The 71,788-nt window shown below is 42.2% G+C and overlaps 4 protein-coding genes across 10 annotated transcripts in view; 2 read left to right on the plus strand and 2 right to left on the minus strand.

Annotated features, from left to right (window-relative positions):
• The first annotated feature begins 398 nt into the window (after nt 1-398).
• Nucleotides 399-33,969, plus strand: wdr26a (WD repeat domain 26a). 2 transcript variants are annotated; one of them, XM_061673635.1, is made up of 14 exons: nt 399-1,039; nt 2,742-2,841; nt 2,938-2,994; nt 6,626-6,762; nt 7,918-8,015; nt 8,871-9,027; nt 16,141-16,279; nt 16,381-16,521; nt 20,954-21,073; nt 22,124-22,269; nt 23,478-23,556; nt 23,669-23,798; nt 23,939-24,133; nt 31,873-33,969. In XM_061673635.1, the coding sequence occupies exons 1-14, from the start codon at nt 735-737 to the stop codon at nt 31,893-31,895; spliced, it is 1,827 nt and encodes a 608-aa protein (XP_061529619.1). In that variant the 5' UTR covers nt 399-734; the 3' UTR covers nt 31,896-33,969. The 2 variants fall into 2 exon arrangements, with proteins under 2 accessions (XP_061529619.1, XP_061529618.1); XM_061673634.1 differs by having other exon boundaries at nt 549-1,039; nt 31,732-33,969.
• Nucleotides 33,970-34,650: 681 nt separating this feature from the next.
• On the minus strand, nt 34,651-44,063 carry cnih4 (cornichon family AMPA receptor auxiliary protein 4). Its single transcript, XM_061673637.1, has 5 exons — nt 43,981-44,063; nt 43,596-43,664; nt 43,173-43,285; nt 37,857-37,997; nt 34,651-37,734 (listed from the first exon to the last, which is right to left on the minus strand). The coding sequence occupies exons 1-5, from the start codon at nt 44,047-44,049 to the stop codon at nt 37,707-37,709; spliced, it is 420 nt and encodes a 139-aa protein (XP_061529621.1). The 5' UTR covers nt 44,050-44,063; the 3' UTR covers nt 34,651-37,706.
• Nucleotides 44,064-46,081: 2,018 nt separating this feature from the next.
• gprc6a (G protein-coupled receptor, class C, group 6, member A) lies at nt 46,082-60,050 on the plus strand. The gene is made up of 6 exons (XM_061673638.1): nt 46,082-46,402; nt 48,140-48,434; nt 49,556-50,362; nt 51,869-52,084; nt 52,314-52,437; nt 54,746-60,050. Exons 1-6 carry the CDS (start codon nt 46,179-46,181, stop codon nt 55,870-55,872), a joined length of 2,793 nt encoding a protein of 930 aa, XP_061529622.1. The 5' UTR covers nt 46,082-46,178; the 3' UTR covers nt 55,873-60,050.
• A 9,762-nt stretch (nt 60,051-69,812) lies between these two features.
• Nucleotides 69,813-71,788, minus strand: part of kpna5 (karyopherin alpha 5 (importin alpha 6)) — a 49,185-nt gene continuing 47,209 nt past the window's right edge. For all 6 annotated transcript variants that reach the window (XM_061673648.1, XM_061673650.1, XM_061673647.1 and 3 more), the window contains one exon: nt 69,813-71,788. This exon is cut by the window's right edge and continues 85 nt beyond it. In XM_061673648.1, the coding sequence (XP_061529632.1) occupies nt 71,686-71,788 (103 nt within the window). In that variant the 3' untranslated portion in view covers nt 69,813-71,685.

The raw sequence follows: 71,788 nt of genomic DNA on the forward strand, positions 1-71,788 counted from the left end.
CACAACAACAACAACAAAAAATCATTAAAAAAAAAACAAAAAAAAAACTGTAATTACACATTTTCTCCCAATAATGTAATGGATGACAATTACATTTTAAAATAAATATTGCGTCATCTCGTTACAGGTAATTACTTATGAAAGAATTTACAAAAATGATTGATTGATTTCGTTGTGGCTCCCCTTGAAGTGTCCTCCAGTTGCACATGAGCCCAGGTTGCTCACTGTTAAGTGATGGTGTTGCGGCTAAGAAATAGTAGTCGAGAGGCATCAGGCACGCTTGCGCCCCTAGCGGTGACGCTGCACGTCCAAAAAGACATGAAGGAATTTCCGCTGACGTCAGTGCGTAAGTCCAGAACAGGGCTGCAGCTGTCTGGGAGCAACAATAACAAGCTTTAATAAGCAGTAACTTCAACGCGACCCAAGCGCTATATGACAGCGCCGAATACCACGAAATTCCGCAAAATGTGGCGGTCGGAATAACTGTCGCCTTCGTCCTCCGAGAGCAATTCTTCGTTTTGTTTAGTTTTTTCTGTTGTTGTTGTTTTTTTTTTGTCGCAGCAACCGCCGCGATTGAAGCAGCAGACTCGGCCGCAGGGGACCGAGACAGTTTGGGCTGCATCTGGGTCAGTGGGCCTGTCGGCGGCTTCGCCGGTGGTATTGTCGTCCCCGCGTCTACCCACCGCGTCCGTCGTTACTTTTGTTTCTCTACTCGGCATACAAACGGTGCTAACATGCAGGCTAACGGGGCAGCGCAGGACCGAGACCCTGAAGTGTCTTGCCGAAACGGCACCCAGAACGGCGAGTCCTCCGCCGCCGGGGCAGCACACGCCAATGGACTTGTGTCGGCCACCGACAACGGAAACCCGGCGAGTAACAACAACAACAACGGCGTGTCAGGCCAGCCCGCGTCCAACAACAACATCAACAGCGGCTCGACCGACACCAACTGTGGCGTCAAGAAGAAGAAGCGCTTGTCTCAGTCCGAGGAAGACGTCATCAGGCTCATCGGACAACATTTACACGATTTGGGTCTCAAGTAAGTCAACTACGCTTGTCACGGTGGACTTCATATTGTAGCTATCATCGAGACAGGACGCACACGCGACGACATATGCCCCCTTGTTCGTTCCTTTTGAGGGAGAAAATACAGTACACTACAGTGCTGCCTTCCATAACGACAAAGCGCTTAGTAACGTCAGGAGGACGAATGCACCGTCACCGTGAATTCTCAGTATGCAGTTGCGCGTCTTCAAAATCCGTTTTTTTCCCCCAAATATATATAAACGGTGTGTTAAGTGTTATAGCTTCTGTCACATAATCTGAATGTTCAAGGAAAGTAGCAGCATATGGAGCGGACCAGTTTTAAACACACACACACACACACACAGACACGGTAACATTTGCTTGAATTTGGTTTTCAACAAAATTCACTCTTAAGGGTCCCACTAGAATATCGAATTGAGTGACACACATTATTTTCGACTTTTAATTGCATCCGTGGAATATCACTGGTAATATTTACTGCTGTTACTGTAGTGGACGTAGGGTTCCCGGCATGCCTTGCGCCATGTTGTCCATGCGGTAATTCTGTGTCAGTTTTAATGTTCAGATATTTTTGGAGTTAGGGTTTTCATTTTTTTTGTTGTCCCATAAAAGTAGCTTGTGCTCTATAGCAGCATCTCTGTCTTATTGCCTAGTAACTTGTATGGTAAGGGGGGGGGGGGGGGGTCCAAGGTTCAGTTTTAAGGGGGCATAGGTGAAGTTGGGACCTTGTGTAAAATAGAGGTAAAAACAGAATACAATGATTTGAAAATCCCTTTTAAACTTCTATTCAATTGAATGCACTAACTACAAAGACAAGATATTTAGTGTTCAAACTGATGAACATTTTAGTTTTTTGCCAATATTCTCTAATTTCGAATTGGATGCCGGCAAAATGTTGTATCAAAAAAGATGGGACAGGGGCGAGAAAAGACTGGCAAAGTTGAGGAACGCTCAAAAAATACGTTCCACAGGTGAACGGGTTCATTGGAAACAGGTGAGGGTCATATCTGGGTATAAAAGGAGCAACGCTGAAAAGCTCAGTTGCTCACAAGTAAGGATGCAGCAAGTTTCACCACTTTGTGAAGAACTGCATGAGCAAATATTCCAATAGCATTCTGCAACGTACAATTGCAAGGACCCCCACCCAGAAATACCCCGGCGCTAACTTTATTATAAACATTATAAAAAGTTCTATAGTGGTTGTAATTTGCAATAGTGTAGAATTGCATCATTCTGAATTTGTACAAATAGTTTACCCTTCTATCAGTACGCCACTGCAAACAACAGCAACAAAACAGAGAACACAAAGAAGCATCCTCACCTCAGTAGGCCTATTGTTGCCTATACAGTGCAAAAATGCTAAATCTTACCGAGTGAAATCATTTTACTGTATTTTTTTTAACATAGTTAGACTTCTTTCTAAATTTTCAACAAGTCAAAATGACCTGTTTTAAGATACAATATGTTATTTTAAGAATGTTCTCAAGTCAATTCCTACTAGTTCCATTGCCAGATTTTTGTTCACTTATTTTAGGGACAAAATGTCTTCGTTTAAGTGAACAACAAATCTGCTCTTTTTGCGGTGATGTAGCAGAAACAGCCGCTTCAAACACAAATGTCACATGATGAGAGTGGATATACTCACAGGTCAATGATGTGAATTGATTTTATACTCTGTGACATATTGTTTACAGTCAGACGGTGGACCTCCTTATGCAAGAATCCGGCTGCAGGCTGGAGCATCCCTCTGCCACAAAGTTTCGCAATCATGTCATGGAAGGAGAGTGGGACAAGGTTGAACCATGTTATTTACTGCATGACGATAGTCCCACTATAGTACAACTATACTGTATATGATTTTACTTGCCGTTTGTTTTTACCTTCCTACAGGCTGAGAGTGACCTAAATGAGCTGAAGGCACTGATGCATTCTCATACTGCTATCGTGGTGAGTATCCCCAGACTGCCAACACAGCTTAAACACAAACCTTTTTCTTTTAATGTTAAGACAAATGGCATGACATCATACTGTGGATGTGTAGTGTTTGAACTCCATAATCGATCAATCACAAGGGCACCAAAACATACATGCACACAACAAACATAAAACAGACTGTACTGTATATTGACCATGGGTATGATTGTGAATGGTTGTTTGTCTATATGGGTAAAAGCAGAAGAAGTTTACGTACACTATACCCACACGCTTTTTTTTTTTTCTCACTGCCTGACATTAAATCAGCTTGTTTCCTGTTTTAGGTCAATTAGGATAACCAAAATGATTTCTATTTGCTAATTACCAGAATAATGAAGAATTTATGAGACACATTTTCATTACTTTCTTCAAAGTCAAAGGTTTACATACACTTCATTATTCTTTCCTACCATTGCCTTTAAACTTGGGACGAATGTTTTAGATATCCTTCCACAAGCTTCTGACAATAATTGGCAGAAATTTTGGTCCATTCCTCCTGATAGAACTGCTGTAACTGAGCCAAGTTTGTAGGCCGCCTTGCTCGCACATGACTTTTCAGGTCTGCCAATACATTTTCAATAGGATTGAGGTCAGGGCTTTGTCATGGTCACTCCAAAACATTGACTTTGACCAGTTTGGCAGTTTTCTTCAGGTCACTGTCCATTAGGAAGACCCAAGCTTTAACTTGTTGGCTGATGTCTTGATGTTGCTTCAGTATTTCCACATAATGTGCTTTGCTCATGATCCCATATGTTTTGTGAAGTGCACCAGTCCTCCTGTAGCAAAATAACCCCACAACATGATGCCGTCACCCCCGTATTTCAAAGTTGGGATGGTGTTCTCAGTCTTGCAAGCTTCCCTCTTTTTTCACTAAACGTAACGATGCCAATTATGGCCAAACAGTTGAATTTGAGTTTTGTCAGACCACAAAAAAAATAAGGTCTTTGTCCCTGTGTGCATTTGCAAACTGGAATCTGGCTTTTTGATATTACTTTTGGAGTAATGACTTCTTGGCAGAGTGGCTTTTCAGCCCATGTCGGTACAGTTGTGGAAATGTTTTTTATTGTTCTGTTTGTTGTTCAAATACTTGAAGGAAAAGTAACGTGTGCAGTTTATTATCTGAGCAAAGAGGTCAGACAATTTGATATATGTACACATGCATCGTCTCAACGGTCTGGCCAGGAGGCGGTTTAAACACCATTTTATAAATACCTTTCTATTAGGAAATGGTTCAGACCAATACATGCAATGCAGTAAGACACAGACAATATGTCAGGCAGAAATCAACAGGATATGACAATAAGGGGAAAATGCATACAGTTGGTTTCACACCTCCACCTGTTCTTCTTGATCAGATGAACTGGAGTCGCATTTGAATAATCTATTTAGTCCGAAGTGTTGAGATTCAGTATTGAAGGTGCAACACATTAAAATGAGTTATATTATAAAATTTGCCATTATAGTACAGTACTCGTTTCACTGTGGATAATAATACACACTTACAAGCTTCAGTCAGCATCTTTCACAAGGTCATTTGCTTTGTTTTTGGGATGATATGTACATTTCGGATGAAAGCGCGTTCATTTCTGAAACACAGAATTCTCACCTTCCTGAGCGGTATGATAGCTGGACATTCCCTTGGTGTTTATACTTGCGTATACTGTTTGAACAGATGAACGTGGAAACCTTCAGGCATCTGAAAATGGTACCCAAGGATGAACCAGACTTGTGCGAGTCCCCAATTCTCTTCCTGATATCTTAGCTGATCATTTGACTTTTCCATGATATTACACATAGGAGTGTGTTTCAGGTGTGCCTAGTTCATATACCGTAATTTCTCGTGTATAATGCGCACCCATGTATAATACGTACCCCCAAAGTTCTGGAAAGCCCTTTTACCCATGTATAATTCATTTTTACAATGCATGATTTTGCTTCTACCATATTATCAAAACATGAAGTATCATCTGTATTTTGTTATTTTTTTCAAATAATTATTTGGAAGTAAAGCACTTTATTTGAACATGTAATACTTTATTTTTATTTTCATGCTCTTATTTTGAAATACACAGCCCTACTTTTATTTAGTAAATGAGAAAACTATTTGTTTGTTTGTGTTGTTGCTTTGTTTGTTTGCTTGTGAGCAAATTGTGCTCATATGTTTGATTACCCAGGCAGAATTTGTAAGATGGGTACAATTCTTTAAAGAAAACATGAAGGACCGGGCACACATTTAATTATTTAAAAAAAAAAAAAGGGATTTAAATGAAACTGTCAAGCATTTCAGAAAAGCATTATCATTAAACAAAACATAACCATAAAGAAATTAATGATGGTGTTTGTTCAGTCATCAGTTGTATTTTAAAAAACAAACAAACAAATTATTACTGAGTATGTAAACTTATGAGCACAATATGCAGTCATATGTACCCCTGTCATATTGGAATGCAAGTGTAGGCTACGCCTTTTTCATAACCTCTCGGTGACGGTGGCATATTGGGATTAAAGTGTACAACTTTTTCATAACCTCTAGATGGCGGCATACATTTATAAAATGTGAGTTTTTTTCTTTTTCATTTCCCCCTATACTTATGTATAATGTGCGCTATTGACTTTACATTTTTTGGGGGGGGAAATGCGCATTATACACGAGAAATTACGGTACATCCACGGTGTGTCTCGAATTTCAGATGTTGTCAATAAACCAATCAGAAGCTTCCAAAGAAATGACAGCATCTGCGTTTTCCCAAATTGTTTAAGGGTATAGTAATCTTACTGTGTGCAAGCTTGTGACTTTGAAGAAAGTCATGAAAAATTGCAACAACAAAAAATCTTAATTATTTTCTCATTATTCTGGCATTAAGCAAATAGGATTAATTTTGGTAATCCTAATTGATTTAGAACAGGAAAAAATCTTAACCTGATTTATTGTCAGGCAATGAGGAAAAACAAGTCAATGTGTCTTTTTATATCATATCTGTAAACATCTGATTATAACTGTATCTCCTTGACCCTTTTGTTTAGTCTGCTACATGGGGAACCCCTTTTTTCTTTGGCTGACAAATGTCAGTTCAAAATATGCACAAATAAGATCGTACGGTTCGAAAACCTGAGGGATTGTCCAAGGTGATGTGTCAAAATTACAGTGACATTTCAAACGGCGTCAAAACTCAAATAGCACAAATGGAACATTATTCACGAGAAGAGCAGTGTGGTCAGTAGACCAGGTAATCGTTAGTAATCGTTTTTTCCTGAATGTATTTATGGAGGATTTTATGAGGCGTTTTAAGCGCTCATTCAATGTTGTTGTTGTTTTTTCCCCTCACACAAAGATGGTGGTCACTTGTCACGTTGTTAGTTTTACATTAGTTGTGATTTTGACATTATAACCCCTGAAACCATTTTCTCCATGTCTTTGCTTGGCGCTGAGAGTTCTAGGCATGTGACAGATCCTTTGTATTGTTGAACTTAATATGGAGGTTGTCATGGTTAGTGATGTTCATTGATAATTTGCTTCGGTCATACTGTATAATGCGGAACACAAAGCATGTGGGAGTCACATTGTCTTTTTTTGTCTTTGTTATCTTAACTCCGAACTGTGCAGCGCATGAAGTTCCTCCTGCTGCAGCAGAAGTATTTGGAGTATCTCGAGGATGGTAAAGTCTTGGAGGCTCTGCAGGTTCTCAGAGCCGAACTCACCCCTCTCAAGTACAACACAGAACGCATCCACATTCTGAGCGGGTCAGTACACCGTCGTTCTTATCAATAATTCAGTGGTGCCTTGGTATACGAGTGACCCGACCTGATTTTTTTTGAGATACAAGCCATCATTTGGCTGTTTTTTTTTTTTTTCTTTCTTCCTTCCTTTGACTTGTGAGCTCAAACTTCAGGTACGCACTGTATGGTGGCAATGAACTCAACTCACTTCACGCAGCACTTAGGCAAATAGTGAACAACTCTTCAAAAAAAAAAAAAAAAAGAGGCTTCATGCTGTTTAATGCCACACCCAGTTGAAGTTTATTTTCAAACTAGACATAGAACAAAGAGAATTACAATGTGTATTTCAGTCTGCTAGCTTAATGCTAATGCTATTTAGCATCTACATCGTGGTGCTTGAACCATTTAAGCAACAGGTTGAAGACAAGCAGTGCAGCAACATGTACACTGACAGTATAAAAGTACATACTCACATTCATATATCCTTTATCCTTAGAAAGACTTATATTAGTGTCGTACTGATGAGCTGAGGTCATTCAGATGTGATTTTGACTCCCCTGCTGCTTTATGATTGGCTCCTGCAAAGAGGCAATGACTACCTAGCGCACTAGTAGGATTCATAATAAGTTGACACCTCAATGAACATTATATCAGTCTTTCTTATATTGCCTCCAGATTGCCAAGGCAGGCACACCAGAAGGAGCAGCATTCAATTGAGGCAAATATGACAAAAATTGTTTATTTTTCATTCTTTTTGATTCTATTTAATTATGTCATTACTGTATGCTTTTATAAAGTAAAATACAATGTCGTACTATTGTTCCTCATTAAAATAAGCGTTACAACATTTTCTGGGGTGGGGGAGGCTGAAACAGATGAATGGTATTCCCATTAATTTCAATGGGAAAGATGATTAGAGATAACAGTTGTTTGAGCTACGAGCGTGATCACAGAACGAATAAAACTTGTATCTCAAGGCACCACTGTAACTGTATTTTGTATTGCCTTTTTATTTTTTTTCTGTCTCAGGATTTGGGTCAAAGAGTTAAAGTAAATGAATATACGGGATGTCATTTTAGCGATACTTTGTGAGATTTTCTTTGCATTTTGCGTGCGCAGTAATATTCACTGACTGTCTTTTGGACGGTAGATAAGAAAGTTTGATCGTGTGGTTTGAAGGTACCTGATGTGCAGTCATGCAGAGGACCTGCGAGCCAAAGCAGACTGGGAAGGCAAAGGCACGGTATCACGAACAAAGCTGCTGGATAAACTCCAGAGTGAGTGCAGTCTGACTCACACACACTTAACTGTACACGGTGTACATTCGACAGTGACTGATGTTTGTGCTTATCATGCCTTTACTGAAACTCTACAGCTGCTTACTACATTATTTTACCATTTGTTTCTTGTTTCATTAACATTATGTTTAGATTATTGAGTTGGATGGTATGGTCACATTTGATGAGATTTGTACTCATTCCAAACATTCACAGTGATTAAAATATGATGAAGCGCTTAAAAGGCAGTTTTAAAACCCCTTTCACTTTTAACATCAGTGCTATCAATTTTCCTAATAGAATGCATACTGTTAATTTAATTAGTCATTGTAGTTGTATCCTTGTCTGACAATGTCCCTTGATGTATTTGCCTTAAAGGTGACACATTCTTCAAGCAGAATTCTTCTTATTCTGACATCTTTTATTATTCGACCATTTCCTCAACAGTGCGTGGTTAATGTGTGACAGTCACCTGTACAGTATAGTAGAAATAATATTAATTGTGTCACTGAGCAGAACGGGATATGAAAATGAGCTGACTTTGAACTATTAGAAGTGTCTGTCTCTATGCTCACTGTAGTTGGCCTGTCATTACGAAAACAAATTCTCCAATCTGGACTCGGAACTGGACGGGCACCAAAATGGACATTGCTGCTCCAAAGTTTCATGGAAATAAAATCTGTTTAATTCATTAGTTTAATCGATTCCAGTTTAATGCCGCTTCTCGTGTAATTGCTGCTTGGCAGACGTAAATAAATGGCGAAAAAAATGCATTTGTCAGTGTATCCAAGTTGTTTTAGCATCGACAGTTAATATTAAACACGCTATGTGATCTTTCTGTGAACTTTCATGCAGCCTACTTGCCTCCGTCAGTGATGCTGCCGCCTCGCAGACTGCAGACTCTGCTAAAGCAGGCGGTGGAACTACAGCGGGAGCGTTGCCTCTACCACAACACCAAGCTGGATAGTGGACTGGACTCCGTGTCCTTGCTGCTGGACCACGGCTGCAGCCGGTAAGAAGCCACACAGTGTACTTATAAGACATGTTTCTGGCTATGTTCACACTGTAGGTCAATTCCGATTTTTCTGCCCAATATTTTTTCTATGCCATTGTGAACAGTACAATACCAATTTTTTCATATCCGACCCAGGCCTCTTTCATATGGAGATACAAATCGTATATGTACGTGACGTGAGTGCATTATGGACGCTCGCATCCGACCCATACGTCATCAAACGGCGACAAACGTTGCAATTGTTTGGCAAAAGAGACGCGCCACACAATGGCAACCGGTGGACGAAGGAGAGAAAACAGTCAGTGGCAAAAAGAAGATGCTTTAGAACTGATACATATAAGAAAACGATGGCTCCGGTTGCACAAAATCCTCGAAATCGCCAAAAGGGCGTCATGATGAGACCTATTTACTTCTGTCAACACGGCGACTCGTGTTCATGCGCAAGCACAATGTGATGTCACCGACGTGTGCCGTCCACAGTAGAAGCCTCATATGTTTTGGGGAATGTGAACGACTATATAAAAAGACTGGGGAAAAAAAATCTGAATTTGGCATCATGCCCTGCATTGTGACCGAAGCCTCTGATCTCCTTTTTCTTCAAATTCTTGATAGTTTTTGCTATTGTGTTGTTGAGGAGCCAAAATAAAATATAGACAGAAGGTGGAAAGAAGAACACATTGCATCATCCTATCATTCCTTACCTAACTGGATAGTGCAAGCCTGGGCCAGCCCTTACTCTACAGCTTATCAACAGGGACTTTTGCACTCTTAATTCTCACTCTTAGTGTTTCGACGGTGACACCGGTTTTCATTTAATTTTCTATGACTGGCCATGTACTTTTTTTCCTCTTTCTTTCATGGCAAACTCATTATTTTTTTAATGGTATGGGTCAGAGCTAGTAGTGTCATCTTTCACACTCCAAGCATCAATAATTATCCCAGCTTTATTATTATTATTATTATTATTTTTATTATCCATCCATTCATTTTCTGTACCGCATATCCTCACTAGGGTCGTGGGCGTGCTGGAGCCTATCCCAGCTATCTTCGGGGGAGTACACCCTGAACTAGTCACCAGCCAATCGCAGGGATTATTATTATTATTATTATCAGACTTTACACCGATTTTATCGGGCTGATCGGTATCGGTATTTTATGCTGATCGGCTGAAATGTCATAATTCGCCGATCATTGATCAGCTCTGCAAAAGACATTTACTCCGCGTCGCCATCGTGGACAGTATATTTGAATCCAAAAGCGAGTTTATTTTTAGCCTTGTCGCGTGTCTTTTGACGTAGTATTGGAAATATCTGACGGCCAATAAAGTTATTTAAAAAAACAACAACAAAAAACATGTCGGCGGTGTGGAACAGACAACACGTCTGAGACAGACAAAACGTAATGCCCGGAGACTACAAGATAAATTTGCTCTTTCACGATTTCACTATGTCAGACTACTGCAATAAAATCTCCCGATTCCGATACCACCGCATCCCGTTTTTTACGATCATTGGGCTTTATCTTGTCAATTCAAATGCAACCGGATACACTCGTTACCGTGGCCACGACAAAAAGAGTGGATTGCGCCGACTGTATTCTAAGGACAAAATGGGGAAAAACGTGCGTTGGTGGTCACCGGTGCGCAGGACAGGAGAGGACGTTTGTTTAAGGCTTGCGTGAGGTATGCTCACGTACTTTTAATACGATACGGCTCACAAGCAGGCAACAAAAACGTTATGTAGCCTAGCAAGCGAGTGGTAGCACGAATGGTTGTACGTAAACATGCCGCCGTTCTGTCGAATCATGCTCTAAAGTTTCGGTGTGGGTGAAGTAATTTAATTACAGTAAGTTAGCACCCATTATTTCTGTCATGTAATGTTGGTTTGACCTGACTGATTAGAATACACAATCTGACTAGAACAGTGATTTCCAACCATTATGGAGCCAAGGAACATATTTTACAATTGAAAAATCTCACGGCACGCCAACAAACAAAAATGTCACAAAAAGCGGATACATTAATTACTGTATTTACTTTTTGCCATCTAATAGAAGACCATTCTATTGTTCTGTCTGTCACTATGCCTCACTGGCATAACTAGAGGAACAAAGATTCATTATTTATTGTAAATATAATTTTTTGAGCAATTAAGTACACAAGTATATACAGTAAATGAACAGGTCATTTAAATAGACACGTTCCTTCGTCTTGTGATCGTTTTTTTAAACTCGCTGATCGGTGATCGTCCCCAAAAATCCTGATCGTGTTAAGCCTAATTTATTATTATTATTATTATTATTGTGCACTGCTTTTTATGCATGAAAGGCGGCGATTTTATAATGTGGTCCAGTGGCCGGACTCACTTGAAAATTGTTATGTAAATAAGCAGATTTCTGATTCAATTCACAAAATCTAGAATGTCTTGCTCGCAGACCCAATTTTAGAAAAAGGCAGCTAAAACGTTTACTTTATTTATTTTCACATTTGATGGGTATTGTATTTGTATTCAAACAATTGAAAAATGGCCATCATTTGTCCCCTTTAAGTGTTGCATACTGCAATTTACACTCTACACTCGGGATGCACAGTATTTTGTTTGATCATCGTCATTTGCGATGTGCGCAAACCTCCTGACGATGTAGGAGGAAAAGAACTCAGGTACCCAACATGCACTGCGCGGATCAGTCTACCAATTACAATCATACTTTAAATAGTGTTCGCAAAACATTTTCCAAATAAGAGGCAAAACGTTCTTGCTTCGTTTTGTTAATCTGTCAATCCCAGCTGTTGTTTACTGTAAAGCTGTCACATAAAACATGATTAAACAACGAATGTCTGCTGACCTTAGTGCGAGCATACGGTGATAAGAAAAGATAGACATGCTAATAAGATTAGCACGGATGTTAACCTTTACAGTAAATTATAACCCTTCGAACAACACACGCAGCAGCCCAGAGATGTGGTGTCGTCCTCTGGTGCTTCGGAGGACGTCCAAGGAGAGCTTGGTAATGTTCACATACTTTTAATACGGCTTGCAAGCAGGCAACATATTGTAACTCGCTTGCTACCATAGCCAAAAAAAGAAAGTTGATGATTTAGACATACGGGGCGCTTTCATTTTAAGCGACGCAGCAGGACAGGCTTTACAGTAGTGACGAACCATACCGACCAATCACATGCGAGTCCTGCCACCCCCTTCAGCCAATCAAATCTGCATTTCAGGCCGTAATCACTGAATGTGGACAGACCAGGGGAGAGAGAAAGAGACTCGGCGTGGAAGTTGAGTTAAAGAGACAGAAAGATCATAAAATAATCGATAAAGGAAGATAACATCTGGAACAAATGGCGCTTAAAATGGAACGGACACTGGAGTAAGTGCTCCGAGTGGAGTTTTCCACTCGGAGCACTTAAAAGTGAATATATGTGAAATGGCATTATGAAGTTAAGCATAAATGTTTTGAACAAGTATAACCTCGAAAACGGTTCAGTTAAGATTTGTGAAATTAAAATATAATTAAGACTTCACTGTTGTGTCAAGATCCCAGACAGAAAAGGGAGAAACTTGAACTTTTATTTTTTATCTTTCTGAAGTTAAGCACTTTATTTGAACAGGTATAACTTTCTCTTTTCATTTACTTGCTCTTATTCTGAAATGCAGCCCAACTTCTATTTAGTAAATGAGAGAACATTACAAAGTTGTGCTCATATGTATATTTGCAGAATTTGTGAGGTGTACAGTTCTTGAAAGAAAACTTGAAGGATCAGGCAAAACACATTTAATTTTATTTTTAATGGGATTCGAATTAAACTGTAAGGCATTTCAGAAAAGCACAATCATTAAAAAAAACAACGAAAATAATGAGATGGTCCTTGTTCAGTCATCAATCATATTTAAAAACAAAAACAAAACAAAAAACACTAATATTTCACAAATTCTGAAGAGTATGTAATGTTATGAGCACAAGTGTACATGTCAGTAGTCATACATACTCTATTTGTTTAATTCTGTGTTGTTTGACAATAATAAATGCCAAAAGGTTTTTGAATTTGATTGATATAATGATTACAAGCAGACACTACTACTTAAATATACAGTATATGACAATAAATAGACACTAGATGATCTTCCGAACCTTGCTTCAAGAAATGTTCTCGATCTGGACCTGAAAATTTTAGTTAAATACCCCCAGTGCTTGACATTTTGGTGTCCTAGGCCCAAATCATGGGTTGTGGATTATGTCAAACAACAAGGAGTATTGTCAATCCTGATCTGGGAAATGAGCCAAAATAGCAAATCGGGCCAATAAAGGACTACAATCTTGTCGTCTGATCCAGGCACAAGGTGCCCACAGCAGTGTGTATTGTTTACTCTAAAGTAACGTGCTCAAATACAGAAATGCTAATGCATGTAATGTTAAAACGTATAAAATTACAGATTGATTAAAAAGAAATGAATAGTGTTATGCGGACTACAGTATGACTGTGCATGGGAAAAAAAAGATTTTAACTTCATAACTGGCTGGACACTTAGCTGCTCAATACTACAGTGCATTTAAATACAGGTAGGCTTCACGCAAATATTCCGTGCTCTGTTGAGCGTAGTCTATTTCTACCGAAGCTATTATAAACTAAAAAAAAAAATACATAGAGGGGGAAAAGAAAAATGTGTGCCTGATTTCACATGGCACGAGTTCGTTATCCTGTGTATTTTCACATCGTAATATACAACCACAATTCCAATGAAGTTGGGACGTTGTGTTAAACATAAATAAAAACAGAATTCAATTATTTGCAAATCATGTTCAACCTATATTTCATTGAATACACTAGAAAAACAAGATATTTAATGTTCAAACTGATCAACTTTATCGTTTTTAGCAAATAATCATTAAATTAGAATTTTATGGCTGCAACATGTTCCAGAAAAGCTGGGACAGGTGGCAAAGGTGGCAAAAAAGACTGAGAAAGTTACTCTCACGCCCAAATATATGCTTAAAAAGCATTACCATATCTCTGGCGTCTGCTAATTAAACAGTGCCATGTACAACCCCAATTCCAATGAAGGTGGGACGTTGTGTTAAACAAATAAAAACAGAATACAATGATTTGTTCAATCTATATTTAATTGAATACACTACAAAGACAAGCTATTTAATGTTCAAACTGATCAACTTTATTAATAGTTTTTTGCACAAACTCATTAACTAAGAATGTTATGGCAGCAACACGTTCCAAAAGAAGCTGGGACAGGTGCCAAAAAAAAAAAAAGACTGAGAAAGTTGAGGAATGCTCATCAAACACCTGCTTGGAACATCCCACAGGTGAACAGGCTAATTGGGAACAGGTGGGTGCCATGATTGGGTATAAAAGGAGCTTCCCTGAATTGCTCAGTCATTCACAAGCAAAGATGGGCCGAGGTTCACCTCTTTGTGAACAAGTGCGGGAGAAAATAGTCAAACAGTTTAAGGACAATGTTCCTCAAGGTACAATTGCAAGGAATGTAGGGATTTCATCATCTACGGTCCATAATATCATCAAGAGATTCAGAGAATCTGGAGAAATCACTGCATGTAAGCGGCAAGGCCGAAAACCAACATTGAATGCCCGTGACCTTCGATCCCTCAGGCGGCACTGCATCAAAAACCGACATCAATGTGTAAAGGATATCACCACATGGGCTCAGGAACACTTCAGAAAACCAATGCCAGTAAATATAGTTTGGCGCTACATCCTTAAGTGCAACTTGAATCTCTACTATGCAAAGAAAAAGCAATTTATCAACAACACCCAGAAATGCCGCCGGCTTCTCTGGGCCCGAGCTCATCTAAGATGGACTGATGCAAAGTGGAAAAGTGTTCTGTGGTCCGATGAGTCCACATTTCAAATTGTTTTGGGAAATTGTGGACGTCGTGTCCTCCGGGCCAAAGAGGAAAAGAAACATCCGGACTGAAAGTTCAAAAGCCAGCATCTGTGATGGTATGGGGCTGTGTTAGTGCCAATGGCATGGGTAATTTACACATCTGTGAAGGCAGCATTAATGCTGAAAGGTACATACAGGTTTTGGAGAAACATATGCTGCCATCCAAGCAACATCTTTTTCATGGACGCCCCTGCTTATTTCAGCAAGACAATGCCCTACCACATTCCACATTGTGTGTTTTGGACATACTTGGCAAATAAAGATGATTCTGATTCCGCACATGTTACAACAGCGTGGCTTCGTAGTAAAAGAGTGCGGGTACTAGACTGGCCTGCCTGCAGGTCAGACCTGCCTCCCATTGAAAATGTGTTGTGCATTATGAAGCGTAAAAGAAGACCTCGGACTGTTGAACAGCTGAAGCTGTACATCAAGCAAGAATGGGAAAGAATTCCACCTACAAAGCTTCAACAATTAGTGTCCTCAGTTCCCAAACGTTTATTGAATGTTGTTAAAAGAAAAGGTGATGTAACACAGTGGTAAACATGACCCTGTCCCAGCTTTTTTGGAACGTGTTGCAGCCATAAAATTCTAAAATTCTCTTTGCTAAAAACAATCAAGTTTATCAGTTTGAACATTGAACATATGGTCTTTGTAATGTATGCAATTAAATATAGACTAAACATGATTTTGAAATCATTGTATTCAGGTTTTTTTTGTGTTTAACACAACGTCCCAACTTCATTGGAATTGGGGTTGTATATCACAGGGTTGCAAAAAAATCGCAATGTGATTTATTTCTTTTTATTTAGTTTTTCCCAATACCGTGCAGCCCTAATCTACACCCATTCAGCCAAATGCTGTGAAGACTCATGGCAACACAGAAGACAATCAAAGCTACTACATTTAGTGTGAAAGCAAAGATAACTTATTCAATCTGACCTCAGCCCAAATGAAAAGTGATTCTCTTACTGACGACTATAAAGTCAAAGGCTGTCAAAGCTGCTCGAGTGGACAAAACATATCAGTTAATGCATTGATTTCCTCCTCAACAGTGCTTCAAAATTGTTAGGAAGAAACTACAATTTTAGTTGTTCCCGATAGATTTTTACCCCCTGAAAATTAAGGGCTCGGTATAAAATTATGACTGAAGTTCAAAATGGTTCTGAAATAAATGTGTTATTGTTTTTAGGAAACAATTCCCCTGCTACACTCAACAAATACTTACTGAACACTGCAACGAAGTTTGGTTTTGCAAGTTCTCCAATGATGGCACAAAACTGGCAACTGGTTCCAAAGACACTACAGTCATTATATGGCATGTAGACACGGTAATGTATTGTTAACTCGCCATCAGTGAGTGTTATGTCATCAATTATGGATCAGTTGGCATATGAGAGCTGGAATGCGTGTGTGTGTGTTTTTTTTACAGGAAACACGGCAGGTGAAGTTAATGAAGACTCTGGAGGGTCATGCATATGGAGTCTCTTACTTGGCATGGAGTCCTGATGATTCCTATCTGATAGCATGTGGTCCTGACGATTGCTCTGAGTTGTGGCTGTGGAATGTACAGGTAAGATCAACTCAGATCATTTGCAAATACTGAAACTTCTTGTGAATAATACGCATTTTCCCCCAAAATTCTATCCAAAGGTATAACCGCACCTTGGGGTTGTGCAAAAGGTGTACTTTCATTCCAGTATGATATGTAATGTCTAATGTCACAAATGTATATATTTTACGGTAAGTTTTCACCACTCACTCGAGAATCATGAAATCCTTGTGAGCCCGTATTATATTTTCAGATGGGAAGGCCAAATAATTAGAGCTAGTGACAATTAACAGTGGGGCAGTGTCAGGCTGGGGAGGACACTCGCCCAAGTGTTCCAGCACTCCGGCCTGCTCTCTGGCCCGCCATGCCTTTCCCCCGCGGATTTTTAATCCACTACATCCATTCGCACATCCTTTGGGGAGCTGGTTGGCCTGAGTGGGGGTGACAGTTGCGGGTCATCATTGCCCGTGACCGTCTCGCCTCAACCCCTAATGCACGGCACTCCACCACACATGATCACGGTACAGGGGTAATGGTTGCCAGTCGGGGATCTGGTAACCATAGTAATAGGGTGGGTGGTGGGTATCCACATTTCTCTTGGCTTGACTTCTGGGGCCTGCCAACCCCGCCCTCCCTCCTTTGGGTCCCCGCCTTCCTCTCCCCTCTCCTGGCGCCCTCGCCTGTAATTGCTCACTGACCTTTGGCAGGGTTGTGACTTTTTTAGGGTGGCAGTTGCGTTGGACCCTGTTGGTGGCTGGGGCCCCCATGCTCTTGGGTGTGGTGGAGCCAGTGGCAGCGGTGGGGTGCAGCGGGTGGGGAGGATTGGGCGTGGGGGACGGAGGTCCCACATCCTGTCCTGTCCTGCCCTTTTCTGTCCTCTTTCATCTTGTTGTATTGGTTAGTTGTTGCATATCCTCACCGGATGTCGTCCCCCCCCCACCAACCATCCACAAATAAGAACACGATTATTATACTGTTGTAGCGTTACTTTTGGTCAAATATCTAGAATGTCTAACTATTGTTCTGCTGTGGTTCACACCCCTATTCTCCTTCTCCGTTCTGTCCCTCTGTCTGTCCCCTAAAACCCTATTCCGTCCAGCTGCATTTTCAATAAACATCAGAAAAATTTAAAAATAAGCAGAGGGAGTATTTGAAACTCCCCTGTTGGACAGCAAAACTGTTCCAGCACAAAAGGCATACAGATCCACCATTCTGCATGCCCAGGCAGCTGAACACGACAGGTTAAAAAATAAATGAATAAATAAAAAAATACAGATAGTGAAGATTGGTCGCAGTCTGGTGATATTAACGCCCCCCCCCACCCACCCCCGGCCGCCTCGATCAGAACCCGAGGGGTGTGTTATTGGACTTCTTCTTGGCTCATCACGGCTTGTCCATAACGAACACCATGTTCAAGCATAAGGGTGTTCATACGTGCACTTGGCACCAGGACACACTAGGCTGCAGTTTGACTTTGTGGTCATGTCATCGGACTTGCGGCCACATGTTTTGGACACTCTGGTGAAGAGAGGGGTGGAGCTGTCAACTGATCACCACCTAGTGGTGTGTTGGGTCTGATGGTGGGGGAAGATGCCAGTCCGACCTGGCAGGCCCAAACGTATTGTGAGGGTCTGCTGTGAACGTCCGGCAGAATACCCTGTGAGAAGGAGTTTCAACTCCAACCTCTGGCAGAACTTAACCCACGTCCCGTGGGAGGCGGGGTACATTGAGTCCAAGTGGGCCATGTTCTGCACCTATATTGCTGAGGCGGCGAACCAGAGCTGTGGCTGTAAAGTGGTCGGTACCTGTCATGGCGGAAACCCCCAAACCCGATGGTGGACACCAGCGGTGAGGTATGCCGTCAAGCTGAAGGAGGAGTCCTAAAGGGCCTTTTTGGCTCGTGGGACTCCTGAGGCAGCTGATGGGTACCGGCTGGCCAAGCGGAATGCAGCTTTGGTGGTCACTGAGGCAAAAACTTGGGCATGGGAGGAATTCAGTGAGGCGATGGCGAAAAACCTCCGGACGGCTTCGAGGAAATTCTATCATCCAGCGTCTCAGGAGGGGAAAGCAGTACACGATCAACACTGTGTATAGTGGGGATGGGGCACTGCTGACCTTGACACGAGATGTATTGAGTCGATGGGGAGAATACTTAGACCTCCTCAATTCCAGCGACACGCCTTCCCATGAGGAAGTAGAGTCTGGGATCTCTGAGGCAGGCTCTCCTATCTCTGGGGTTGAGGTCACCGAGGTGGTTAAATAGCTCCTCGGTGGAAAGACCCCGGGGGTGGATGAGATTCGCGCGGAGTTCCTAAAGGCTTTGGATGTTGTGGCTGTCCTGGTTGACACGCCTCTGCAACATCGCATGGACATCGGGGACAGTGGTGGTGGTCCACCTTTTTAAGAAGTGGGACTGGAGGATGTGTTCCAACTACAGGGGGAACACACTCCTCAGCCTCCCCGGTAAGGTCTTTTCAGGAGTGCTGGAGAGGAGGGTCCGTCGTGAAGTCAAGTCTTGGATTCAGGAGGAACAGTATAGTTTTCGTCCTGGCCGTGAAACATTGGACCAGCTCTACATGTGTTTTGTGGACTTGGAAAAGGTGTTCGACCGTGTCGCTCGGGGCTCCTGTAGGGGTGTTTTGGGACTATGGGGTGCCGAATCCCCTAATACGGGCTGTTCGGTCCCTGTACGACCGGAGTCAGAGTTTGGTCCGCATATCCGGCAATAAGTCGGACTCGTTCCTGGTGAGGGTTGGAATCCGCCAAGGCTGCCCTTTGTCGCCGATTCTGATCATAACGTTTATGGACAGAATTTCTAGGCCCAGCCGAGGTGTAGAGGGGGTCCGGTTTGGTGGCCTCAGTATTGCATCTCTGCTTTTTGCTGATGATGTGGTTCTGTTGGCTTCATCAAGCCGTGAGCTCCAACTCTCACTGGAGCAGTTCGCAGCGGTGTGAAGCGGCTGGGATGAGAATCAGCACCTCCAAATCTGAGACCATGGTCCTCAGTCGGAAAAGTGTGGCATGCCCTCTCCTGGTCGGGGATGAGATCCTGCCCCAAGTGGAGGAGTTCAAGTATCTTGGGGTCTTGTTCACGAGTGAGGGAAGAATGGAACGGGTGATCGACAGACGGAGGATCGGTGCAGCGTCTGCAGTGATGCGGACTTTGTATCGGTCCGTTGTGGTAAAGAAGGAGCTCAGCCGAACGGCGAAGCTCTCAATTTACCGGTCGATCTTCGTTCCTACCCTCACCTATGGTCACGAGCTGTGGGTCGTGACCGAAAGAACAAGATCCCGGATACAAGCGGCCGAAATGAGTTTCCTCCGCAGGGTGTCCGGGCTCTCCCTTAGAGAGAGGGTGAGAAGCTCGGTCATCCGGGAGGATCTCAGAGTAGAGCCGCTGCTCCTCCGCATTGAGGGGAGCCAGATGAGGTGGTTGGGGCATCTGATTCAGATGCCTCCCGGACGCCTCCCTGGTGAGGTGTTCCGGGCATGTCCCACCGGGAGGAGACCCCGGGGACGAGCCAGGACACGCTGGAGAGACTACGTCCTTCGGCTGGCCTGGGAACGCCCCCGGAAGAGCTGGGTGAAGTGGCTGGGGAGAGGGAAGTCTGGGCGTCCCTACTAAAGCTACTGCCCCCGCGACCCGACCCGGATAAGCGGTAGAAAATGGATGGATGGATGGATGGATTTAGAATGGGATATCACTTAAAATTATTTGTGAGTCGAGGCAGGTGAGCGAATACTTTTGGCACTATAGTGTATATATTATGGTAGATTTCATTTGTTCAGTGAAGATATGTGACACTCAATCCTCTATTCTTAGAAAAAAAAGAGTGAACTGCGGTACATACAGTTGTGGTCAGACGTTTACTTGCACTCATCATGGACATGAAGGTAATTTGAATTTTAATGACGCTTTGCTTCAATGTGAAATAATCACTTTGCAGTTTGTATAGCGGTGTACATTTACTGTCCCATCAAAAAAACTCGACACACAGCCATTAATGTGTAAATTGCTGATGACGAGTACACCCCCAATTAGCCATTTTCCCTCCCCCGTGTCGTATGACTAAGGTTTGTTAAATTTGCTGTTATTGCTCTCACTCTCTCATACTGGTCACTAGAAATTCCAGTATGGCACCTCGTGGGAAAGAACTCGGAAAATCTGAAAAAAGAATTGTTGCTCCACATGACGTCCAAGGGTGTAAAAAGATCCCCAACACCTTGAAACTGAGCTGCAGGATGGCGGCCAAGACCATACGTACAATATACCTCGTCATTGTTGACCAAAGAAGTCGCGTGCACGTGCTCATCATCGTATGAAAAGAAGTTATTTACAAAAATGTGACAGGTGCCCTTATGTTTATGAGATACTGTACGTGGGCCACATTACACGAACCTACCCTGAAGGAACTTGAATTCAATGCAGCGTGTTCCCTCTCCGGTTGTTTAGACGGGGGAGTTACGAACAAAGATGAGTCAATCTCATGAAGATAGCCTCACGAGCGTGGCGTGGAATCCAGATGGCAAACGCTTCATCACTGGTGGGCAGAGAGGCCAGTTCTACCAATGTGTGAGTATATTCCACAGCACACACACACACACAAATGCACATTTGCAGCTCACACAGACAATAGAACGTTACTGTTGAGAACAGTGATAAACAGCTAATCACTAAGGTTGGCTTGTGTCAGTCAAGCTGACAGTTTTGCTAGTAGATGTGTCCTGATAGTTCATGGAAACACATTTAAAAACAAACTACCAAAGATTTATTTATTTGTTTGTTTAGATAGAATCATGTCAATCATGGTCTCCCCTTTGTAACTGGCGGATTTTCACTCCTGAATGGTTGAGCTACGGTGGCAAACAATATAATAAATTGCGAGACACTTTTACATTTCAGAAAACAAATTAACAAATATTGATATAATAACAATAATGAAAAGCGGTACACAAATTGGATGGACCTTTTTCCATACTGCTTATCCTCACTCGGGTCACGGGTGTGCTGGCACATATCCCAGCTAACTCTGGGCGAGAGGCGGGGTACACCCTGGACTGGTTGCCAGCCAATCGCAGGGCACATATAAACAAACAACCATTCACACCTTACGGGCAGTTTAGAGTTTTCGATGGACCTACTATGCAGGTTTTTGGGATGTGGGAGGAAACCGGAGTACTCGGAGAAAACCCACGCAGGCACGGGGAGAACATGTAAACTCTAAACAGGCGAGGCAGGATTTGAACCTGGTTCCTCAGAACTGTGAGGCAGATGTGTCAGATGAGGCAGTCGTCCACCAAGTTGATTTTAAAAAAATCGGATCTTCTTACTAAATCTATTACATTTTTGTGACAGTGATTTTTTAAAAAAAATATTTCTCATCTGTGATACATTTTTGAGAAAAAAGTTTTCTAACAGTTTATTAATCAAATTCGTTTACTGTCAATTGAATAGTACACATTTGATATATTTTAAAAAACAATAGACATTTAATTTCTTGCAAGGATTCACACCCCCCTATGGGGACCCGCCCCTAGGTTGAGAAGCCCTGATATAAAGCAAAAATACCTGCACATGGATTAGGGTCTCATTTACATTCTGTTTCTTAATGTGATCTCACAGGACTTGGATGGTAACCTACTGGACTCATGGGAAGGCATTCGTGTGCAGTGCCTGTGGTGTTTAGGTGATGGACGGACTGTCCTTGCTTCTGACACCCACCAGCGCATTCGTGGCTACAACTTTGAGGACCTGACGGACAGAAATATGTAAGTCAGTAGCAAAGCAGCACTTACTGTGCATAAAGCCAGTTAGAACCACTGAAGTGTTACTGTGACAAAGGTACATACCTGCATTCTTTTCACTTCTTTGTCATCAGGTCGTATATAATCATCCTTTCTGTTTATGCACTAAACAACAGTTTACAGTTCAATTTTATAAATGGGTCACTGATGGTATAGTGTTACATTCGCCTGACTTCAGTGCAGGCAGCTTGGGTTCTGTTCCTACCCAGTGACTGTGTGAATGTAAGTGTGAATGGTTGTCCGTGTCTATATGTGCCCTGCAACAGACTGGTGACCAGTTCAAGTCCTAAATCAGGTGGGATAGGCTCCAGCACATCACAACCTTGAACAGGATAAGCAGTGTTGAGACTGGATGGATGATATCAAAGGATGCTAAATAATAAAATACAATAAAAACAGCATACAGTGCAAAAAATAACATTTCAAAGTGGAAATTGTCGAAAAAGCATGGGAAAAAAGAAGCGTTTTTCACCACACTTGGGGCTGACGTCACTTCTGTTGGCAACTTATTCCATTTGTGTGCAGCATAATAGCTAAATGCTGCTTCACCGTGTTTGCTTTGGACTCTCTGCCCCACTATTTGAAAAATCTTGGCTCATCCAGATATTTATCTGTTTTAGACAGTGACACAAAATCTCAATTGAACTGTAGTCATCTGGAGACACTGCTAGCTATAACTGTGTGTCATCTGCATAGCTATGATAGTCAAAATTAAAGTTCTGAAGAATTTGACCCAAGGGTAGCATATACAGGCTGAACAGAAGGGCTCCAAGAATTGACCCTTGAGGGACCCCATAGGTCATTGCCATTCGATGAGACTGAACACTTCCAATGGTTACAAAATAACTCGTTTCCTCCAGGTAGGACCTCAAGTATAATAATCAACGACAGATCACTCAGAGCACGTTGAACAAATACTTGATAACTTGAGACCTATTTTGAGAGCGCAAATAAAAAAAATTATCAGTAAATGTCAGTAATACAATTACACAGGGTACCTCAACGGAGAGACAAATAGGCATGTAGCTCACAAAGTGTTTAGCTTCTAGCAATAAAAAAACAAAAAATTAAAATCAACCATTAGATGAAGGTTGAGATTTCTCCTTTTGACAAGTAATTTAAAGCAGTATTCCTCTGCCAAAGTATGATTTTTGGTTCATGGTTTCTTCCAGAGTCCAGGAGGACCATCCCATCATGTCTTTCACGGTCTCCAAGAATGGAAGATTAGCTTTGCTCAATGTTGCTACTCAGGTGAGTGGTAATTCACTTGCACATAGTTGACGCCATAAAACTGGTGAAACTCAAGCTACTGGCTACCACTTCAGTTCCATGCTATAATGTTTTATATGTACTGTGTTTGCAGGGAGTTCACCTCTGGGACCTGCAGGATCGGGTGCTCGTGAGGAAGTACCAAGGGGTGACACAAGGCTTCTACACCATCCACTCCTGCTTTGGAGGGCACAATGAAGACTTCATAGCTAGCGGCAGTGAAGGCAAGAAGTGACCTTTTATCGAAGCGTTTGTTATTTCTCTTTTGTGTTAACTATCAGGATGTTCTAGAACATCTAACAGCATTACACGATTATTTAACTACTAACTGGTGCCAACTGACAAGCGCTCTGTCTCTTCACAGACCACAAAGTTTACATCTGGCACAGGCGCAGTGAATTGCCCATCGCAGAGCTGACTGGTCACACCCGCACAGTCAACTGTGTAAGCTGGAACCCTGTCATGCCCGGTCTACTAGCAAGCGCCTCAGATGACGGAACCATCCGAATCTGGGGACCCGCCCCCTACCTGGATGTTCAGGAGGCAGAGGGACTCAATGGTAAGAAAGTGAACTCCCTTCTTAGCTTAGCAAAGGAGAATTTCAAAAATCTAGATCTGGGTGTCGATACAATATTTTTTTTCACCATTGCACATCACTGGCAAGAATAAATAATGAAACCAGCCATCTATTTGTATTCTCTTAGGCCAGCTATTTGTAGTGTCTGCTAATTAATGGGAATGTAAACAACTGTCACGCTCCACAATCCTTTTGTGAAACAATTTGGCCTTTGTGGAGGTATGTGCTCTACTTAGTACCTACAGATTGGGGCTGCACGATTAATCAAATTTTAATCATGATTGCAATTTTGGTTGCCACAATTCAATGAAACTCATCGTCGGCGATTCTTTACATTTAAAATGCGGGCACTGCTGCAAATGAGAAGAACTTCATTTGCAACAGTGTCTGCAACTTAGTCAGGCAGACACCAGGGGTCGAATGAATGGTTAAGGCTTCAATAAGCGCTCCGTGGCCAAATTAAAAATAAAAGCTTAAAATGGCATTGATGTTCAATGTAGTAAAATATAAAGCTTTTATTTTGAAGTTGACCCTCTCAGCAGATTGGTGGAGAGGCGGCCTGTCACGGTAAGACACTATTAACAACCGTTGTAGCGGCTGCCTTAACTTCAACTTTTTGGCTGGCCTGACCGCAGTGAAAAAAACAGCAAAGTAAATAGAGAAGGAAATCACAACTGTCGAGTTCTTTGCAGTTTGTGACCGTGCACGACTGACCAATGGTCAAGCAGAACAACGGAGACACCCCTTTTTGTTTTTTTGTCCTGTTCAGCTGTTAGGTCAAGCGGAATGGAGGGTCTGTATCCCTTTTATGCCGGAACAGTTTTACAGTGTCACAATGGAATTTTTAAGCTGCTGCTGTGGTTTCTTAGCATTATAATGGATATTTATTAAGAATCAGTCGATCTGTCGAACAGAACAAAGTTTCTAGAGGGGAGTGAGAAAAGAAGACAAAGCACTAAGTTTAAACAAGATGAGGAAAGTAAATCCTTATATATCTAGAACAATGACACATTATATATGAGTGTTGTATGGGGCAGTAGTGCTACACCCTGTGAGGAAAGGACAGGACAATATAGGACAGGAGAAGAAGCATGCAGGACAAGGGTCATGAACCCGGCTGTACAACTGAAGTGTGGTGGGAGTGACTATGTAAATTATAAACGTCGATAGGATGAGAGTGTGAATGAGGGGATACCCAAGTGATTCGCATATTCATGAGTTATTTGTTGCAATAAGTGTGTGGCGCCACACCCAGCGAAAAAGTCCCAGTGGTGTGTGCCTGCGGACACATGCAAGTGAATTGACACCGTTTCGCATGCACGACGACGGACAGAAGTGTCCTGTAATTGCTGTGTCTGCACCGCGTTGGCTGAGGACCCCACCCAATAAATCGAGAGGCAGGATAGTCCACCCGAGAGCAGCCCGGTGGATGGGACACGTCCCACCCCGAGGGACCCGGGGCGGTCCGCCAGCCCCACCGAGGCGCCACAACTACCAGCCAAATTTGCGAAGTACTGCAAACAGGAAAGCCCAGTTAACTACATCAAAAGCTTTCTCTGCGTCAAATGACATGATGATTGCATTTAGATTTTTACGCGGTGACATGCTTATTAAATTTAATAGACTGTGGAACTTTTACCTTTAATGAAACCTGTCTGGTCATAGTAAATTATCGACGGGAGTATCTTTTCCAGGCTCGCTTTCGAGATAATCTTGATATCTACAGTAATCCGTGATAAGGGCCAATAATTTCCCTGGAGAGTGGGGTCAACCTGAGTTTAGTAATAATTTAATCGAAGATGTGTTCATATGGCTACTTATTTGACCTTTATCGTTTATCTCCTTGACTGTTGTGTAAAATAGAGGCGCTAGTATTGGCCAGAAATGTTTAATGAATTCGATGGAGATGCCGTCCTGGCCAGACGCTCGTCCCGATTGCATATTTTTTAATGTGTATGTAATTCTGTGATGGCTAAAGGAACATCAAGACTGTCTTTAATTTCTGTATTTAATTGAGGAGTGTTTAGAGTCTTAAAGTTCAAATTTCTTTTTGGTCTGGGTTGTTCGAAGATGCGTATAAGATGCTATAATTTGTAAAATATTTAATTTACTTCTAGCGGTGCCTGTGTACAGTTGCCGTTTGAATCTTGAATGGCTGTAATTAATTACTTTTATTGCGTTGAAGTAGGTTCTTTTGCTGATTTATTATTATACTCAGAGTTAGTGTATCTTAACTGTCGTAGGAAATCTGTTCTTTTTGATATGTCGTCTAATTGATGTTTTGCCTTTTGAAGTTGGTTTCTCAGCGTATCTGTCGGATTAAGTCCATATTCTTCTGTGAGCTGTTTTTCCCCCTAAATTTCATTTTCAAGTTTTTGTTCTTTTTTTCTTGTACGACGAGTATGGTATGATTCGACCTCTTAATACAGCTTTCCCGGTTTCCCACACCAGAGATGGGAATATGGTTGGGGAGTCGTTGAATTTCAAAAACATGTCCCATTCCTTCCTCACGAAAGAATCAAATTCCGGGTCCTTCAATAGGAACGCGTTAAAGCACCATGTTGGTGGGGGTCCCAGATTTAACTAAAGTTTTAGATTGAGCGAAATTGGTGCGTGGTCACAGATGATGACTGGATGTATTTTGGAAGTAATTCTTTGAGCTGCTGAATTCTTTGAGAGAAAAACCTATTCTTGAGAAAGAGTGGTGAACTCTGGTTTTTTTTTTTTTTTTCCCTCTCCAAAGTCCAAAGTCCTCCATATACTGCTCTAATATATTGGCGCATTGTGGCTGATTGCTATTTTTGAGATTTGAGCGATCTATAAGGGGATTTAGCGTAAGATTAAAGTCGCCTCCCATGATAATTGTACAATTATTGACAAGTTGACAAGTGTGAAAAGAGCGTGTGAAAAAAGTCCGGATCATCTTTATTAGGAGCGTATACATTGACAATTGTGTGAAGTTTGTTAAATATTGTAGCCTGTGTAATTATGTATCGGCCTTCTGGATCTGCTCCTTACTGTGCTATTTATTGTAAAAAGTAGTCTTTTTATGAACTAGTATTGCGACTCCTCTTTGTCTACTGTTATAAAGGTTAAAATAGCCTGAGTGAAATTAGAGTCAATGAGGCATTTATCTTCAATAACTCAATAAGGTGTGTTTCTTGTAATAGGAGGAGGTCTGTTTTAAATTTAGTAATATGAGCCATAATCTTAATTCTCTTTGCCTGCGATCGAATGCCATTGACATTCCATGACACAAAAGTTAAGTGTGACATATATTGGTCGCACGTATCGTAATTTTAAATAGATTGGGTACTATGTATTCTTTGTTGTTGTTGTTTTTGACAGTTTTTGGGGAAATGTTTTGGTATTGTGTTGACAAATGTTATTTAGAGAGGATGATAAAGATGCTATATTTTAGTACAACAAAGCCAGGGTACATAGAAGGGGAGCAAACAAACACTGAACATAGAAAACAAACATTAGTGACAAGGGGATAATATGGTGGAGCGACTTGTGTGTTTCGCGTGTGGAAACAAGCAGAGCAGAAAAACAGACAGACAGGAGTGAGAATTCATGTTGGTGGCATGCGTTATTCCGTTCTTTTGTTTGTCTAAGCAAAAGTGGAAAGAATAAAGCAAAATACGAACCACTTTTGACAATTAACGACAACAGATCAGAAGTACTTATGAAGAGCCAGGGCGTGACGTTGGCATCTCGAAACAGTTCCCCTTCGACGTATAGCTTGTCGACAACGAGCCGCGCTCGTTTGCCTTTCTCACGGTGCTAGCGAAGAATAATCATGACCAATAATCGTGATTAGAATGTTGATTGGGAATTTAATTTTGGCCATAATCATGCAGCCCCTGTTGCAGATCCATCTCAATAAATTAGAATATATTTCCTCTAATATATTGAGGTAACATGATAAATAAAATGTGCGACAGAAACCTGCAGATGACTACAGATGTGATTTATTTTTCAAAAATTTGTGGTGGAACTATGTGAGGCTTCAAGCTATCTCACTATTATGCGACTATAAACCACATCTATAGTCATTGTAGCGCCCCTTTAAAAATGGAGACAACGAATGTTTACTGCAGGCTGTAAAACACAAAAAAAAAAAAAAACATCAAACTTGTTTTTCACTCAACTCAAATTCTGCAGCAGAACACAGAATGCTGTGTGTAGGTGGAAGTTTCACACACACATCCAATCACAACTCTTAAGAGCAGCAGTGTTCATTTCTGATTGCATGAGAGGAAATTAATGAAATTCCAAAGGGTTTCACATACTTTTTTTCTCCCTGTAAAGTTGAGATAAAGAGAAGCGAATAGAAGAGGAAGGGAACGCTCATGCATCAAGGGAGATCCCGATGAGGCAGGATACAGTGGGTACGGAAAGTTTTCAGACTCCCAGAAAATTTTCACTCTTTGTTATATTGCAGCCCTTTGTTAAAATCATTAAATTAAAAAAAAAAAAAAAAAAAAAAATCCCTCATGAATGTACTCACAGCACCCCATATTGACAGGGGGGAAAAACGGAATTGTTGAAATTTTTGCTGATTCATTAAAAAAAAAAAAAAAAAAAAATCCCTCATGAATGTACTCACAGCACCCCATATTGACAGGGGGGAAAAACGGAATTGTTGAAATTTTTGCTGATTCATTAAAAAAAAAAAAAAAAAAAAATCCCTCATGAATGTACTCACAGCACCCCATATTGACAGGGGGGAAAAACGGAATTGTTGAAATTTTTGCTGATTCATTAAAAAAAAAAAAAAAACCTGAAATATCACACAGCCATAAGTATTCAGACCCTTTGCTGTGACACTCATATTGAAATCGGGTGCTGTCCATTTCTTCGGATCATCCTTGAGATGGTTCAACACCTTCATTGGAGTCCAGCTGTGTTTGATTATACTGATTGGACTTGATTAGGAGAGCCACACCCCTGTCTCTATAAGACCTTACAGCTCACAGTGGATGCCGGAGCGAATGAGAATCATGAGGTCAAAGGAACTGCCTGAAGAGCTCAGAGACAGAATTGTGGCAAGGCACCGATCTGGCCAAGGTTACAACAAAAATGCTGTTGCACTTAAGTTGGCTAAGAGCACAGTGGCCTCCATAATCCTTAAATGGAAGACGTTTGGGACGACCAGAACCCTTCCTTGAGCTGGCCGTCCGGCCAAACCTGAGCCCTCTTGGGAGAAGAGCCTTGGTGAGGGAGCTAAATAAGAACACAAAGATCACTGGGGCTGAGCTCCAGAGATGCAGTCGGGAGATGGGGGAAAGTTCTAGAACAGGGGTGTCAAACTCAAATTCACAGGGAAAAAAAAATACAAAATTGGAACAACGTCGCGGGCCAAACTCAATATTTAATGAAAAATCACTGCGTTGTGCATGTTTACCTTCTCTGCAGAAATGTAGTGTTAAAGTTTATCATATGACAACAAACTTAAATGTTGCTTAAACACTGCATCTGGAATCAACAAACTTTAATATTATAAACACATGAGAAATAAAATTTGCGATAAAAGACATCATTTGTTGTTTTGTATTTAAATAGATAACATGAATCTCTCCATCTTCTATGTATGTATCTCCAACTACCTTTCTTTTTTATGTAAATCTTTTTTCAAAGGCCAACAACAAACCAACAACCCCCCAAAAAATAAGAATGTCCTTCAATAAAAATCCAAACTTCAAAATATTAACAGGAGAAGTGCAAATTTGCTCGAGGAGACTGGTAGCATAGTTGCTAACGACTGCAACAGAAAGGGAAGGGGCGCTCGCCGGTCTAGACTGATGGGCCAACACATTAGCAAAGCATTCCGGGATTTGTAATATTAGTGGCGCATGTGCTATATACTGGCGGGCCGGCTCTAATACACATTTGATATGGTCTTGTGGGCCAAATAGAATTACATCGTGGGCCAAATTTGGCCCCCGGCCTGAGTTTGACATATGTTCTCGTAAGTCAACCATCACTGCAGCCCTCCACCAGTCGGGGCTTTATGGCACAGCGGCCCGACGGAAGCCTCTCAAGACACATGAAAGCCCGCATGGAGTTTGCTTAAAAAAAAAAAAAAAAAAAAAAAAAACACCTGAAGGACTCCCAAGATGGTGAGAAATAAGATTCTCTGGTCTGATGAGACCAAGAGAGAACTGGACCAAAACCTTCTCCAAGAGTGCTCAGAACCTCAGACTGGGCCGAAGGTTCACCTTCCAACAAGACAATGACCCTAAGCACACAGCTAAAATACCGAACGATTGGCTTGAACAACTCCATGACTGGCCCAGCCAGAGCCCTGACTTAAACCCAATTGAACATCTCTGGAAAAACCTGAAAATGGCGGCCCACCAACGTTCACCATCCAACCCGACAGAACTGGGGCCTCGTGTACAAAGGCTTGCATGGATTTCCTCCTAAAACATAGCGTACGCTCAAATCCAGAAAACGTCGTACAATCAACATGGAAAGGAGCGCACGTGTTGGAGTAGCCGACTCCTCCCTGTCCACGCCCATATTTGAATATGCAAATCACATTTAAATGAATCCTGCACCTGAGATGGCGATCTCTCCATGATCAGAAAAAAAGGAAAATGAGCAAGGTAATGAAGAAAAATAATTTTTCTGAATGTGAAGTTGCTCAATTTAGGGGAGGCGCGCAAGAAAATCCTCTTTGGCACGCTGTCCTCCGGCGTTAACAACACGCGAAAGAGGAGCGAATGGGACAGCGCGGGTGCGGCTGTCAATGCTGTGGTAGTTGTAATAAATCTTTTGAATTGAAATTGAAGCATATCAAAGAATTAGAAGAATTAATGACTCAATTTATTATTATAATACAAAGGAGTGGACACGCACGCAGAAAAAAAATCTGTCGTTTCAAACACATTTAAATCATGTGCAAATTCAGAAAATTCAAAGGACTTTTTTTTTTTTCAGTGCATGTGCTGGAGTCACGACGCGATTGTGAGGGCAATAGGCGGCATAAATGATCGCCTTGATCAATTAATAGGTGTCCTCACAAATATCAGTGGTTCATTAAATACAATGGTCCTTGCCTCTTTTACATTGTTGAAATCAAATGTCGCTGGGCATGAATTGTTCGTCAGTGCCAATTATTCATGTGTCTCTGGTGTGCAGATTTATGAGAACAGTTTCCCAGCATCACCTCTCAGTGTCGCCAAAGCACCAAAAGCTGCAGAAACGTGCGTACGCCAGAGCCATGCGGTTGGCGTGAGGCACCGCGCATTTCCACGGTCATGTCACAAAAGGGTCTGAATACTTATAGCTGTGTGATATTTCAGTTTTTCTTTTTTAATAAATCTGCAAAAATTTCAACAATTCTGTTTTTTTTTCTCCTGTCAATATGGGGTGCTGTGCGTACATTGATGTGGGGGGAAAAGGAACTTAAATGATTTTGGCAAATGGCCGCAGTATTAAAAAAAAAAGAGTGAGAAAAGTAAGGGGGTCTGAATACTTTCCGTACCTACTGTATGCCCTGACTATCAGCTTCATCAAAAAGGGGCATTTTAAGTTTCATTTTGACTAAAGAGAGTGTGTCTGCCCTCTAGAATGAGTCAGGAAGATGGTTCCGCAGAAAGAGAAGCTCGTCTCGTTTCCTGGTTGCCGAATAATTGATCTAAACGAAGTGTTTGGGGATCTGTACAGAGAGCAGTTGTTGAGGTGATGAATGTGCCCATTCGTCCTGTCAGATTGTTGCAGCATGGACAGCTGATGATCGCCGACCCCTGCCGTTGTTGCTCTGAACTCAGCGAGCACTAAGACTCTGGTGACACTTGATTGGATGAAGCAAGGAAAGCTTTGCTGACTAGACAGCTGCATCGTGGAGGCCGGACCAGTAGTTGCTGCGTGTCAGGAGGTCCCACTAACTCAGTTGTATTATTGAGACCACACTTGGAAGTCCATTATCTGACACACCTCCCCCTGACTGGATCCACCCACCTCTTATTTATTATCAGAGACATAATTTATTGTTTGTGACAAAACAGTAGAGGGTGTGTGTTGTTTGCTTTGTTCAGTCTTTTTTTTTTTTTTTCTTTACCTCACCTTCTTGAGATTTTACCTGCAGGAACACAATGGATGTAAGAACCCACCCAAAGGGTCTTTTAAATGAATTATCCTACACTATATTGTCATTTTTAAAGTGAAGAAGAGATTTTATGGCTTTGTTTTCCTTCTACTTTCTTGCTTACATACATAGAAGAGTATTTAATGAGCATGTTGCACAAGATTGCACAAAATGACGTGTTTGATGGTCCACTTACACTTACCCTTAACAGTATGTCTGTCCTCCATCTAATAAGACATTTGAGTAGCTGACTTCTGGCAATACATTGAGATTGTCAGTGTTCTTTCCTTCATGCCTTTGTTGTGGTTGTCCTTAATTTATTCTGGCTTCACTAGTTGCTCTTATACATGAATCCTTGTTTCATTGTAGGCTGTTGCCATCTCTCCTTGCAGACTGCAGTCCACTTGTTTTTAGTATATTTTAGTTAAGTTGCAACTTCCAGTTTGATTTATTGCTGGTTGATTTGTTTTCTCGTTAGAAATGGAGTTTATAAAGTAAAGATGCTTTTACTTTTGTTTACATTTTAAGCTAATTAAGAATTTGGATGTCAAAACAAAACCCCGTGTCAGGTTCTTGAAACTGATTTCCCCAACTTGTCTGTGACAGAAATCTTCTGTCAATAAATTTGTTCCGCATCAGACAAATATGACACAGTGATTTAAAATAAAGCTGCTGTAATCTTCTAAAACAGCTAAGCGTTGGCAATAAACATCTTTCATGCAGCTGTTGTAGGATATTTTCAATGCCAGTGCTTTTAGTGAGTATGTTTGGCTGTGAGATGGATTTATGTCCATGGTCAGGAACGTCACCTATTGCATCAGTGAGGCATCTCGAGAACAAAGGAGCTATGTGTCAAATACACACAGTACACGTCAGTTCAAAGGTTGTTGGATTTGGGTCTTCACGTGATGTGTTGAGAGTAAACGTATATTCCGTATCACGTGAGCGGCCGTTTTAAGTTTGTACACATTGGTGATGGAATTAATGTTTTACAATGAGCAACTCACTTCCCACACAGTGTTAAAAAAAAAAAAATAAAAAAAAAATCCTCATGAACTTGTACAGTTTTCTTTCAGACTCAAGTGAACAATCTGGTTTCTGATGTTCTGTGTGCTGTGTATTTGTGTTATATGGCATGTTTGATGAGGTTGTGTTTAAAGATAGGATACGAAATATGTCACAGGGTTCCTGCATTCCCCCCCCCCATTTCAAAAATGTTTCAGTGTACCTTTTTATTTTTATATATATTTTGTTTTTGTTTTTACAAGACTGACAACTGATTGCACTGAAAACTAAATCCAAATAAAATTAGCAGTTTGGTAAGTACAACAGTGCAATTGCATAATATTTTTAGAATTTTAGACTAAAAAAGGGAAAATGTCCAGCCCTAGCAGACAATGAACTGCACTTGCCTCAAGTGGAGGAACCCTGTTTTATCTGTCTAAACAGCAGTCATCATTATCAATTAACACAAACACACACACTTCAGTCAGTCACAGCTGTGGTGTTTGTCTCTGCTTCTATCATTTCTTTTGATTCTGTGGCTCAGGCTTCTCTTGCTGTAAGAAGACAAAGTAGGAACTTCCTTTGCTTGTAGGTAGTTTCTGCCAGATGCGTGTTAACACAAAAACGTGATTGTACTGTTCTGTATTGTTCTGTATACAAATTTTCAATAAAGAGTCAGGGTTTTAAAATCCCTTGTCCAATTTTAGAAGCTAAACATTTCAGTGTGATCAAACATCTCTAAGATGGTGTATTGTTGTCTGCTCAAATGTCAGATGCTATAAAACTGAGAAAGTGCTTTACAGTGCAGATAATGACACACATATCTTCATGTAAATGGTAAAATTACTTTATATGAGTGCTTCTAAAAGGTCACCTCACCCATCCATTATCCATACAACTTATCCTCACTGGGGTTGTAGGAGCGTATCCCAGCTGAATCTGGGCGAGAGGCGCGGTACACCCTGAACTGGTGGCCAGCCAATCACAGGGCACATATAAACAAAATCATTTGCACTCACTCCCAACTATAGGCAATTTAGAGTCTTCAATTAACCTACCACGCATCTTTTGGCGATGTGGGAGGAAACCGGAGTACGCGGAGAAAGCCCACGCAGTCACGAGGAGAGCATGCAAACTCCACACAGGCGGGGCCGGATTTGAACCCGGGTCCTGAGAACTGTGAGGCAGATATGCTAACCGGTTGTCACAATGTGCCACTAAGGTCACCTCATTTACTCATACAGGAAACTCACATTAACAACATGACATCGGGATCGAATTGGAAGAGAGAGCCGTATCCATCTCCTGTACTACATGTTGTCTGTAACACTTAACACAGTTAATTTGCATAGACGTATACTCATTTGAAGGGGATTGCAAATGAAGACACATTGCATGTATTTTCAGTTTTATTTATGAAACTTAAAATCCTTGAGAAAAAAAATAACAGCTACAGAAACTTCAGCAAACATGCATCAAGCTGACCGGCAGTCATCTCAGTTAGGACACAACTCGATCTACGTTATCTGCACACATGCCTCACATTGGAGTCATTTTAAAACATACTGCAGTTTTGTTTTGTTTTGATTTAGGCAACTGCACATATGCAGCAACCCTGATGAAAACCAAACAACCCACAAGAAGGCGGCGTAAACCAAAATGGAGGAATGCCTGATGTCAGTTTTCAGACTGAACAACCTATTTCTATATTTAACACAATGACTTCAATGTTCAAACAAAAAAGGATGTCTGATGATCACCATGCTTTACTACAAGCTGGTCAGTTCAGTGGCGGTGTGCTGTGGGGTGAACAGTCCACTCATCCACGTGTATGCCCTTAAAATATTTCTCAATATGCTGCCCAGCTGCCTGTAGGGTGGTAATGATAGGTTCAGTGTAAAGGATTCAGTAATAATATTAGAAGCATGTACACCTGCATTAAGAAGCCCTATGGGGGGCACAAAGCCAGTGCAAACTGTAGGCCGGTCCCAAGCCCGGATAAATGCAGAGGGTTGCGTCAGGAAAGGCCATCCGGCTTAAAACTTTGCCAAACAAATGTGAGCGTTAATCTAAAGAATTCCATACCGGATCGGTCATGACCCGGGTTAACAACGTAAGCCACAGATGCCGTTAACCTACGTGGGGCCAGTGGAGATTCAGCTACTGTGGATCGAAGACGAAAGAGAGGTGAAAAGCGGGTTCTCCGGCAGAAAGAGAAGAGGTAAACACAGAGCCTCGAACTGAATGTTGGGACTTTGAATGTTGGGATTGGGACTGGAAAAGTTCAGGAGTTGGTTGGCATGATGATGAGGAGAAAGGTTGATATAGTGTGTGTCCAGGAGACCAGGTGGAAAGGCAGTAAGGCTAGAAGTTTAGGGGCAGGGTTCAAATTATTTGACCATGGTGTAGAGCGGAGGCGAAAGTTAGTAGGGTTACTTTTTTATATATATATATATATATATATATATAAAAGAGTTCGCTAAAAATGTCAGATCGAGTGATGAGATTGAAACTTGAAATTGAGGGTGTTATGTGTAATGTGATTAGTGGCTATGCCCCACAGGTAGGACGTGACCTAGAGGTGAAAGAAATTCTGGAAGGCGCTAGACGAAGTAGTTCTCAGCATCCCAGACAGAGAGAGAGAGAGAGTCGTGATTGATGCAGATTGTAATGGACATATTGGCGAAGGAAACGATGGTGATGGTTAAGTTTGGCATCCAGGAAAGGAACCTCGAGGGACAGATGGTGGTAGACTTAGCAAAAAGGATGGCAATGGCTGTAGTGAACACTTTATTTCAGAAAGGCAGGAACATAGGGTGACCTACAAAAGCGGAGGTAGAAGCACACAGGTGGACTACATCTTGTGCAGACGACGTAATCTGAAGGAGGTTACCGACTGTAAGGTAGTGGTAGGGGAGAGTGTGGCTAGACAGCATAGCACGGTGGTGTGAAAGATGACTCTGGTGGTGGGGAGGAAGATTAAGAAGACAAAGACAGAGCAGAGAAACATGTAGGGGAAGCTGAGAAAGGAAGAGTGTTGTGCGGCTTTTCGGGTAGAGCTGAGACAGGTTCTCGGTGGACACAGAAGGCGCTTCCAGAAGACTGGACCACTACAGCCAATGTGATCATCAAGACAGGCAGGAGAGTACTTTGTGCATCTTCTGGTAGGAAAGGGAGAAGGAGACTTGGTGGTGGAACCTCAAAGTACAGGAAATCATACAAGGAAAGAAGTGGGACACAGAGGACTGAGGAGAGGAGAAAGGAATACATGGCAGAGGAACTGTGGTACTGCAAGCAGAAGTCTGGAGTGTTCAAATAATGCAAGACATGTATGAGGGCAGCAGAATGGTGAGGTGTACAGTAGGTGTGACAGAGAAGTTTAGGGTGGAGGTGGGACTGCTTTAGGGATGAGCCCTGAGCCCCCTTCCTGTTTGCAATGGTGAAGTATAGGCTGACAGATGAGGTTAGACTGGAGTCACCGTGGACCATGATGTTCACAGATGACATTGTGATCTACAGTGAGAGCACGGAACCAGTGGAGGAACAGATAGAAAGGTCGATGCATACACTGGAAAGGCGAGGAATGAAGATTAGCCGAAGTAAGACAGAATACATGTGCATAAATGAGAGGGGTGGAGGGGTAAGAGTGAGGCTACAGGAAGAAGAAATTGCAAGGGTGGAGGACTAAATATTTGGGGTCAACAGCCCAGCGCAATGGTGAGTGTGGTAAGGAAGTGAAGAAACGGGTCCAAGCAGGTTGGAACGGGTGGAGGAAGGTGTCAGGTGTGTTATGTGACTGACAGGTCACAAGGGCAAAGTTTATAAAACAGTGCTGAGGCCAGCATTTATGTACGGATTAGAGACAGTGGCACTGAAGAGAGAACAGGAAGCAAAGTTGCAGGTGGCAGAAATGAAGATGTTGAGGTTCGCTCTCGGAGTGACCAGGTTGGATAAAATTAGAAATGAGCTCATCAGAGGGACAGCCAAGCTTAGATGTTTTGGAGACAAAATTAGAGAGAGCAGACATGGATGATTTAGACACGTCCAGAGGAGAGGTAGTGAGTATATTGGTAGAAGGATGGTGAGGATGGAGCTGCCAGGCAAGAGAGCTCGAGGAAGACCAAAGAGAAGTTTGATGATGTCGTGAGGGAAGACACGAGGGCAGTTGGTGTTCGAGAGGAGGATGCAGGAGATAGGCTTGCATGGAAAAGGATGACACACTACGGCAACCCCTAACGGGAGCAAGACAATTGTGACTTTACACTTTTTGCAGTAGTAGTAATTATTATTTGATACTGTTGAATCTGATGCAAATTTGTCCTATTCTATCGGCTCATATGATTCAACTTTGAAAAGATTTTCCGCATTCAGCACAGGCACAGGATGGGAGGTGGGAAATGTGGGACTTTGAAGACGGATAGTGGGCAGAAGTCCCACAGATCTCGTGTTGCCTCAGTCATTGATCAGAGCCAGAATCATGCTGCGAAAATAAAAACCAATGATAAGTGTTAATGTAGAGCTCTCTCTTTACATAAGGATTCGTACCATTTTCAACCAAACGTCATTGTGCGTGAGTGCAAGCCCATTCATGTGGTCATCTACCTGTACAAATAAATGAAGAAGCAAAGCAGGTGGTAGCCGAGTTTGATCATGGCCTCCTTCATGTGCGACTTGAGCTGTCCTCGGTTGTGGATCTCAGTGGGGTCAAACACGCCCATGTTGCCCACCGGGACCATCACGTATCTGCATGAAGAACAGTGGCAAGCAAAGTCGTCACACCGCCAACTTGGACTCCGACGTTAACACGCACTGAACTGAGACTGTGTGCTCGCTATAGATGAGATGTTACTGTGGAATCTTCCAATGGAATGCCCTTGAAGTTGAACAGCTGGAAAGTTGGAAAGTTTTGGGGAAAATGTGCCTCCAATGCGTGAGTGTGTGTTGCCATTATAAACCCATCCATAACAAAACAATACATCTCATGACATCCATCCATCCATTTTCTGAGCCGCTTCTCCTCACTAGGGTCGCGGGCGTGCTGGAGCCTATCCCAGCTGTCATCGGGCAGGAGGCGGGGTACACCCTGAACTGGTTGCCAGCCAATCGCAGATTCCAAGCCTTTATTTATTGCAAATTGATTATTATGGCTTGCAGATAACTAAAACCAAAATTAAGTGACGATGTGATGCACGAGCAGGACTTGGCACATGCCCACGCTGCCAAAGTTCTCAAAAGCTGGTTCTTCGACCATGGTGTGCTACTGTGCTTGATTGGCCAGCAAACTCGCCTGCACTGAACACCTTAGAAAATGAAGGGTTTTGTCAAGAGGAAGCAGAGACATCCATCCCCAGCCCAAACCACATCGGTGACCGTCCATTTTCCTTTTTAGCCCCAACTTTGTGGGATCATCTTCCACAATCTGTTCGCTCAGCTGAATCCTTGGACTGTTTCAAACGACGAAAACATTTTTTTTTTAATATCGTCTAGCCTCACACTTGTTTACAAGCCCCGTTTTTATTATTTTATTCCATTTTGTTTCTCTTGGTGTCATGTTTGCATCTTTGTCTACTGTACATGCTTGTCAATTTTAACTTGTCTCAATATTGCATGTTTTTGTGAAGAGTGCTGTAATTGAATGTTTGCCATGACAGCTTCATGACACCTCCTGTATGGAGACGCTAGTGGGATGCATTGCTCTGGTGTGATGTTGGCCCATTCCTCAAAGCAGTCTTCAAATCTTGCAGGCTCCGTGGGCTTCTTTTATGGACCTTGAGTTTCAGTTCTTTCCATAGATTTTCGATTGGATTCAAGTCTGGTGATTGGCTGGGCCATTCTAGCAGGTTTATTTATTTATATTTCAAACCAATTAAGAATTTCCTCCTATCAAAACATAACTGGTTTATCATACCAGAGTTAAATTTCTTTCGCCACACCCAGGCCTGATACTGCCACAGCCGTTCTCAATCAATAAATCATTTAAATAGGACCTGCCTGACAAAGTGAAGTAGACCAAAAGATCCTCAAAAGCTAGACACCATGCCGAGATCTAAAGAGATTCAGGAACAAATGAGAAGAAGTAGCTGAGATCTATTAGTGTGGAAAATGTTATTAAGCTATTTATAAAGCGTTGGGACTCCACCGTAACAGAGTGAGAGCCATTATCCGACCAAGATTACCCCAAGAGCGCAGCGACGACTCATCCAAGAAGTCACAAATGACCCCACAACAACATCCAAAGAACTGCAGGCCTCACTTACCTCAGTTAAGGTCAGTGTTCATGACTCCACCATAAATAGACTGGGCAAAAATGGCCTGCATGGCAGAGTTCCAAGCCGAAAACCACTGCTGAGCAAAGAGAACATTAAGGCTCATCTCAATTTTGCCAGAAGACAGCTTGATGATCCCCAAGACTTTCGGGAAAATACTCTGTGGTCTGATGAGACAAAAGTTGAACTTTTTGGAAAGTATGTGTCCCATTACATCTGGCATAAAATTAACACCGCATTACAGAAAAACATCATCATAACAACAGTAAAATATGGTGGTGGTAGTGTGATGGTCTGGGGTGTTTTGCTACTTCAGGACCTGGAAGACTTGCTGTGATAAATCGAACCATGAATTCTACTGTCTACCAAGAAATCCTGGCAGAATGTTTGACCATCTGGTCGTGACCTCAAGCTGAAACAAACTTGGGTTCTGCAGCAGGACAATGATCCAAAACACACCAGCAAGTCACCTCTGAAAGGCTGAAGAAAAACAAAATGGAGACTTTGGAGCGGCCTAGTCAAAGTCCTGACCTGAATCCTATTAAGGTGCTGTGGCAGGACCTTAAAAAAGCCGTTCATGGTCGAAAAACCTTCAATGTGGCTGAAGTACAACTTTCACGGGCCACATAAAATGATGTGGCGGGCCGGAGCTGGCCCCCGGGGCATGAATTTGATTTAGGTTATGTGGTAAATGGGCAAATATTGTTGTGGTTTAAAAAAAAAAAAAAAAAAAAAAAAAAGTACACAAAACTTATATAGTGATTTTCTACCTTCAAGGTTCTCAAAGCACTTTAACACTGTCTCCTCATTCACCAACTGATGACACAGCATCAGGAGCAACTGGGGGTTCAGTATGTTGCTCAAAGACACTTGGGTCACAGGGGCAGAGGATCGAACCCACAAACTTTGGGTTGAGAAACAACCACTCTACTACCTGCGCCATGCCGTCCCAAAATGCTTACTCCGGTGACTTTCCAGGTGTTTGCGTTTGTTTGCAAGGAATGCTCTTAATCACTTCGTGGACTGGTGGTTAAATATGCATGTTAGGATGCGTGCGCTTGATCACAGTTCACAGGGCAGGTCTGTGTCACAGTGCCATTGAGAGCTTATATTTTAGCATTGCTTTAGCTTGGACGAAGGAACCAGGAACCAAGCCAGCAACAGACAAAACAATTACCGTCGTCCTAATCACGCCAAAGCAATATTAAACTAGTACTGTATTTTCCACGGCGGACGAATGGTTAGAGCGTCAGCCTCACAGTTCTGAGGACCCGGGTTCAATCCCCGGCCTCGCCTGTGTGGAGTTTGCCTGTTCTCCCCGTGCCAGCGTCGGTTTTCTCCGGGCACTGCGGTTTCCTCAAACATCCCAAAAACATGCATGAATTGGAGACTCTAAATTGCCCGTAGGTGTGAATGTGAGTGCGAATGGTTGTTTGTTTGTACGTGCCCTGCGATTGGCTGGCAACCAGTGCAGGGTGTACCCCGCCTCCTGCCCGATGATAGCTGGGATAGGCTCCAGCACGCCCGCGACCCGAGTGAGGAGAAGCGGCTCAGAAAATGGATGGATGGATTTTCCGCAACCGACTCCGTCTATGTGTCTCCCACATGAACACAATCGCTCCCTCCTTCCTTGTAGGGGTACGTGGGGCGCCTCAATTAATGAAAAAATTGCATTAATAGCAATGTTGAATATCAAAAAAAAAAGCTGTTACGCTGATCATAATTACACAGTTAAGGTGCTTGAAAACAGTTACACTAACACTTAAAACGTGCATTTTATGCCAGTTTACTTATTTTTTCAAAAAATGTTGGTCTGTATTAATCACAACGGACTGAAAACAAAATGTGCATGTACAGCAGCTGAAATAAGTATTTAACACGTAACCATTTTTCTCACTAAATAAATTTCCAAAGGTGCTATTGACATGACATTTTCACCAGATGTTGGGAGCAACCCAAGAAATCCATACATACAAAGAAAGTAGAACAAATAAGATCAGTAGACTTTACACCGATTTGATCGGGCTCATCGGTATCGGCCGATATTTAGCATTTTATGCTGATCGGCTTTAATGTCATAATTCGCCGATTGATCGGCTCCGCAAAAGACATTTACTCCGCGTGCACAGTATATTTGAATCCAAAAGCTAGTTTATTTTTATCCTTGTCTTGTGTCTTCTGACATAGTAACTGTAAATATCTGAGGGCCAAAGATGTAAAAAATAAATAAATAAATATATATATATATATATATATATATTTTAAAACACCTCTGCGGTGTGGGACAGACAACGCGTCGAAGACAGGCATCACGTAATGCCCAGATCAGAATGAAAGACAAATTTGTCTTGTAGTCTGATCTGGGCATTACGTGATGCCTGTCAGACTACTGCAATAAAATCTTGTATTCCGCAGCCCGTTTTTTACGATCATTGGGCTTTATCAACTCAAATGCGACCGGATACCCTCGTTACCGTGGCGACGACTACAGAGTGGAACGAGCCGACGGTATTATAAGGACAAAATGGGGTAAAATGTGTGTTGGTGGTCACCGGTACTCAGGACAGGAGAGGACGTTCGTTTAAGGCTTGCTTGAGGTATGTTCACGTACTTTTAATACGATACGGCTCACAAGCAGGCAATAAAATGTTATGTAGCCCAGCAAGCTAGCAGTAGCACGAACAGTTGGACGTAAACATGCCGCCGTTCTGTCAACTCATGCTCTAAAGTTTCGGTGTGGGTGAAGTAATTTAATTACAATAAAGTAATTTAATTACAGTAAGTTAGCATCCATTATTTCTGTCATGTAATGTTGGTTTGACCTGACTGATTAGAAGACACGATCTGACTAGAGCAGTGATTTCCGACCTTTATGGAGCCAAGGAACATATTTTGCAATTGAAAAATCTCACGGAACACCAACAAACAAAAATTTCACAAAAAGTGGATATATTAATTACTGTATTTACTTCCTGCCATCTAATAAAAGACCATTAATTTGTTCTGTCTGTCACTATACCGGCCGTGCTGGAGCCTATCACAGGTAGGGTACACCCCGAACTGGTCGCCAGCCAATGGCAGGGCACATGTAAACAAACAACCATTCGCGCACACATTCACACCTCAGGGCAATTTAAAGTCCTCAATCAACCTACCATGCATGTTTTTTGGGATGTAGGAGGAAACCGGAGTGCAGGCCACGCAGGCAAGGGGAGAACATGCAAACTCCACACAGGCGGGGACGAGATTTGAACCCCGGTCCTCAAAACTGTGAGGCAGATGTGCTAACCAGTAGTCACTGTGCCGGCTCAAAAGACTTTCATCCATCCATCCATTTTCTGAGCCGCTTCTCCTCACTAGGGTCGCGGGCGTGCTGGAGCCTATCCCTGCTATCATCGGGCAGGAGGCGGGGTACACCCTGAACTGGTTGCCAGCCAATCGCAGGGCACATAGAAACAAACAACCATCCGCACTCACATTCACACCTACGGGCAATTTAGAGTCTCCAATTAATGCATGTTTTTGGGATGTGGGAGGAAACCGGAGTGCCCGGAGAAAACCCACGCAGGCACGGGGAGAACTACAACTAAATTTAAATTTGCTGACAAAATTAACACTGCTCACAGCACTAGAGGGAACTGGTTTACTGTACCTATAAATGTCCCAGGCTGCAACAGGGAGGTTGAGGAGGAAGATAAACCAGTGTGTGGAGACCAACATCAGAACGGTGGAGAGACACTGGCAAACCATCTCTGGTATTACCCACTGAACACACAACATCGCAGACACAGTGGGGGAAAGATCAGTACACTATGCTGACTAAAGTTAAAACATTTTAAAGCTAATTAAAACAAATACATGATCCCAAAAAAATAAAAACAAGCAGTCACTAATCAGGTATGCACAGGAGACACAGGTCAACTCAACATACTAAAAACTATGTATGGCAAATATGAGGCAAATCTGTGAATGGATAGATAAAACAGGCAGCATTCACAGTAGCGTGTAATAACATGTTGATAAATTTACGTACGGTGAAGCGTTATTTGGCACACAATAAACAATCCTGACTTACTTTGTTGAGTTTGGAGCAGCATGCTCTGGCATTGATGTAGTCACATTCCAAATCGGACAAGGTGATAATCTTGACTTTAAAATCAAGGTGGCGTAAAACAATCAATGACATTATTACAAATGTCCAAACGAAAGAAAATAACTCCAACGTGGGTGACCGGTGTCATTGTTTCTGTTAAGATTGCCATGTATATATTCTCAATCTTTTTAAAGCCATTCCTCGGATATGATAGCAATATGGCTAATGGGATTAGCAACGTAGTTCGTTGTCCCCCCCCCCCGCATTTGCATCCAGAGAAGAAAACTCACACACATTTCTAACTTCGTCCGAGTCCCCACAGAAGGGCTCCTTACACATACAAGGAAACACACACAGTAAAGGATACAAAATAGACCGCGAGGAAAATGAGTGCACAACAGTCGATCAGTGACAGAATGCACACGGCCGCGTCCATCTTTTGTGCTGTGGCTGGACCGGGACGATATACTGCCACCTTGCGGATGGAGGACGCAACGCAGCATCTGTCTACAACACTGAAGGAAGCCCAGAGCAATGCAGTATACAGTACAGTACAGTACAGTGTATCCCAACCTTATTGAGCCAAGGCCACTGTGGGAAATAATGAAGTACAAATACTTGAAGTACACGTTTCAGGTATCTGTACGTTACTTGAGGATTTAGCTTTCCGATGACTTTTTACTTGTATTCTCTGCATTTAAATACAGATATATGTACCTTCCTCTGTCAAAATAGGCTTTCAACCTCCCCGGATACATCTGAAACTGTCATGATCTGTGTTTTACTTTCGATTATGTTTCGATTTGTTTCATGTTTTCCTGTGTCCCATGTTGTTCACGTCACCTGTGCTCATCAACCCTCTTCCTTGTGTCGACCAATCGGCTCCCTCCAGCCGCTCATGTCTTGTTCAGGTGTTCCTCGTTGTCTCGTCAATTTGTTCCCTGGTTTCTTTCAGTGCTTGTGAATTCATTGTGCAATGTTGTCTGTTGTGTCATCTGTAGCTAACAGCCATATTTCCCAAGTCATGTTGTTTTTGTTTTGATGGGTTTGTCCCGTGTTTCTTTGTTACTTGGAACCTTGCTTTTTGGACTTTGTTAATTTATCATTTTCTTCCTCCATGATCTTTGTTTGTCTTTGTTTTTGGAATGAAATATCATTTTGAGATTCTCTCACTCCTTGCTACATGCTAGGCTAGGCTAAGCTAGGCTACATAACATTTTATTGCCTGCTTGTGAGCCGTATCGTATTAAAAGTACGTGAACATACCTCAAGCAAGCCTTAAACGAACTTCCTCTCCTGTCCTGCTTCCCTGCGCTTAGGCCCTACCACCTTTTGGCCTCCAACACCTCTATGAAAAACTCAAAACTTGACAGAAAGCGGTAACGTCAACTGTGGTTGAGATTTTGGTTGCTTGATTGAGATCTTGAGGGCTGACGAAGGCTTAAAAAAAAACAAAAAACTGCAAAGGGTGTACTGTGCCTCTCACCAAAAGTCAGCTGGTATAGGCTCCAGCTCACTCATGACCCTGATGAGGAAAATCAGACTAATTATGACTATACTTTCGAATAATTAATCGCCTTTTTGGGGATCGCAACATGCCTGAAAACTCACCAATGGAAAAACCACTTACTAGTGCACCTTAGAAAGTTAGAAAAAAATAGCCCCCAACACAAGTTTCACCGATCAACAGTTCATTTGGTGCCCATGTCTATCATAACATGATACACAAAAATGTCTCAAGGACCCAAGTTAGCCATTTTGATTTGAAGCACCCATTTCGGGCAAATTCCAGGGCTTGTCCTTGGCCCAAATCGGAAGCGCAGGTGTGTGTCCAAACTACCATTTAATGCATGTCATGCATTTTTAGCCACCTCCAGCAAATACTAAAACTTCCATTCAACAGGATCCGCAACACTAGTTAAAAAAAAAAGGGGGTGCGGGTAGCAGTGGAAAAGTGTGGGTGTGGAAAAAGTCGGGGGGTTTGCGACTCCCACTTTCCCCATGGGTGCGGGTACCTGACAATTACTACAATTACCAGTAGGCCTACTACTAATAAACTGCTTTTATATAGAGCTTTTCTAGATATGCTAATTTGCAAAGAAACGATATATTTACAAACAATGAAATATAATTTCTCTTCACAATGGTGAACAACTTAAGAAAAAAAAATCCCTCTAGTTCATCTTCGAAATACAAAAATAGAATGCATTTGAGTTTCATATGCGCTTCACCGCAAAGTCTACGCAGTATCAGATATGGAATGCTTAATGCATGGAACATTTTATAAAGTGTGACTAAAGTGTTGCTGTGTTACTTCCGTCCAGAAATTTCATCACCGTGCCCTCTAATCATCTGAAGAAAATATGTTTATGCACAACAAGAAATATGTTGCTCAAACACTGAGTCACCCTGCTGTCGCTTATGAGTGGGCAGGGCCTGGAGAGGGAAAATGAGAATTGAGATCTGTGAATGACGAAGCTAGAGGAGTGGTTTTCTTTGTCCCAGCAAAGATGCTTAAAAAGTAATGTATCACTTTGCCCGAGGTAAAGAGGTGAAGAGAAGCCAATGAGAGAAGGGAGGGTGGGAGAAGGCACAAGTATGGCATGGGTCACGGCTGTAATATGCTTGTGCGTCACCCTGTTTTTAGGGAAAGGGGCCTCCGAAAATGATACTAAAGCACCAGGAGCTACAGCCAGAGGACATGTCATCATGGGAGGGATGTTCCCCATTCATCGAGGTGTGGAAAACACTGACCATTCCTTTGCTCCCCAGCCTCAAACTTGTGTTAGGTAAGTTACATTTTAATGTAAAATAGCAATGTTTTTTTTATTTATTTATTTATTTTTTACACTTAATGACTTACTGTCATTTGATAATTGTATATTTACTTCTCATTCATCCTTTTTAGTTCTTGTGATAAATGTGTTTTCAAAGTGGGTATGAAATGTCTTATATAATGGAGTCGATTTAAAAAAAAAAAAAAAAAGTTGAACCGACCATGTTCAAATACCAGGTTTTTGTGCTATATGAAAAAAAAAATGAGATCAAGATAAAGCGCTTCAAACCTTTTCCACCATTAATGTAGCCTGTAACCTGTACAACTATCCATCCATGCATTTTCCGTAGCGCTTTTCCTCACGAGTGTCGCGGGCGTGCTGGAGCCTGTCCCTGAACTGCTCGCCAGCCAATCACAGGGCACACATGGGCAAACAACCATTCATGTTCACACCTACGGGCAATCTAGAGTCTTCAATTAACGTACCTGTGCATGTTTTTGGGAAACCGGAGTACCCGGGGAAAACCCGTTCAGGCACGGGGTGAACATGCAAACTCCACACAGACGAGGCCGGATTTGAACCCGTAACCTCAGAACTGTGAGGCAGGTGTGCTCCTGTACAACTACTGCTAATACTAATATTATGATGATTTTTTTTTTTTTTTTAATAATTGGGATGGAGTGCAAGAGCTCAATCAAATATTCTGTTTTTACAAAAAATAATAGTGTTCAATATTATGCTACTAATATTTTAACTTGCTCATGAACTCACTGAGGTAAACAAAATATTAGACAGGCCTCTCTATGATACAGTACAGTTGAAGACCTCCCCTAACTAAAACAGAAATTATGAATATATTATTAATTGAATACTGTGTTGAATACGGAATATTGAGTGTGTCAATTAAAAGTGAACCCTATTATCTTTCTCAAGGCAGAATATTTGATGCAGCTCTTCCATTGCATCCCAGTTATTTTTAAAATCACATTAGTTTATGAGTAGATAAGCACAATAATGGATGCCCTTATAATATTTATGTGGATATAATTTGATGACTGTATATCGACAACATAAATTCATTTATAACAACGGCAATGTTTTCTAAGTCAACTAGTATTTGATATGGCATGCGGGTACAAGCGGGCCCACGTGCGGGTACAAGCGGGCCCACGGGATAAATTTGCAAGTGAAAAGAAATATAAGACTAGACCTAATGAGACTAGGGGTAATTTTAAGAATTTTATGCCAATGTAGAAAATGGAATGGTAATAACTCCTAGGTCTTCATAAATTGATTTAACTTTAAAGTGAAATACGATATTTTTCAGTTTCAAATAGCTGTGAGTTAAAGTTTTGTGTTCTTATGCACACATGTAGAGGACAAACTGAAGCAACATTTTTTGTTTTTACATGAAAACTGTGGTTGTTTTCTGTTAAAATGGCTGTTAAAAATGTCATTTAAGCTAAAGATTTTAAAACAAATGGAAAAACATATTTATTATTATATTAAATATGGTATCATTTTAGTGGTCCAGCCCTTTTGACATCAAATTAGGCTGTATGTGGTCCCTGAATTACAATAAGTTTGACACCCCTGGTTTAAACGCTGTGCATTTGATTTATATTTGATTAAGTGATTCTTTCCCATACCACTAGCGGTACCCATACCACACTTTGAGAATCACTGCATTTGGCTCAACATGTGCTAGAATATATTGTGTTGTATTAATAAATGTTGTTCTTGACACAGGTTATCAGTTGGAGCCTTGGCACTATCTCTGATTATGATCAACGCAATTGAGGTTATGAATAGATCTCCCTTACTGACGGATCTTAACATCACTCTGGGCTACCGGATTCAAGACTCATGCAGTGATGTCAGCACAGGTCTGAGAGCCGCAGCTGACTTCATAGAGCAGGCAAAGTGTGTAACGGGAGACAACTCCTCCAAGTGCGATCAGCCAGTTGTCACCATCTTGGGAGCTTCTTTTTCTGAAATGTCTATTGTTGTTGCCCGGCAACTAGCCCTCCACATGATTCCCCAAGTAAGTTTTGTCTTCCTTAATTTTTAAAGTACACGTAAAACATTTGGGTTTTATTAACTCTTAATCTTTTATTTGTAGCTATTAATACCTGCACCGAAAACACAATTTAGAAACATAATTTGTAACAATACACAAATTAGCTGAACAAAACAACAGAGAAACTTAAAATAGCTTCAAACTGAACAAGACTTACTTCAATGAATAAGAATAATAAGAATTCTTTTTGATTGATTGATTTGATTGATTGATGCTTTTCCAAGCTTTCACTGCAGCCTCATTCATTTGTTTTATTTATGTAATCCTTCAGTGTCCTCTTTAGAAGGTAAAATGCATACTCTCTGGGGTTAAAGTGCGGAGAATGACTTGGCCAGTCTAAAATCTTCCACTTCTTGCCTGTGCTGTCCTTTGTTGTTTTGGCATTGTGTTTCGGGTCCTTATCTTGCTGTATGATGAAGGATCTCATAATAATTCTGGAGGCTGGACAGGTCCTTTCATGCTATTTATCCAGATCTTCACCAAAACGTAATGGGTTCTATATTGGTCTATGCACCACTTCTCTACACTACAAAAATGCAAAATCTTACCTAGTCAATTCATTTTATTTCGAGTGAAAACATCTTACTTTACTTATTTTAAAATAATTTTGACTTTTCCCCCCCTAAATGTTCAGCAAGACAAAAATAATCTTAAATCAATTCATAATAGTTCCATTGGCAGATTATTTTTTGTACTTGTTTTGAGAAAGTTTTTTTTTCCCAGTGTACAACGTGTATATTGTGTAATCCTTCTAGCTATATCATTCCTACTCATTTATAATGGCAAAATGAAGAAAATTGCATTTTTGTATCGTGATATTTTAAAACGAATGCTACTGCTTCTGAACACTCCTCATTATGATAAAGTGCAGTTTTAAACCACTGCATACAACAGTATTACAACTTTGCCTTGATATTTTCTGTGTGTGACCTTTATGCATCTGTAGTTATACATTGTCCAATAAAAAAAGGAGTTAAATTGAGGCTCTGAGTGCAGTAGTATGCCTACGCTCAATCTTTTTTTCATGCACATGTTCAATCTGTTTATTTCCTGATAACAACAAACAATGCCCTTTGTGTCTTTAGATCAGTTATTCATCAACAGCTGTGATTCTGAGTGACAAGCACCGCTTCCCCAGCTTCTTGAGGACAGTTCCTAATGATGAGCACCAGACAGCTGCTATGGTCAGACTAATCAGTCTCCATGGCTGGAACTGGGTGGGAATGGTAATCTCGGATGGCCATTATGGCCGCTCAGCACTTGAGCACTTTGCAATCCAAGCATCTGAAAATGGAATCTGTATAGCATTCAGAGCCATCCTTCCATACACTGGTACAGATGAGGATTTAGACTCTGCCGTCAGACAGGCTGCCCAAACCATCCTTCAAAATCCCAAGGCGCAGGTGATCGTGTCCTATACAAAGTCAACTCACATGGCAGACCTTTACCAGGAACTGAGGAATGAGATGATGAGAAAGGGACAAAGGGTAGAGTTAATGAGAAGAGTGTGGTTGGCCAGTGACAGTTGGTCCACCTCAGCCTCTGTGCAAAAAGACTTAACCCTCGAGGACATAGGACAGGTTGTGGGTTTCAACTTCAGAACTGGAAACACGGCATCTTTCAACGAGTACCTGGACAGACTGGAGGCAACTGGATATAACAGCACGCAGAATAACACCTTCCTGGAAGAATTGTTCATGCTGATGAATGAAAGTAACGTTTCCGGAAACACTGACCTGCTGGCATCTGAAGTTGTGCAGGCCATCAAAGGGAAAATTAACCCGGCCACAATCCTCAGCGTCGAATTGGCTGTGGCTGCCACTGCTCAAGCTATAGCCTCCGTCTGCAGGAACAGGGATTGCAAAACTCCGGGCAACCTGCAGCCCTGGGAGGTACAGTCAATTAATCAATATTGCCTACATACTCGGGTTAATCGGTCAGCCAATTCCATCGGACAATATTATCCCTTTTCAAATTGACGAAATTATGTTTTTTTTATTTTTTTATTTTTATCCAATTAACAAATTATAACATAAGACAAATATAATGACTTTTAAACAAAAACAACTATACCAACTTTTTGGTAAGTTTTGGCGTTTATATACATGTTTGTTTTTTTAATTATTCGGCTGATTAACCGATTATCAGAATTTTATTCTGGAAGTGCAAAACAATATAACAAATTGTGAAACACTTTTCCATTTCAGAAAACAAATTCACAAAAGCCGAAACACTTTTCCATTTCAGAAAACACATTAACAAAAGCAGAAACACTTTTACAAAGGACGAAACAAATTACAAATTGAGACGACCCGGAAAGTGAACGGCCAACATTATTAGGAATCCAGCACATTTACCTGGAAGGATACACCCTGCTCCACTAGCCTGCTTTTGTTCAATTATTTTCTGTAATGTAAAACTGTTTCACAATTTTTTACATTGTTTTGCGCTTCCGGGCCACCGTAGATTTGCCATTGGCCTCCCAGAATCCATATCTGTTGGACTCGATTTATTACCTTACTAAAAGTGAAGAACGAACACGCAACATTTCAAGATATGAGGAAGCAAAGACTAGATTCCATGAAGAGGTGACTTAAAGGAAGGAAATCAGTAATAAAAATTTCCAAGTGAAAAAAATAGAACGTAAAGGCTACAAGATTTAAAGAGATTAAAATGCTTGAAATGCTTAAAAGTGCACTGTATCTATAGTTGGGATTAGAGAAAGGAAAACTTGTCACATTAACAAATAAGATAAGACAAAGATACTGTGCAGCAATATGGAGTGCTGTTTTGTTGTGTAATTCTCTATTTCCTGGTAATCAAAATCTAGATTTGTGTTTTAAATAAGCAGGCTGTCAAGTGAAGAACACACAAAGATGTGGATTCTATTACTGACAACACAGCAGTGTACACGGATCAGATGAACACAAAACAGAGTGTTTACGTGTTTCTATGTAATTGTATTTTGTTGCTTAAACACAAACAATACTAAATTCATGTTATGTTATGTTTTCTTACAAAATGTGCCTGAAAGTCATTTTCTCACATGAATTTAAATAGAAAATAGATGTCTGAACAGTTACAGATAACACAAAATATATAGTTGAAAAAGAAAGAAAAATGGTATCATTACAGAAGTTAACTTACAAAAAAAATAATGCTTGTAACGCTGTGATTAAAAAAAAGTCTGAAAGTTACAAGAAATTGTTAAATATACGGTATTTTTGAAACAAATGTCATAATCGTACAAGAATAAACAAGCTATATGAAGTGAATAGCAACAGTTTTTCAAAAATCTAAACTGAAAGTTCAGTTGTCACCTTATTGCAAGCGTAAGTTTATGCTTCTCTTTACTTTAGCCTCGTATAATTTTTTTTAAAGTTTTCCTCTCTCCACAGGTATTGGAGACTCTTCGGCTCCATGAATTTGAAGGTCAAGGGAAGACTTACACATTTGACAGCCAAGGAGACATCAACCAAGGATATGATGTCACTATATGGAGGTCACTTGAAGGGAAAATTAACATTCATGACATTGTGGCGGAGTGGGATTCTCAAACAAACAACTTCACCTTAACAAACAGCAACTCCAGCGGTCGTTTACAAGACTTGCAGGTGGGCCATCATATCACCTTGTATACACAAACACACAGTGTATGCATACTGAATATATTGGTCTATTGGCAAATTATTCGTATTATTGAAGATAAACAAAAATCCAAAACAAATTTTGATATAAGTCTGCCTAGGTGAAATCCTAGTCATACCGTATGTTGTCATTACGAGCTAAAAAGCATCTAATTGCAGTTACACAGTGCTGGAAATGGTTTCTCCTTGTTTACAGCATGTCATCTCCAAGTGTTCCAATAGCTGCATTCCCGGGGAGTTCAAGAAAACATCCGAGGGTCAACACACTTGTTGTTATGAGTGCATCAACTGTACGGAGAATTACTACTCCAACGACACAGGCAAGTAATAAGCAGATCTGCTGCACACAGGACGTCTTTCTGAGCACAAAGAACAATACACCACTTTCAAATGCCACACCTCGAAATTAAATAAAGCAAGACGCACAAGCACCTTGTTAGTAAAGCTTAACTCGGTTTAAGTCCAAGCAAAAGCACAAATGTGATTTATGTTCAACGGATAAATTTACCCACTTATTAACAGAAGTTTTTTTTTTTAAAGAGTTAAAGTACTGTGCAGTAATATGGAGTGCTGTTCTGTTGTATCATTGGGCTGGAGCGCTTCCAGAATTTTTTGGGTGGGGTGACCGAAGGCATTCGTTGATGGGTGGTTAGGTGATTGTTGTCTGCCGGGAACCAATCGTCGACGGAGGGGGGCGGATGATAAAACTTTTCTGCCGTTAAATATGACTGACGCAAGGATCTATTTGACTGATTGGCGAGTGAGGTAGCCAACAAATTCCTAAGGGTGGCCGTGGCCACCCCCTGATGGGTTCCCTGTCGGTGGGAGACCTGAATAGAGGAAGAAACACATTCTTGGTAGAGGTCAAGCTCTTTAGTCTTTCTATACAATTTTTGATATGAGCTTTAAATGGGTGACTAGATTTTGTGTTTGTTTGTCAGTCAGTTAGTTCATATCTCAAACTATGACGATATATTTGACAAATGAAGTGCAATAAACATATACGGTTAATTGGAATGGGCCCGCACTCGAGGCCGGATTTGAACCCGGGTCCTTAGAACTGTGAGGCGGACGCGCTGAGTCACCCACCGTGCCGCCTAGTGGGACTCAAATAGATACATATATCAAATTAATTACAGGCTTTGTAATTGTAAATTCACAATTAATAACCTTTTAACTGGAGGCAAATACTTGACACAATAAGCAACGCTTTTAAATTCCAAAAGATTTTGGTTGACAAAGATATAAAATTAAATCCCAACATTTGATTTGACCTTAGGCTAATACATTTACTGGAAATTACATTAGTTAAGGTGCCTATTCACAAGCCTTTAATGCAGAACAAGTTCATTCGAGCTTGAAAAGGAGTTTTTGTAAACTCAAGCACTTTATCTGACCAAAGATCACTGTCATAGTATAGGTCATGTTTGTTAAAAAAAATGAAGGAAGTGAAACCGCATTGCTTGGCCCCGCTGAATGGAAAGCATAGCTGTGGGCATATGCAACAAAGCTATTGATCATGAAGCCCTTCAAACCTGCGAAATCACCTTAATGCTACACACTGTGTAGTAAGCACTAGAGCACGTGAGTAGTAGCTATATTCTGGTGTGATGATGTCATTTGTGCATTAGTATTATCGGTGTTCCAGGTGTTTGGAATTCCCGCTCGACGCTCCAGACCCTAGTCTGGACTACGGGTAATCTCTTTCTGCTAGTCCGGGGCTCAAATCAGGTTTGGGGTTTGTCGGAGTTAGAATGTTGAAGGTGACGATTAGGGCTTTCTGAAAAGCAGTTGCGCATTGCCTGGAGGGAGGAATAGAACAATGTCATTAAGGGCTCTGTTTTCTTAGACAGAGCACCTGCGGCGGGGTGCAAATTCCGGTCGATTCATATTTTCGTGCAAGGCATTCTGGTGCCGCGAGGGTTTTGGAGATGCGCCCGGCCGAGTGACAATTTGTTGGCGGAAAGTTGGTCTAAACTTATGACTGCTCAGACTGCTCAGTCTAACAGCCAGCGCAGCTCGTCTAACGCGATTTCGGTGAATTAGATTGGGCCCCAAGCAGACCGACACTGAGGTACGCAGACATATTTTAGCTGCCAGCGGCTCATTCTGTATTTACTAACTGAGACTGACTTCGTCTTTTGCCACAACAGCCAATAGCAGTGACACTACTCCACTCAGACACAGATCACTGCACTCGCACATCGTCCTCTTCCGCACAGATATCTCGGTGTCTTTACACAACATTTAAAGGGAATGAGAGGAGCCGCTTTGATTGGTGGCAAATGAAGTCGGCGCAGTTGGACCACTCTCGGATCTGCCGGTCTATGAAATTACCAACACCAGTCTAACGCGGCTCTGGCTGCACTGGATTTGCGCCATTCACAAAAATAGGGCCCTGAACGTTAAATGTTAGTCTATTTGTAATGAGTCGAAATGAAGGCACCCTAAAAACTCCTGATATAATGTGTGCGCAATTTAGTTGCAAAATATTTTATTTCAATCATTCACTGGCTTATTATATTTTGAAACTCTTGCTTACATTGTTATCGTCTTTTTCATTTGTTCAAGAGGAACTGCCTGCATCCATTCTGAACCTGTGTCTCTGTCTTCTCTTCACTCTTCCAGATACGGACGAATGTATGAGCTGTGATAGAAACACCGAGTGGTCTCCTCGGGGAAGCGCCATTTGCTTTCCCAAAACTCTCACCTTCTTCAAGTGGCAGGACCGCTTTGCCGTGTGCCTCCTGGCATTCTCTGTTCTGGGCATCCTGCTGGTTCTGATGGTGTCAGCACTGTTTATACATAAGCGAGACACCCCTGTGGTGAGAGCCGCCGGAGGACCCCTGAGCCAAGTCATCCTGTACTCTTTGGTTGTCAGTTACATCAGTGCCGTGCTTTTTGTCGGTAAGCCCAGCAGCCTCCAGTGTAAAGCAAGACAAGTGCTCTTTGGCATCAGTTTTACTGTGTGTGTGTCCTGCATCCTGGTCAAATCCCTGAAGATCCTTCTTGCATTCCAGTTGAATATAGACATGCAGGGTGCACTCCAGAAAGTCTACCAGTCCTACTTGATTGTCCTTGCATGTGTAGCATTACAGGTTACCATTTGCATCTGCTGGCTTGTCCTCAAACGCCCTTATAAAGAGATTATTTCGCTGCCCCAAACTCTGCTGGAAGACTGTCATGAAGGATCATATTTGGCATTTGGTGTGATGTTGGCCTACATAGCACTTTTGGCTTTTGTTTGCTTCATCTGTGCCTTCGTGGGGCGTAAATTACCACAGCGGTACAACGAGGCTAAATTCATTACCTTCAGCATGTTGCTTTACCTTATCTCCTGGCTAATCTTTGTGCCCATCTACATCACAACATCTGGAATGTATCTTCCAGCTGTGGAAATGGTGGTCATTCTCATCTCCAACTACGGCATCTTAGGCTGTCATTTCCTCCCTAAGTGCTATATAATACTTTTTAGAAAAGCCCAAAACACCACCAGCGCTTTCAGGAAAAAACTGTATGAGTATAATGTAAAAAGTACAGATTCGTTTTCTGTGTCTGGAAGTTCAGTGTCAGAGAAACAGCTTGACATTCAGCAGAGTGTCAGACATTCTTCGTCCTCCTCACCCATAGAGGACGATGTGAAACCTGCTGTGGAGAAAAACTACAGTAACAGAGACAGTTTTGAAGTTTCATACAGAGGCAAAAATAAATTCATCAATCGATACAATTCCCACAGAAGAAGCCTCAGCTTCTAGGCTGTACCTGACGAAAGACTATCCATCCATTAGCTATCTCGTGAGGGTGTTAGACGATAACATGAAAGAGCAAAAATTTGAAAATGGGTCTGAAAGTTTTTGAAAATGATTGTTCATGCTACGGTAAAATGTTCAAAATGGTTGTCAGTAAAAACGAAGCCATGCATGCATGCGTGATAGTCCCAGTGCACCCATAAAGACAATTGGGCTGTTTTTGTCCTGATTTTCCCTCTGCCTTACCAAAGACATCAAACGACGGACTATTGTATGCCTTATAAGATTACGCTATAAGATTATCTTGAGGTCTGAAGTGTGTTAAGAGTGGATTTGTCCCGATAATAGGGTCCCAAACGGATCGGGGCCGACGAGCTCCAATATTCAACGCGTTTGATATTTCCGAACAAAAATCTTTGTGTTGGGGAATGCCGTCATCTTCCGAGTCATGACGCGATGACATGTTAGTTTAATCGAAAACGAATTGTCCGTATGCGCAAATGTGAGTGTGAACAGTTGTCTACATGTGCCCTGTGATCGACTGGTGATATAGAAAATGGATGGATGAATAGCCGATGCCCAGTGAGTTTGAAAACACAAGAAGATGGGTCATGAAGGATCAGTCCCGTGTTTCTCACAATGAATTTGGATTAAGAAACTGCAGTCCTGAATGCCTTCAGCAAGGTTGTTGACAGTGATTGGCATTTAGGAATGTGGACAAGCTAACTAAGTACTGTACTTTTCATCGGGACACAAATGTCACTGGATCCTGTTCGCACGAAATGCATAGTTGTCGCATTAACGCACTGGCACAACTTCAAAAAAAAAAAAAAAAAGCCAGGTAATGGAAGGTGACCTTTTTGATACCCAAATATTTTAGCTTTGTACAACAACAATGGAAACCAGTGGAAAAGTTATTGGCCTTCTAACAATATTGTTTCTAGTGATGTCCCAAAAGGCAGCTCAGCTCATCTGTATTGAACTTAGTGTAACCAGTTTGCTTCCACTGCTCTATTTTAACCTCAGGCTTTTTAATTAATTAAAAGTCTTAGGTAATGGAACAGTGTACATTTACAGTGTCACTCCCTTTGCATGCAAGCCAAAGAGGCTATGTATTCATTGTGTACCACACCAATACCACCAGCGACTTGACTATTTCTAGGGAGCATTATGTCGAGGTGGGGCATGGGTCGATATGGAACACACGACATTTTGTTTTGGAACTCGATGAAGGTGCAGATCCATTTATTTTTTGTGTTAGTTCTGTTTTTTCCTCAATTGCAAGGGCATTATTTATTATTACAGTCCCTTAATTTCTTTCCGAATGATGAATTGCACAGTTAAGGCCCATGCAGGCGGTGGGTGTCTATGAATGTGTGCAATTCTGATGCTGATCCAAAATGGGGTCGTTAGTCTATGCTGAGTAACATTTGATAGGTAATTAATGATACATGGGCTCATTCAATGGCACAAGACTGTTACAGGGTCAAATTATGATTAGCATTATAAATAGTATTGGTTGAAACAATTCTCCTTACATATCCATGTGTGACAAGTACAAGAACAGTATTGGGCAAAATACTTGTGACAGATTTTTGTCAAGCAAAGCAAACCAAAAACCTCTGTTTAGCCATGAACAGAATTAAATCTAGGTCCACACCTATCATACAACTTGTTTAAATAAGTAAACTGCACGCTTGAAATCCTTGTCTGGGGTGAAATATAAATTATGAAGTATTAAATTATCCAATATTTGCGCTCATTTTTATATTTCAGAGCATCATCTTAGGTCACGTCTATAAAATAAATAGGAAAGAGAAGTAGTGTCTAAATGTCAAGCATGCCATGTTTGAACGTGAGTTTACTTTGCAGTGCGTGCAAGTGATTTAATCTTTTAACGCTTTTTGTCCATCCTGTTGTCTTGATGGCATGCAGATATAAAGGAAAAGTGTTTTCTTTACAAGGGCAGTGGAAAATTTCCACACATATGAAATCAGATTTAAAAACAGATTTAAAAACAATGCATTAATTCATCGGATGCCTGGTGTCACAGAGTGAACGGAAACAGCCTCAGGTGTGTTTCATGCACACACACACAAACAAAAAAAGCCCCAACCACAAAGTTGTCAATCTGGTTGTGTGACAAAGACTCAGCACACAAATGAGGGGTGAAGAGAAACCTTTTTTTTTTTTTTTTTTTTATAAATGCCTCCAAAAATTCCATCTTTCAGTCCTTGCCCTTTTAGTGGATCTGTTACCTCAAGGTCGCCATTTTAGTTATGCAGCCAGCTAATTGCCCTCCAAGCTCGACAGAAATGTGACGTTTTCTCCTACCTTTACGTTTTGAAAATTCCAAGTGAAATGAGAGGATCCGAATCGAGAATGGGTTGTCGCGTCATCGCTTTGTTGATATAATCACATTGAACAAAGGGCAACCTAGCGGGGTTTTCCCATGCTTCTTTTTACTTGTGTTCTGTTGGAGTCAAAAAAAAAGTATTGGATTTTTGATGTGTAATTTTGATGTGCTTAAGATGACATTTGGGTAATGTATTTAGCAGTGAAGGGTGCATTGTTAAAGATATGCCTTGTCTTTGATGGTATAGTCAGCTTGAGCAGCAGAACCTGCTGCAAACAAAAGTAAGCTACTACTTTGAAGCTTAATGCGAATTGTGCAATATAGCTTGTGCTACTGTTGCATACTGTATATGCTCATACGTGTAATATGCAGTGTCATTTTTGTACAGCTTTTTTTTGTATGTTATACAGTGAACCCCCGCATATTTGTGATTCGGCATTCGCAAACTCACCTTTTTGTAGATTTTGGGGAGAACCTATCCTCCGTTATTCATTAAAAAAAACAAAAACTGTTCACTCCTTTTATGCTCGGGCCAAAACAATACAAGTATTACTCTTGCATCTTGTTGTTGTCAAGTTTAATTTATCGATGGCATTTTTTGTTTGCATTTGAGATGTCCAGTTTTGTGAGCGGTGAAATTTGATTTTGCTTCCCTCACGACGCAGCTACTAAAAGTCCATGGCGTCCAGTTTCCAGTTTGCCTCTATTATCTTAACATTTATTTTTGAATGTAAATAACATAAGGTGAGTGTAATTGCTTGCACCGTATTTGTGCTAGTATGCCTATTTGTTTGCCCACGCCAGTTTGTGCTGGCTTGTATGCTAGCTAATACTACCGATGAGCCTTATTTGTATGCGATTTGATTGTGTTGAATAATTTAATTACTGAATACAGTTGTTTATTACAGTGGCTGGGAAGTGCAAAACAATATAATAAATTGTGAGACACATTTCAGACGACAAATTAACAAAGGTTGAAACAAATTTACATTTCAGCAAACAAATTTACAACAGTTGAAAACAGTTACATTTCAGGGGGGAAAAAACAAAACCAATAAATAAATCAACAAAACACGAAAAAGTGTTTCAGCTTCTCCGAAATGTTAATTTGTTTCGACTTTTGTTCATTTGTTTTCTGAAATGCTGAAGTGTTTCACAATTTGTTTAAATTGTTTTGCGCTTCCCGGCCACCGTAGCTTATGTAACATGGATTCATGATTGTGTACATGCTACATGCATGGTGTTGGAACTTTGATGATTATTCTTTTTCTGTGTTATTACAGACCACAGTAAATTAATTCCTAACAGCATGCCAGTCTTTTTGGACTGGAGCACTTGCCACTGTAAAAAAAAATGGAACTCCTGGAGACATCATACAGTCCCTTTAAAAAATAAATACAAATAACAATACTCTGTTTTAAGTGCTTTACTACCATCTTATGCCATCAATAGGCAATTACAAACCCCTTGTCAATGACTCGCAGATTTTTACTTTTCGCAGCAGGGCGCGGTAACCCTCCCCCACTTATCGTGGCGGATAGAATTTCATATATTCATATTTTGAAGAATATCAGCAGTGCTGCTAGTATTTATTTTACAATATAGTAACTAATTTACTTTACATGACGAGTGTTCCTTCTAGAAAGTTTGTGCAAGAAAAATGTGTGTGCATGACTTATAAACAGTTCTAACTGGTAATGAATATTGCAGATAAAATGCAAAGAATACAGTAATGGCAAAGCATGAAGAGCATTACAACTATTCTGTGGAGGTGTTATGTCTGTGATTTGGGAATGTCAATAAACTATGTCAATTATCATGGTCCAAATTTGTCTTCCATCCATCCAATTTCTTTACTTCTTGTCCTCATTATGGCTGCATGTGAGCTGGAGCTGATCCTAGCTGACTTTGGGCGAGAGGTACACTCTCAAATCAACTGCAGGGAATGCAAACAACCAAACCATTCACCGCTCGAGTGTGAGGCAGACATGCTAACCACTTCACAACCTTGTTGCTCCGTCATTGTAGTGGTAATAATACTAATGTTGAAAAGTGAAAAAGGTAAAGGCAAGAAGGCAAGAACAAAACAAGAAACTGATTAACGTTAGTCACTCCAAAAATAAACAATTACTTTTGCACATTTATTACGAATATATCAAACCCAGTTATTCAGAGGCTTCCCTCTCCCCAGAAATTGCTTCCAGCTCTTCTGGGGGGATCCCGAGGCGTTCACAGGCCAGCCGAGAGACGTAGTCTCTCCAGCGTGTCAGGCGTCATCCCCGGGGTCCGGGCAAGGGGAAAAAAAAAAAAATCAAGACAGACACAGAGGTCGTTCAGTTTTCAGACTTGCAAGGAGAAAACGGCCAAGAGTGTACTTAGTTACAGTCTCCAACCATTTTCTGAGTTCACTCTGCCGGATTCTCTCTTTTTATTACTTTAGGGCAGTTCCCTTGTTACATATGAGTTACAACGTCCAAAAGGTGGGGGCATACATGCTTGTTGATCAGCACATAACACTCTTTGTTGTGGTTGAGACAGTAGAAGAATTAAATACTTCTTATCAAGACACAGGATGACTCCAGCTCAAATTTGTCCTTGCACCTGCAAGCACATGACTCATCCTGTGGGAGAAAACTTTTCTCTAACTAGAAGTAAGCAGAAAAGCACAACACATGATAACGTATTTACATTTTTCCATCAGTTAGCATGTACTAAAAAGACCCAAATTTTTCTTTTGTTATTAAAATATGTTTCAACCAAGTACTGTTTGGTTCTATACTTTTCTCGCTTGTTAAAAAAAGACATCCAGTTTAAAAATAAAATAAAAAATCTCAAATTTGAAGGGCGTTAGGATTCAATTTAGGGTGGTAGAAACGCCCATGTTCCTAATGCAGCCCTATGGGGGGCACAAGCCAGTGCAAACTGTAGGACCGGTCCCAAGCCCGGATAAATGCAGAGCATTGCGTCAGGAAGGGCATCTGCCTTAAAACCTTGTCAAACAAATATTGGCGTTCATCCAAAGAGTTCTGTACCAGATCGGTCGTGGCCCGGGTTAACAACGTCCACTACGAGCACCCTTAACCTACAGGGCTCCGGTGGAAATTCAGCTACTGTGGGTTGAAAACGAAGAAGGTGCAAAAAAGGTTCTTGGGCAGAAAGAAGTGGAAAGCACAGAGCTAGAACTGAATGTGGGGACTTCGAATATTGGGACTATGACAGAAATAGCTTGGGAGTTGGTTGACATGATGATTAGGAGAAAACGATGTATTGTTTGTCCTGGAGAGCGGGTGGAAAGGGAGTAAGGCTAGAAGTTTAAGAGAGAAGGTTCAAATTATTTTACCATAGTGTAACTGGGAAGAGCAATGGAGTAGGGGTTATTTTAAAGGAAGATTTGGCTAATAATGTCTTGGGGGTGAAAAGAGTGTCTGATCGAGTGATGAGGCTGAAACTGACACGTTCCAAAAAAGCTGGGACAGGGTCATGTTCACCACTGTGTTCCATCACCTTTTCTTTTAACAACATTCAATAAATGTTTGGGAACTGAGGACACTAATCGTTGAAACTTTGTAGGTGGAATTCTTTCCCATTCTTGCTTGATGTACAGGCTTCAGCTGTTCAACAGTCCGAGGTCTCCGTTGTCGTATTTTACGCTTCATAATGCGCCACACATTTTCAATGGGAGACAGGTCTGGACTGCAGGAAGGCCAGCCTAGTACCCGCACTCTTGTACTACGAAGCCTCGCTGTTGTAACACGTGCAGAATGTGGTTTGGTGAAATAAGCAGGGGCGTCCATGAAAAAGACTGTCGCTTGGATGGCAGCATATGTTTCTCCAAAACCTGTATGTACCTCTCAGCATTAATGGTGCCTTCACAGATGGGTAAGTTACCCATGCCATTGGCACTAACACAGCCCCATACCATCACGGATGCTGGCTTTTGAACTTTGCGTTCATCACAGTCCAGATGGTTCTTTTCCTCTTTGTCCCGCAGGACACGACGTCCACAATTTCCAAAAACAATTTGAAATGTTGACTCGTCGGACCACAGAACACTTTTCATCAGTCCATCTTAAATGAGCTCGGGCCCAGAGAACCCGGTGGCGTTTCTGGGTGTTGTTGATAAATGCCTTTTCCTTTGCATAGTAGTTTCAAGTAGCACTTACGGATGTAGCGCCGAACTGTATTTACTGACATTGGTTTTCTGAAGTGTTCCTGAGCCCATGTGGGGATATCCTTTACACATTGATGTCGGTTTTTGATGCAGTGCTGCCTGAGGGGTCAAAGGTCACGGGCAGTCAATGTTGGTTTTCGGCCTTGCCGCTTACATGCAGTGATTTCTCCAGATTCTCTGAACCTTTTGGGTGATATTATGGACCGTAGATGATGAAATCCAAAAATTCATTACAATTGTACGTTGAGGAACATTGTCCTTCAACTGTTCGACTATTTTCTCACGCACTTGTTCACAAAGGTGAACCTCGCCCCATTTTTCTTGTGAATGACTGAGCAATTCAGGGAAGCTCCTTTTATACCCAATCATGGCACCCACCTGTTCCCAATTAGCCCGTTCACCTGTGGGATGTTCCAAACAGGTGTTTGATGAGCATTCCTCAGCTTCCTCAGTCTTTTTTGCCACCTGTCCCAGCATTTTTGCAACGTGTTGCAGCCATCCATCCATCCATTTTCTACCGCTTATCCGGGTCGGGTCGCGGGGGCAGTAGCTTTAGCAGGGACGCCCAGACTTCCCTCTCCCCAGCCACTTCATCCAGCTCTTCCGGAGGGATCCCGAGGCGTTCCCAGGCCAGCCGAAGGACGTAGTCTCTCCAGCGTGTCCTGGGTCGTCCCCGGGGTCTCCTCCCGGTGGGACATGCCTGGAACACCTCACCAGGGAGGCGTCCGGGAGGCATCCGAATCAGATGCCCCAGCCACCTCATCTGGCTCCTCTCAATGCGGAGGAGCAGCGGCTTTACTCTGAGATCCTCCCGGATGACCGAGCTTCTCACCCTCTCTCTAAGGGAGAGCCCGGACACCCTGCGGAGGAAACTCATTTCGGCCGCTTGTTCTCGTTCTTTCGGTCACGACCCACAGCTCATGACCATAGGTGAGGGTAGGAACGAAGATCGACCGGTAAATTGAGAGCTTCGCCTTTCGGCTTAGCTCCTTCTTTACCACAACGGACCGATATAAAGTCCGCATCACTGCAGACGCTGCACCGATCCGTCTGTCGATCTCCCGTTCCATTCTTCCCTCACTCGTGAACAAGACCCCAAGATACTTGAACTCCTCCACTTGGGGCAGGATCTCATCCCTGACCTGGAGAGGGCATGCCACCCTTTTCTGACTGAGGACCATGGTCTCAGATTTGGAGGTGCTGATTCTCATCCCAGCCGCTTCACACTCGGCTGCGAACTGCTCCAGTGAGAGTTGGAGCTCACGGCTCGATGAAGCCAACAGAACCACATCATCTGCAAAAAGCAGAGATGCAATACTGAGGCCACCAAACCGCACCCCCTCTACGCCTTGGCTGCGCCTAGAAATTCTGTCCATAAAAGTTATGAACAGAATCGGCGACAAAGGGCAGCCTTGGCGGAGTTCAACCCTCACCGGGAACGAGTCCGACTTACTGCCGGATATGCGGACCAAACTCTGACTCCGGTCGTACAGGGACCGAACAGCCCGTATCAGGGGGTTTGGTACCCCATACTCCCGAAGCACCCTCCACAGGACTCCCCGAGGGACACGGTCGAACGCCTTCTCCAAGTCCACAAAACACATGTAGAATGGTTGGGCGAACTCCCATGCACCCTCGAGGACCCTGCCGAGGGTGTAGAGCTGGTCCACTGTTCCACAGCCAGGACGAAAACCACACTGTTCCTTCTGAATCTGAGATTCGACTTCCCGACAGACCCTCCTCTCCAGCACCCCTGAATAGACCTTACCAGGGAGGCTGAGCAGTGTGATCCCCCTGTAGTTGGAACACACACTCCGGTCCCCCTTTCTTAAAAAGGGGGACCACCACCCCCGTCTGCCAATCCAGAGGCACTGTCCCCAATGTCCACGCGATGTTGCAGAGGCGTGTCAACCAGGACAGCCCCACAACATCCAGAGCCTTTAGGAACTCCGGGCGAATCTCATCTACCCCGGGGCCTTGCTACCAAGGAGCTTTTTAACCACTTCGGTGACCTCAACCCCAGAGATAGGAGTGCCTGCCTCAGGGAACCCAGACTCTGCTTCCTCATGGGAAGGCGTGTCGGTGCAGTTGAGGAGGTCTTCGAAGTATTCTCCCCACTGACTCACAACGTCCTGAGTCGAGGTCAGCAGCGCCCCATCCCCACTATACACAGTGTTGATGGTGCACTGCTTTGCCCTCCTGAGACGCCGGATGGTGGACCAGAATTTCTACGAAGCCGTCCGGAGGTCTTTCTCCATGGCCTCACCGAACTCCTCCCATGCTTTTTGCTTCAGCGACCACCAAAGCTGCCGTGAAGACCACAGAAGTCTAATAACAGAACACCGCCCGGGTTCTGATCAGGGGGGCCGTTCCTCCCAATCACGCCCTTCCAGGTCTCACTGTCATTGCCCACGTGAGCATTGAAGTCCCCCAGCAGAACGATGGAGTCTTGACATTGGTTGGTGTTTCGACTGGGGGTTGGATGTACCGTTGTTGATGTGGTTGTTTTGGGCTGCTTCATGGCGTCGGGTGGTTTGTGTATGGGGTTTTTGGCTTCCTATTTTAGAAAGTGTGCACTGGGGCTCGACATTTTGGCACGGGGGATTGATGGGGGGGCTTCGCACGGCAGTGATTTCTTCCTTTTTTTTTTTTTCCTTTTTGTGATGGGTGGGGCCGGGTGCTGTGGAACACTGGTTCCTTTCCCGGCTTTCACCGGTGGGGCGCGGCGTTTGTGTGGGCTTTGTCCCGGTTCATTGCTGTGTAGGGCTGCTTCAGTGGTGTATTGGCTCGGTATTGAGTTTTTTTCCCCCCCTCTTTCTGTTGTCGACTCTTTTGTTGGTTTGGGGACTGGAGTGGGCGCTGGGGACCCTTGGTGTGGGGGTGTGGCCAGCCGTTTACCTTGTTGGCTGTTTTAGTGTTGGCATGGACGTGTTTTGTGGTTTCACTCGCCCGGTTGACTGTGGATTGGCTTCGGTGGGGCTCTGTGCGGTGTGGGCTGGGTCCTTGGAGCGCTGCGCGTCGTGGAGGCCTCCTTTGCGCGGTATGGTCTTGTTCCGGGTGTTGCACTGGGGCGGCTGGTCATTAATTTTGGCGGGGTTGGGGCGTGCTTTTGTTCACCGTCGTTGGGCGCTGGCGCGTCTTTATGCGCGTTCTTCTGCGTTGTTTTCGTCGCCACTTCTGTTTTTTTCGCAGCTTCTTCTTCGGGGTGTCGGGGCTGGGGTGTTTGGGTGGCTCTGGGGGGGCCGGGGCGTTGGTCCCGGTTGGTTCTCGATTCTTGATGCCCAACCCTACTCACGACGGGTGCTTAACTTGGGCTGGTTTTGGCGGAATTTTTTTTTTTTGGGTGGCTGCTGGCTCCTGCGTTGGGCCTTGTTGATGGCTGGGCCCCCCATGCTCTCCGGGGGTGATGTGGGGGGTGGCGGCAGTGGGGCTCGCTGGGTGGTGGGTCGGCTGGGGGGTTGTTTGTGTGGGGTAGTGGTCCGGTGCCCTTGCCCCTCCCCTTGAGATAGGTCGGGGAGCTTCAGTCGGGCTCAGGACATCCCTGAGACTTGGGTGGTCGGTGACGTCCCTATTGTTGGGTCCTCTGCTGGACGCGCTCGCTGACTGCCCCCACTTGTGCGGGTGGGGGGCCGGGCTCACCCGTCCTCGATGTGCTGGCTCAGCAAGTCCGTACACAGGTTGACTAACATGCATGTGATATCGTGTTCAATCACTAATAAGTTCGATAGAAACACTTTCGACTTTAATCACTTGTGCTGGGATCACTTATAACAACAGAGGTTATACTAACCTATCAACTCACAAGTTCTTACAGGTGTTTAGACACTAAAAAGAATCCCACTACACCACTCGAGAGTAGCACTGCCTTCCTCATTTTCCCACATCCTGTCCTACCCTCTTCTGTCCTCTCTTATCTGGTTCTCTTGGTTAGTTATTGCATGTCCTCACCGGGTGTCCCCACTCCAACCCCTTCACCCCACCCCCCAATCTACAAATAACGGTTGTCATGTTACTTGTTTTTAAATATCGAGACTGTCGCACTATTGTTCTGCTGTGGTTCTCACCCCTAGTCCACTCTGTCCTCTAAAACCCTTTCTGTCTGGCTGCATTTTTAATAAACATCAGATTAATTTAAAAAAATTAAAAAATTAAGCAGAGGGAGGATTTCAAACTCCCCTGTTGTACAGCAAAACTGTTCCAGCACAAAGTCATACAGATCTATCATTCTGCAAGGCCATGCAGCTGAACAGGTTTAAAAATGGGGGAAAAAACAAACAAAAAAATGAATTTCTGACCATTTTTCCAGAAGGATTTTGTAAGGTTACACACTGATGTTGGACGAGAAGGTCTTGCTCTCAGTCTCCACTCTAACTCATCCAAAAGTGTTCTATAGGGTTGAGGCCACGATTGTGCAGGCCAGTCAAGTTCATCCACATCAAACTCATCCATGTCTTTATGGACCTTGATTTGTGCACTGATGCACATTCATGTTGTAACAGGAAGGGGCCATCTCCAAACTGTTCCCACAAAGTTGGAAATGTCCAAAATATTAGCCTCTGAGTTCCAGTGAAAGGAACTCTGAATGCTTCAGCATACCAAGAAATTTTGGACAGTCAAACAGTTTGGGGATTAGCCCTTCCTGTTCCAACATGTCTGTGCGCTAGTGCACAAAACAAGGTCCATAAAGACATGGATGATAGAATTTGGTATGGGTGAACTTTCCTGGCCTGCACAGAGTCCTGCCCTCAACCCGATAGAACACCTCTGGGTTGATTTTGAGGGGACAGTGAGTCAGGCCTTCTCGTCCAACATCACTGTGTGACCTCACCCAAATTTTTGCAGTTTCCCCACTTTATTTAAGATCATCAAACAAATGTAAATATCAGACAAATATAACCCAAGTGAACTTAAAGTGCTGTTTTTAAATGATTTCATTTATTAATGAAAAAAAAAATATTCAAAGTTGTCTGGCCCTGTGAAAAAAGTAATTACCCCCCCTTGTTAAAACATGAGTTAATGGTGGCTAATCACAATTTTTGGTCAATTTTCCCTGATCACACCCAAGCCTGATTACCTCCAGACCTGTTCAATCAAGAAATCACAAACAGAATCTGTCGGATAAAAGGTAAAAAAGCTGTAACAGAATGACACAATCCAAAGAAATTCCAGAACATTCGAGAAATTAAGTAGTTGACATCAGTCTGCACAGGATTACAAAAGCCATTTGTAAAGCTTTAGGATTCCAGCGAACCATAGGGAGAGCCATTATCCTCACATGGAGAAAACATGGAACAGTGGTGAACCTTCGCAGGAGTGGCCGGCCTACAAAGATTACATCAAGAGAACAGGAATGACTCATCCAGGAGGCCACAAAATAACTCAGGACAACTTCTGAAGAACTGCAGGCTTCCCTTTTCTCAGTTAAGGTCAATGTTCATGACACAATAATAAGGCAGAGAGTGGGCAAAAATGGCATCCATGGCAGACTTCCAAGGCGAAAACTACTGCTGATCAAAAAGAACAAAGGCTCATCTTAGTTTTGCAAAAAAAAAAAAAAAAAAAAGCAACGATTCCCAAGACTTTGGGGAGAATATTACGTGGACTGACGAGATGAAAGTTGAGCTTTTTGGAAGGTGTGTGTCTCATTACATCTGGCATAAATGTAGCACAGCATTTCAGAAAAAGAACATCACACCAACAGAAACATGGTGGTGGTAGTATGACGGTATTGGGCTGCTTTGCTTCTTCAGGATCTGGACAACTTACTGTGATTGATGGAAATAGGAATTCTACTCTTTACCAGAAAATCCTAAAGGAGAATGTTCAACCATCAGATCGTGACCTCAAGCTGAAGCGCACTTGGGTTCTGCAGCAGGTTAACGATCCAAAACACAACAACAAGTCAACTTCTGAATGGCTATTAAAAAAAAACTAAATTAAGGTTTTGGAGTGGCCTAGTCAAAGTCCAGTCTTGAATCCGATTGAAATGCAGTGGCATGACCTTAAAAAGGCCGTCCCTGCTCGAAAACCCTCAATTTTTGCTGAATTCATACAATTCTGCAGGGAAGAGTGGGCCAAAATATCTCCACAGAGATCTGAAAGACTCATTGCCAGCTATAGAAAACTCCTGATTGCAGTTGTTGCTGCTAAGGATGGCCCAATCAGTTATTAGGTTTAGGGAGCCATTACTTTTTCACACAGGGCTAATGAGCGTTGAATACATATATTTATTTAATTAATAAAATCATTAACTTGGGTTATATTTGTCTGATGATCTTAAACAATGAAGTGGGGAAACTGCAAAAATATAAGAATTTGAGAAAGGGGCCAATACTTTTTCATGGCACTGTAGAATGGGATATCATTTAAAATCATGTGTGAGTCAAGGCAGGTGAGCGAATACTTTTGGCAATATAGTGTCTATTGAAGTTAGCAAATAGGGCTCGTAGCCTTACAGCATTTATGGTTTGAGACCAGCCTTTTCTGCACCACAAACCGGTTTCATGCAAAACAATATTTTGACAGACCGGCATAAAAACAAACATTTTGAAATACAACTCTCCATTACACTTAATATAGTGGCTGCAATTAGTGGACGCCCTGTGCTTGATCCTTTTCAGCAAGCCGGTACCATTTTGGGGGTAATGACATGCAATTTTGTTTTGGTTGCAGTCATTGCAGAACATCCTGCATCACAAAAATATTATATTGGAAATGAAAGCAAGGTATTCAGAGCATTTTTAAAGCAATTTTGAATGCTTCATTGCCTCATTTGCAAGCTTCTTGCCAGACATCCACAGAGCACGGTTGGTGTGCGAGACTCACCTCTAACGATAAATTAGGACTGCTGACATTGTCTTTTCAGTGCATTTTTTTCTTGGAGGTTTTATAGGCTCTTCTTCAGTAACATCATTTGGCCTTTTCCCATTCACTAGGTGTCTTTTTCGTACAAATGTTTGCTAGTTTGTGGGCTTACTTTATACAGCTGCATGACATGACCAAGAGGAGCAGCTTGACATGTAGAGAAGCACAGGGGAATACACCTCCAGCTCTGGAAAAACATTGAGTTAAATAAAACAGTCCTCCCTGCCCCCTGGAAAGAAATGCACTAAATGACAGTATAGCATCTGGAAATTGGGAGTTATGATAAACTAATAATTTTGCAGTGTTTTTTTTCCAGAGCTGTATTTTCAAATCAAAACGCATCAATAAAAATTTTTTTTGTTCAGTTTCTCTGTGCGGCCCAGTACAAAATCGTCCACGGACAGATACCAGTCCACGGCTCTGTGGCTGGGGACCGGTGGCAGTACGTTATCGAATGGGTTTAGTTACCTAAAGAGTAAATAACAACACGTAATGTATATATAATAAACATTTGAACTCCTAGTGCAACAAAAAGGAACATGGGTGGAGTCTGTATCCAGCAGCGGGTCAATTTATTAGTGCTTGCCAGACACAATTACGTGTGTATTCCAGACACAGGCATTGCCAGCACCATAATACAACTTCACTTCCAGGCGTCGTGTGACTCAATAGTCCAAAATTAAAGCCTCAAAGTCTGGCTACATGATATGTCTCACCTGTACGCAGACTGCTGGATGTCAAACAGGATTTCTACTGAGAGCCACAACACAGCAAATGAATTCTCAAACAAGAACTGTACTAATAAAACAAAGAATTATATACGAGCATACAAACTAGAAACATTAGAAAACTATACACTGTTGAATGTGCTAGATGAAATAAGTTCTGCATTACAAATGTTTTCATGTAAATATAGATATCTTGTTGTCCACCAATTAACATTGCAGTAATCAATTGTGCATTTATGTGCAGGAAAAATGGTTAACGTATAGTTGAGGGGGATAGAATCAAGTATAAAAAAAACAACAATAACACTGCGCTTCTATTACACAACTTTAGCCACCAAGTCTCATTATGAAGTGGAAAAAAAATAAGCATACAAGTTCAGAGTAGGTGAACCTCATCCTAATTATGGAGGTGTCAAGAAGCACTCATGACTGTAAACACTATAACTTCATACATACCATCCCATTGCCATTTAAATAGTTTCTTTACACTCTTGCACATATGTATACGATATACAAAGCCCTCCAAATAAATCAACCCTACTGAATCATTCCATCCAGCCATCCATTTTCTGAGCCGCTGATCCACACAAGGGTCGCGGGAGTGCTGGAGCCTATCCCAGCTAATAGCGGGCAGCAGGCGGGGGCACACCCTGAACTGGTTGCCAGCCAATCGCAGGGCACATACAAACAAACAAGCATTCGCACACATGTTCACACCTAAGGGCAATTTAGAGTCTTCGATGAACCTATCATGCATGTTTGTGGGATGTGGGAGGAAACCGGAGTGCCCGGAGAAAACCCACGCAGGCACGGGGAGAACATGCAAACTCCACACAGGCGGGGCCGGGGATTGAACCCCGGTCCTCGTAACTGTGAGGTAGACGCTCTAACCAGTCGGTCCACCGTGCCGCCCTGAATCATTCCATACCAATTATTTTGCTAGTTCAGGCTACAATTCTTGAATGAGATCTTTGCTCATGATGCACGATATGACAGGCAGCAATCCTGCCGTGCTATGAATGGAAAGAAAAAATAGTTTTTAAGAGGAAACTCAGCCTGAACTGTAAACTGGAATAACATGAGCTACTCAGCTGTCACACAAGAAATAAATAAAGGAACCCAGCAAGAGGAAGGGGGTCTCTGATGAATTACAGTTGTACTGTAATTACATTCAGAACCTGCTTAGTCTTCTGACAGGCACCCCTTGCAAACTTAGATCATAACAGAATAAAATCCTATCTGACTGTTGAGGGATTTTTACCTCCCTTTCCGTATGAGGACTAAAGAGGTAATTTCACATTTCAATAGGGATCTGAATGTGAATTATGAGACTGGTTTCCAATTATGACATTAGTAGCATTGACAGGTTTCATAATAGAAAATATCAAAGGAAACCAAATGACAAATAAGATGAATTATACCAAAATCGGATGCTTTGTTTTCCCTAACTGCAGGTACGAGCGCCTCTTACAGGCTCACTCATCTCGGGAAGCATCAATGGGCCTCTCACATTTACCTCAATATTCACAAATCTCCAAGTCATTTCAGAGATGTTTGATGTTTTGAAGGCCTAGAGGACATGGATGGTCTGGGGGGAGCTGGTGGAGCCGGCCCAGGAGAGATTAGGTCAGGACCCAGTTCATCTGATAACAAGATCCTTGACATAAGGACATTGATAAAGCAGTAAAGGTGAGGTGATGTTAGAGCTGGAAACCCTCCATGGGTCCTTCCTGCTGTTGAAAGATGAACTGCCCCTGACCCTGGTCCACCTGTGGCGCCAGGCTGGCATCTTCCTCATCCACA

This window comes from Phycodurus eques, chromosome 4, assembly GCF_024500275.1.
Source record: "Phycodurus eques isolate BA_2022a chromosome 4, UOR_Pequ_1.1, whole genome shotgun sequence".
Taxonomy (NCBI): Eukaryota; Metazoa; Chordata; class Actinopteri; order Syngnathiformes; family Syngnathidae; genus Phycodurus; species Phycodurus eques.

Bases quoted from the DNA above. Each gene is read 5' to 3' on its own strand.
- wdr26a (XM_061673635.1), top strand. From the start codon at position 735: ATGCAGGCTAACGGGGCAGCGCAGGACCGAGACCCTGAAGTGTCTTGC. The intron at 2,842-2,937 runs GTTGAACCATGT...ACCTTCCTACAG, and splicing joins TGGAAGGAGAGTGGGACAAG to GCTGAGAGTGACCTAAATGA. The intron at 2,995-6,625 runs GTGAGTATCCCC...CGAACTGTGCAG, and splicing joins ATTCTCATACTGCTATCGTG to CGCATGAAGTTCCTCCTGCT.
- gprc6a (XM_061673638.1), top strand. From the start codon at position 46,179: ATGAGAGAAGGGAGGGTGGGAGAAGGCACAAGTATGGCATGGGTCACG. The intron at 50,363-51,868 runs GTACAGTCAATT...CTCTCTCCACAG, and splicing joins GCAACCTGCAGCCCTGGGAG to GTATTGGAGACTCTTCGGCT. The intron at 52,085-52,313 runs GTGGGCCATCAT...CCTTGTTTACAG, and splicing joins GTCGTTTACAAGACTTGCAG to CATGTCATCTCCAAGTGTTC.
- cnih4 (XM_061673637.1), bottom strand. From the start codon at position 44,049: ATGGACGCGGCCGTGTGCATTCTGTCACTGATCGACTGTTGTGCACTC. The intron at 43,665-43,980 runs GTATCCTTTACT...TTTAAAGTCAAG, and splicing joins TTTTCCTCGCGGTCTATTTT to ATTATCACCTTGTCCGATTT. The intron at 37,998-43,172 runs GTACAGTAAACC...TTCTTCATGCAG, and splicing joins GCAGCCTGGGACATTTATAG to ATACGTGATGGTCCCGGTGG.